Source organism: Schistocerca cancellata, chromosome 9 (assembly GCF_023864275.1).
Source record: "Schistocerca cancellata isolate TAMUIC-IGC-003103 chromosome 9, iqSchCanc2.1, whole genome shotgun sequence".
Lineage (NCBI taxonomy): Eukaryota > Metazoa > Arthropoda > Insecta > Orthoptera > Acrididae > Schistocerca > Schistocerca cancellata.
In genome coordinates, this window is record NC_064634.1 from 397321792 (window position 1) to 397393880 (window position 72089).

The window sequence follows — 72089 nt, forward strand, 5'->3', positions numbered from 1 at the left end:
AATACTACATTGCTGTGCTTGTGTTTTATGATGTACTCTGCAATGTCCTGATGCAAGCATGCATGTCTGAAGGACCTTGCAGTCTGTGGCCTTCTCCAACAGACATCATGGCGCCTAGAGTATTAGCAACCAGACTGACAGCCTGCAGCCGCAGGTTGCCCACCTTCGCAGGTACACTGAAGCACTACACAACCAACAGGCAGTATTGATGTACGGCCACAGCAACAACCACAACAACAACACCACAGCAAAGACACCAGGGGCCACCACCGGCCCACGTAAACATAAGGAAGAGGTCGCTGCAGATCCTGGAACTATTTTCACACGTCAACCACGTGATGGAAAATAGTTCCGAGGTACTCATCCGCCAAAGCGTATAAAGGCCGGCGCTCGGCCACACATCGGCAGTTCATCGACCGCCAGCAGACTTGGATAGCTGCCGCCCCCAGCAGCCCGGCTTGGATTTTCTCACTGATCTCTGGATGAGGCTTAGTATATCGGAGAAGTCTCTGTCGGAGACTAGTAGGAAATTATTTCAGTTGTTTTCTATCTTATTCTTGTATGTACGTGTGATTCGAAGACGGATCACTGTTTTGTGTTGGTGTTATACTTGGAGAATTTGTTTTGGTTATTTGAACAGTCCAATAAATTGTTTGGAGTTTGATCGTTAGTTTCTTCTGCTTATGCAGACATATCACAGACTACATTGTAAAAACACAGGCACTGCAATATAGCAGCATATAAAATTACTTTGGAAAAATAATGATATGCTTCATTAAGCATAAAGCATGGCTTCATTCATTCTTGTGTTTAGATGCACTGTGTACAGAACAAGGCAAATATTAGTGACAATACATAAAGGCAGCCCCATGAACCAAGGACCTTGCTGTTGGTAGGGTGGCTTGCATGCCTCAGCAATACAGACAGTCATACTGTAGGTGCAACCACAATGGAGGGGTATCTGTTGAGTGGCCAGACAAATGTGTTATTCCTGAAGAAAGGTGGAAGCCTTTTCAGTAGCTGCAGGGGCAACAGTCTGGATGATTGATTGATCTGGCCTTGTAACATCAATCGAAACAGCCTTGTTATGCTGGTACTGCAATTGGCTGAAAGCAAGCAGAAACTACAGCCATAATTTTCCCCAAGGGAAAGGACACTTAGAAAATGTAACAGACCTACTAAGGATACTGCCTACACTACACTTGTCCGTCCTCTTTAGAATACTGCTGCACGGTGTGGGATCCTTACCAGATAGGACTGACGGAGTACATCAAAAAAGTTCAAAGAAAGGCAGCGTGTTTTGTATTATCGCGAAATATGGGAGAGTGTCACAGGAATGATACAGGATTTGGGCTGGACATCATTAAAAGAAAGGTGTTTTTCATTGCGATGGAATCTTCTCACGAAATTCCAATCACCAACTTTCTCCTCCGAATGCGAAAATATTTTGTTGACACCGACCTACATAGGGAGGAACGACCACCACGATAAAATAAGGGAAATCAGAGCTCGTACGGAAAGATAGAGGTGTTCATTCTTTCTATGCGCTATACGAGATGGGAATAATAGAGAATTGTGAAAGTGGTTCGATGAACCCTCTGCCAGACACTTAAATGTGATTTGCGGAGTACCCATGTAGATGTAGATGCAGGTCTACTGCATGGTTAAATGATGATGGCATCCCCTTGGTAAAATATTCTGGAGGTAAAATAGTCCCCTGCTTGGATCTCCAGTTGGGAACTACTCAGGAGGATGCTGTCACCAGGAGAAACAAAACTGGCATTCTATAGATTGAAGCATAGAATGTTAGCTCCCTTAATTGAGCAGGTAGGTTAGAAAATTTAAAAAGGGAAATGGATAGCTTGACGTTACTAAGAACAGAATAGTGAGTGCATTATCATAGCTCAGATAGACACGAAGCCCATGCCTACCACAGTAGCACAAGTTTATACGCCAATTAGCTCTGCACATCATGAAAAGATTGAAGAAATGTATGACGAGATGAAAGAAATTTAAAGGAGACTAAAATTTGATTATGATGGGGGACTGGAATTTGATAGCAGGAGAAGGAAGAGAGGGAAAAATAGTTGGTGAATATTGACTGGAGGAAAGGAATGAAAGAGGAAGCCACGTGGTAGAATTTTGCACACACCATAATTTAATCATCACTAACACTTGGTTTCAGAATCATAAAAGAAGGTTGTATATATGGAATAGACCTGGAGACACTGGAAGGTTTCAGACTGATTATATAATGGTTAAGCAGAGATCTAGGAACCAGATTTTAAACTGTAGGACACATCCAGGGACAGATGTGGATTCTGACCACAATTTATTTGTTGTGAACTGCAGATTAAAACTGAAGAAAAGGAATAAGATAGGAAATTAAGGAGATGGAACCTGGATAAGCTGAAAAAACAAGAGGTTGTTGATATTTTCAGAACAATAGGCAACAACTGACTAGAAGATGGAAAAGGGATATGGTAGAACACAAATCGGTAGCTTTATGAAATGAAATAGTGAAGGCTATTGAGGATCAAATAGGTAAAAAGACAGTGCGTAGCAGAAATCCTCGGGTAACACAAGATACATAAAATTTAACCGATGAAAGGAGAAAATTTAAAAATGCAGCAAATGAAGCAGGCAAAAGGGAATACGAATGTTTAAGAAATGAGATTGACAGGAAGTGCAAAATGGCTAAGCAGGAACAGCTAGAGGACAAATGTAAGTATTTAGAAGCATATTTCACCATGGGGAAGATGGATACTGCTTGCAGAAAAATTAAAGAGGCCTTTGGGGAAAGAGAAGCAGTTGTATGAATATCAAGAGCTAAGATGGAAAACCAGTCCTAAGCAAAGAAGGGAAAGCTGAAATGTGGAAGGAGTATATGGAGGGTCTGTACAAGGGAGATGAGCTTGAAGGCAACATTATAGAAAGGGAAGTGGGCGTTGATGAAGATGAGATGGGAGATATGATACTGTGAGAAGAATTTGACAGAGCTCTGAAAGATCTAAGTCAAAACAAGGCTCTGGGGGTAGACAGAATTCCATCAGAACTACTGATGACCGTGGGAGAACTAGCCATGACCAAACTCTTCCACCTGGTGTGCAAGATGTATGAGACAGACAAAATACCCTCAGACTTTAAGAAGAATGTTGTAATTCCAATTCCAAAGAAATCAGTGGCTGAAATATGTGAAAATTACTGAACATTCAGTTTAATAAGCCATGGCTGCAAATCACTCACACAAATTCTTGAATGGAAATGATGGTGGAAGCTGACCTTGGGGAAGATCATTTTGGATTCCAGAGAAATTTAGGAACCCTCGGGGCAATACTGACCCTATGACTTATCTTAGAATCTAGGTTGAGTATAGACAAAGCTATGTTTTTAGCATTTGTAGACTTAGAGAAAGCTTTTGACAATGTTGACTGGAATACTCTCTCTGAAATTCTGGAGGTAGCAGGAGTTAAATACAGAGAGTGAAAGGCTAGTTACAACTTGCAGAGAAACCAGACAGTAGTTCTAAGAGTCAACAGTCATGAAAGGGCAGCAGTGGTTGAAAATGGAGTGAGACAGGGATGCAGCCTATTGCCAATGTTATTCAATCTGTGCACTGAACAAGTAGTAAAGGAAACAAGGGAAAAATTTGGAGTGGAAGTTACAAGTTCAGGGAGAAGAAATGAAAACTGTAAGGTTTGCTGTTGACATTGTAATTCTGTCAGAGACAGCAAGAGACATGGAGGAGCAGCTGAACAGAATGGGTAGTGTCTTGACAAGAAAATATAAAATGAACATTAACAAAAGCAAACAAGGCTAATGGAAAGTAATTGAATTAAATCAGGGGCTGCTGAGATAATTAGATTAGGAATAAGAAAAATTGTTTAACACTGAATATGGATTTAAGTCTTAGGAAGTCTTTTCTGAAGGTATTTATGTGGAGTGTAGTGATGTATGGAATTGAAATGAGGAAAATAAATAGTTTAGACAAAAAAATAATTGAAACTTTTGAAATGTGGCTCTACAGACGATTGTTGAAGATTAGATGGGTTACTCATGTAACTACTGAGGAGGTACTGAATATAATTGGGGAGACAAGAAATTTGTGGCACACCTCGACCAAAAGAAGGGATTGGTTGATAGGACACATTATAAGACATCAAGAGATCACCAATTTAGTATTGGAGGAAGGTGTGTGTGTGGGGGGGGGGGGGGGGGGGGTAAACATCACAGAGCAAGACCAAGAGATGAATACAGTAAGCAGATTCAGAAGGATGTATGTTGCAATAGTTATTTGGAGATGAGGCTTGCACAGGACAGAGTAACATGGAGAGCTGCATCAAACCAGTCTTTGGACTGAAGACCACAACAACAGCAGAAACAACAACAACAGCAGCAGCAACAACAACAACAACATGTAAAGGCTACAGGGTATGATTTCACCCATTCATCACTGGAATACAAGCAGAAGCTTCAACAATCTCCTCCCTGAGACGACATGTCCCCACAGACAAAAATCTAGTGGATTTAAATCTGAGGAATGTGGCAGCCACTCTACAAGAACTCTATGAGCTATCCATCACTGGACAAACTAGATGTCCAAGTATTCTTCATGTAATGTAACATAATGGACCAAGGAACACAAACTGAAGGACATGCGATGAGATACACATGTCTAGTAAACTAGATGAACCATATTTGATTACATGTGTAAAAACTAAGACTCTTGGTTCTTTTTATTCACTTATGTCAATTACTGGTTATTATGTTATTCTTAAGTACACGCAATGTCATTATTATTGAGCTATGCAAAAGATCTATTTGTTTCTTACACAAAATGAGTCATATTTTCAATATTGACATAACTTAAAAAATTTAGGGGCACTACATAAACCTGTCCAGTGTTAAATTATTGACAGTGTAATGTAAATGGATTGATAAAAAATCTATTCACCAAGTGGCAGCAGCAGAACACACACACAAAAGGATTTAACATTTACAAGCTTTTGAAACTAGTGGCTTCTTCTTCTGGCAAAAGAGTTGAGGGGAAGGAAGAGGGGTAAAGGAAAAGGACTGGAGAGGTTTAGGGAAAGGTGTAGAGTTCAGGAGACTTACTGGGGAGACTTACCAGATGAGATGAGAAGGAAAGACTGATTGTTGGGGACTGCACTGTACAAAATTCGAAAACCTGAGAGCTTAAAGCTGGAATATACAAGACTTGCCTTTACGCTCTCAGGTTTTCAAATCTCATCAGGTGCAGTCCCCAACAATCAGTCTTTCCAGGGATTCTTATTAATTTTTCATCCATATCAATGAAAAATTCCTTGGATGCAAAATTTAAACCTTTGGCCTTCCTTTTGTTATCTTCTTCTGCCACATCAGACTGGTCAACAAGTGTCTGGATGGAAGCCTTGGACCTGGTTAACAATTTTAAATACGACCAGGATTTTCTTGGGTTCTCAGCCAGATCTTTTGCTAAAGTATGACAGTTGTAGTTGTTGTATGTTTCATGCATAGATCTTTTCACAGGTGCACAAGTCTCTACTAACCTTTGCCTGTCGTTATTTGAGCATTCTCTTTTAAACCAAGAGAGCAACTGCCATTGCTTCTCAAAATTTTCAGACTTTCATTGTTAAACCATTGATGGTCTTTTCCATTGTTAATCCACTTACTACAAACATACTGTCCCGAGCACAATTTATAATCTTGTAAATAATAGATTTCAGCAATCAGTCAGCCTTTTGAAATTTTATTGGCAGATCTACTAGATCAACTAGAAACTAGCCATTCTCAGTGCACTATCATTTTTGATCAATGCATGTAATGCCTGTTGGTCTGGCTTCATCCACCGTTCATTGAATTCAATGAAGACAATTATGATCTTTTCCATGCTAGGCATGTCACAAACAGTCATTAAATTATTTACTCTTTTTTCTAGCACATTTTGTAATTTTATACTCAGTCACATAAAAATTTTTCCTTAAGGAAGTGAGTGAGTTGTGAGTGACATGTATTCTATCTGTTTCTCTCATAGTCTCAAAATCTGCTGCCACCCCTCCAATGTTGCACAATTTGCTGGGCAAGTGGCCCTTACCTCACTATCTCAAAGAGATAACTTTTGTGATGGTGCATACATATGGATAGTGAGTTTCAGCATTAACATTTCTTTATAAATAACTGTTTAACTACAAGTAATATCATGGGTTGCAGTTAGTATACAATAATTCAGCAACAAGATGAAATGGACAGACTGCTACTCACCACATAACGAAGACATTAGAGAGGGAGAGAGAGAGAGAGAGAGAGAATGTAAACAAATAAATAACTCACACACCCATAGCATCTCAGGGACAAGTGGGGGCAGGGAAGGGCTAGAGGCAGGCAGAAGACAAGGACTAAGCAAAGTTTGGGGCCATACTGGTTATGGGAATGGAGGATATGTTGCAGGGAGGCCCTTCTCCTCACCACCACGCACTTCTTCTGTGCCTCTTATTGCCCAACCCATCGAGATATTAGCAGCAGGGAGGCCCTTCTCCTCACCTCCACACACTTCTTTTGTGCCTCTTACCCACAATCCGAACACCTCATTTTGTTCAGATACACCGATGACATCTTCATGGTCTGGACTATGGGTGAGGACACCTATCCATATTCCTACAGAACTTCCAACAGCTTCTCCCCCAGTCTAATTCATCTGGTCCTCCTCAGCCGAACAAGCCATCTTCCTCAATGTCAACCTCTATCTCAGAGATGAATACATCAGTACCTCTGATCTCATCAAACCTACCAATAACTAACAATACTTTCACTTCAACAGCTGCCACTTACCCCACACTAAGAAGTCCCTTCCATATGCCCTCATCACCTGTATGTGCATCTGTAATGATGAGTAGACCCTCTCCAAATATGCCAAGGGTCTCACTGAGACCTTCAAAGATCAGAATTACCCCCCACACATCGCCTTGTCTTGAAACAGGTCTCCTGTGCCCTATATATCCCCAGTCACATACCATCCTCCCACAGACCCACTGACCAGCTGCAAAAAGCACCCCCTCCTGACTTCATACCACCCATGTCTGGGGTAACTGAATTATATTATTCGTCAGGGTTTTGACTATTCTTGTCATGCCCTGAAATGAGAAATATCCCACTTACTAACCCGCCCAATATTCTCAAAATGATATTCTGCCACTCGACCAACCTGTGCAATATTCTTGTCCATAACTATTCCACTTCTGCTCCCAACTCCTTCCCCACGGCTCATATCCCTGTAATAGACGTAGATGCAAGACCTGTTCCATACACCCTTCCACTACCATCTGCTGCCGTTCCATCACAGTCCTCTCCTACCTTACCAAAGGCAGGGCTGCCTGTGAAAGCAACCATATGATCTACCATCTTAGCTGCAACCACTGTGGGGCATTTTACATGGTTACGACCACTAATACACTGTCTCTTTGCAAGAACTGCCAGTGCCAGACTGTGGCCAAGAGACAGATGGATCACCCATTGCTTAGCATCCCAGCCAAAATGATGTGCTTACCTTCAATGACTGCTTTATGGCCTGTGTCATCTGGAGTCTTCCCGCCAACATCAACTTTTCTGAAATGTGCAACTGGGAAACACTTCCTGCAATATATTCTTCATTTCCATAACCACTTGACCTTAGTCTTTGCTAGTCACTGTGATCTAGCCTTCTCTATCCCCTTCCCTGCTTCCACTCCCACCGTATGTATGCGTGTCCCACCAGTATTCCTACATAGTCCTCTCCTTTCCCCTTCTTTGCTTCTCTCCTGTCCCCCCCCCCCCCCAATCCCCCTCTTCCTTAAACCAGCCAAGATCGAAGCTGGCTGCAGTCGCAGTCGGACCTCTGTGCCTGGAGATAACAGTGGCCATGTGTGTGTGTGTGTGTGTGTGTGTGTGTTGTCTACATCAGACGGGGATACAGTCCAATAGCTGATACTAGCTAGCAGTTGTCTACCACTCAACAACTCCTCTCAATTTATTGCTTTCATGTTGTCATTATTCCAATTAGGATTTTTCATTGTTTGATGTACCATAAATTCATTTTAAAATAACAATGCTGTTTTTGGTTAACACGATTCTTTTTCCCCATTATACATGTGGGAAGAATAGTATGTACGTAAAAGACCCTTGTACTATGATAACATCAGTAACCTTAAAATCAGGTCAGAATCCACTTCCTGGTTTAGGGAAAGAATATTTAATTTAGGATGGTTTTTCCAATGGCTACAAAACCTGAAGTAGCAGTAAATAGAAGTAGCTGGATAAATAAAGACATTATATCTGCTCTGCTAAATATAAGATACAATTATCGTACTAAGTCAATAAAAATCCCAAAATTCATGTGAACTGTCTTTGCAAACACATCCTTTGAACCTACAATCCTCCTAGCCTCAGTCTCCACTATCCCCCTCTCTAGACCCTCCTCTACCTTTGTCACCATGCTCCTAAGTTCACTCATTCTAAACTCACACATTTCTTTCCACATCCTCCCTCTTCTTCTGTTCTAGTCCTCCCTCCAGGTCCACTGCTTAATATCATGTTGGAGTGGTCACACTGCAGTCTTCTATGCTTAGTCTCTCTCTCTCTCATACCAGACAAGCAACAGGGACAATGTGAGCAGCTAGGACAATTTAGCCATGTGTGTGTGTGTGTGTGTGTGTGTGTGTGTGTGTATTCTGATAGAGTTGTGCAAAAGCTTAGCAGCATTTTTAGTCTCATTTACTTGCCTATAAATTACAAAAAATCATGCAAGTAAAAAAATGTTATGCTGAATGTTAAGCAGTATGCCATTGTCTTCTTACATCTTAATATTATAATTAAAAAGTTATGATGTACTTCTATGGAAGAAATAAATAGTGAGTGAATTTTTGGAACAGTGAGTTCACTTAGGTCATTCATGTATTCAGAAAAATGAACTTGCAACATATGTAAAAGCTGTAAAACTTGCCACTTTTGAGCACTGACACTAACAGAAAAGCATTATCAAACACTTACTATGATGTTTTCTTTGGTATGCTTATCTCGTTTAAGCAGAAATCATAATCTTTTTCTGCCAATTTATATGGCTCGAGGGCGATTTCATCTCGTATCATACAGGTGAATGATGAATGTGTCACATCACTTTTCAAAGTTTGCTGAAAAAAATATATTTTGAAGTTCCACATGATACCTCTCCACAACTACAATATTTTGATTTTCTGATGATTTTGTTAAAATGCTACAGACCTCTCTAAATGAGAGTATTTGTGAAAATGTCGTAACGAAAGGGAAAATTGAAAAATTATAATAAAGAAACCAAAAGTGATAGAGATCTGAGATAGAGATTTTCCATAAATCCTTTGTTCCAAACACTGTGAGACACGATTAATACATAAGCACTTCTGAGGTTTTTTTCGTTTTTTTAATAAACTATGAAAATTTGCAACTTTCTGTGAATTTCAAAATTATGTTTTGAAAATATGAATAGTCACCGGATGTTAACTGTCTTGAGAAACGATAAAGTGGAAAGACTGATAACGGTCAGCTATGATATTAATGCATAACATTCTTAAACTGTCAAAATATTTGTACATAAAAATGAAAGGACCTGAGATTTTTTCGTAATTTAGTAATTATTTTCTCCAAAACCTCCATTCTGAATGTTCTAAAAATTTCATGGCATGTTAGTTGGTTATTGTACTTGGTGAATGTACAATCAGAATGGGCAATACTTAGCTGTACAAAATGTGAGAAATGTTTTGGTAGATACAGCTCTCTTCTTAAGGTCAAAAATCAGGGACAGATAAATATTTAAACTGATCACTGATTTTAATAAATGTCATGTAAAACTGGTTTTTCTGGATCAAAATAATTACTTTAAAACATTTTAAGTGAGTAGGAAAACAATTCATAATTTTGATCGACAGCATTTTATAACAAAAATGAGATTTAGAGTATTTGTACCCATTTTTCTTTTTATGATGTTATTGTCTTCTGTCATGATTTTACAGCTCAGTAGTGACTTGATTGAATTCCTACCAAAGGCTTCACAGCAGATCACTCTTCTCTCTGTTTTTTTTTTTTACAAAATTCCCTTAATGTACTTTCGTTTAGAAGTACGAGATTCATGTTTGTTACTAATGTTGATTTGATGCTTACAAATCGAGTAGCATCTCTTACATCATCAACAGCTTCATGTTGGAGATTAAGTCTTGTTCCAAGATGTTTAGAGAGACTTTCTGCTCTATCCCATGCACTTTTTCCATGACCTGTTGCTGAAAATATCCATTTTTATCGTAATTCCAGTACTACACTGTTGACCAAGCTCATAAAGCTGAAAGCAATTTAAAAATGAGATGCTGTACCGTCAGTCACATACACATGATTAGGATACGCATGACCTCTAGATGTTAAGTCATCAATTATCATGGTGACAGAGTAGCATGCATGTGCACTGTCATGAATGAGATCACCACTGGCAATAGCAAAACTGCGTGATGTTCCAAGGAAGCAACAGACCAGTTTTCAGCAAAGTTGAAATGAGGAACTTATGTGTCAGTACTCTGAGATGTGGTTGATTTTACTTCTGCTACGGCCTGTCTCTTAATCCTCTGGATATGATGGTGAGCTATTCCTTTCATGATCCAATGCCTAATCTGTTTACAACTAATTTTAGCATCCTGCGTGGCGTTTTTTCGAAAGTTATTTCGAGGCAATCTTATCAACATGAGTGGTAAAAGCGAATCTCACCCACTATTACAAAAGTGAGTGAGAGAAATAGTGTTACGCTTGTATCAGTTCTTTAGAAGGGAGTCTGAAGTGGCATCCATGTCTGATCACAAAGCGTCTCCGTATGTTGCCAGGAACAAACAACTGAGTCGTGCGTAATCAGTTTGAGAACTGTTGAACAGATCTTGACTGAAGCCAACGCATCTGCTGAAGAGAACAGATCATCTATTTTTAAATCACCTGGTATGTGCTGAAATTGGCAGAAATTCATTAGAAACCTTGATGATTTCATCAAGAGTGTATTACTCTACTGTCTTATTCACCAACTCTCCTACCTCCCACAATGTACAGGTTACATCATTGTCAGTATCCTGACAGTGTAATGCTTCAGCAATCATCACTTCAGCACCAGGACACATTGCACACTCCTGCAACCAACATTTATCATGCTGTTGGTGACATATACAAAAAAGCATTGGGCCCATTTCTGTGTAATTGTGAGGTCAATTTTTAAATTCATGTTGTTCTTTTTCATTAAGAGAATGCTTCTCTTCCTCGTCTTGTCATATATCTTTCCACCTTTTTAACTTTTTCACCATTTTCACTAACGGAGATAACATCAGCCTGGTTAGGACTTTGTCTCATGCAATCTTTGTCGTCACTTAGGTAATATTCCTGAGCAACAGTAAGCATGTCATCTTGGAATGAAAACCCACAGTAAAAATCTGCACATGCCCAAATACTTGTACCTTTCTCACTCTTTATTTTACAGGCTTTTGAAATTAAATAATGTGAGGAAGTGGGTATGTATTTCTGTATCTGCTACTTTGAGTAGCTACCTGATATCAGTTTCAGTAACTGTACCTTCTCAGTATAGGTGGCTGCTGAGATAGCAGTATTTAGATTTTGAAACCACACATCACATTTCATGCACATATCACTACCTTCAGATTCTGCATCAAATGCTTCTACATTATGCATTTCACAAAGTTTTGAAGAAGTTGCATGTGTAAAACTTGTTTCAATTTCTTCCACTTTTCTTTATATAGACTGTTTTCTTCTCGTGCTTCTACCTTTCTTGGATGTTTATAGGGAGATATAGTAGGGGCTACAACAGAAAAGCTAATATTCAACACATCAACAACTTCAAATCCGGGAACACAAACATCTGCACTGTCTTCTTCAGTTTCACATTCAGGTGATGGTGATGGCTCAGGTGGATTGTTGCAAAATTTCTTCTTGTAGTGAGTGTAGCAATCCCTCCACAATGGATATTTCTGCAATACCTCTGATAAGAGTTCCAACAACTGCGAAGTGTTTTCCGCTTTTCTTAAACACTATCTACTTGTGTCTTTTTTTCGTAGTCCACACAGCTCACTGATATTGTATCTAATAAAAAGTACAAAGCAAACACAAAACTCAATGCAGTATGGTTTACATGCAAGTTCTCACTCATCTGTTATAAACAGAAGAGCAGTGGAAACAGTGTTGCCAACATGCATATTTTACACCACAAATTCAGTGACGTGAAATATGCAGAATGTTGAAAAATTTTTAACATTTTACATGGAAAAATACTGCCCACTGTGTTTGCACTAACTACTAACATATTAACAAAACAATGTTTTGTGGAATTCTCAAAACTTTTTGGATGGGTGTTTTCAAATAAATAATTTGTAAAAACTTGTAAAATGCAATGTTTTACATGTTTAGTAATAAATATTAACATAATACAGATATCTGCCATGCACAAGATACTGTTTATAAATAAATAAGTAGCATCTAGTAATATGACAGAAAAGAGAGCATCCTGTGACTTTCCAAATTAGAAAAAAAAATTTAAGTGAAAAAATTAACTTAAATTACATATTTTTGTCTTAAATTTGTAAGTTAAAGGAAGCCCGTTAGTGTTTGGGTATCAACTAAATTTCAACACACTAAGAGGGAGCTGTAATACAAAACATCTCCCAGGTCTCCAGTACTTTTGGTTTATTAAGCCCGGTCCACACGCAATGATCTGTCTGCGCAGACATCGGTGCAGATATCTGTACATGCACAAGATCGCTGCAAATGTGGTGTGTTCACACGACACAAACCCCAATCTACTACTCGCCCGCCATCTGTTGATGTAGAAAAGAAATATCAGTGGCAAGCGACTACGTCCCCGTAAACGTCAAAAATTTAATTCAGTTATTTTGAAATATAGAAATGGAGGAAGTTCTGTTGTGGTCTGTGTTTGCAACTTGTGTTGCAAAAAACATTCAGACCAACCTCAGGAAACAGAGAAAGCGGTCAAAATGGTGTAGACAGTGGCTGCTAAAGCGAAAGCAGTTTTCTCACGTAAATTTACTGCAAGAGTTGCAGGGCGAACCTAACGACTGGCGAAATTATTTGCGGATGGATGTCGAAACTTATAATTATCTCTTAAAGCTTGTAACCCCTCATAGTATGAGAAAAAATACTTGTATGACAAGGGCAATTTCTCCTCATGAACGGCTGGCGGTAACATTAAGATTCCTAGCAACAGGAAGGAGCTACAAGGATTTGGAATTTTCAACTGCAATATCGAAACAAGTGTTGAGTGAAATAATACCCAAAACATGTAAAGCTATTTATGCTGTCCTGAAGGATGAGTTCATGAAGGCAAGTCAAGTAAATTAGGTCTGTCAAGTTACAGATAATATTTTTGGTGTTTTAGACGTGTTTGAAACACAGTAGGCCTATATTATTAGAGATTATATACCTAAACGGCCAATGAGCTATGGTTTACTTTGTTTCTGAGCAGGCATTTTCAGTTCGCTACTGTGTAGAAGCAACCTGTTACAAACTTTTGTTCCAGGATACAAAACTCCATTCTGAATTCTAGACAGAGATTCATTATCTGCCTGAAAAGCTTTACTTGTAGTACTGTGGTTGTGAATACTATAGTTAATATAGTTATACTATTGTTTTACATTACCTCATGTTCCATTTCCTCGCACATTGACACTCCAATTTCATCTGCAATTGTACTCCTGCTTGGTCCTGGCATTTCTTGATCACTAAGAAAGCCAAGCAGATCAAAATACCATAACGGTGGCTGGTATACTTTATCTACTCCCACACCAGATCTTCTAGATTTCTGAACTTTGGATAACTCTTTTTGGTAAACAGTTCGCAACGAATTTTTTTTTTTTTTTTTTTTTAAATTACTGTTTCTCTGTTTGCCGAGGTGTCAACTGCCCGCAATTTTTCAATAGGAGCATTGTACGCTGCTGTCTTATTGTCTCGGTCACTATGTTCTTTACTTTTAATCTTCCACAAACACGGGTGGTTTCTATATATTTCAATGAATTCACTTACAAACTCTCGAGAACACTGACGAGTATCAGCCATTTTAATGCCCTGTGAGCACAAATACAAACACTAGACTGAGCAAACAGCTGTTTCGCGCCAGATTTGCGGCGATCTCCTGTCCACACACTCCAACTTGTCTGCGCAGATGTGGTTTGAACCCACGGGTTTGAGAGGTTTCGCTCAAACCTCCAACTCCAACTTCCAGGTTTGCACACACCTCAGGTTGGTGCAAATCTTCTGTCCACACGCAACGATCTGTCTGCGCAGATGTGATGTGCGCAGACAGATCATTGCATGTGGACAGACCTTTAGTTATATTTCTTTTTTGCTCTCTACTGTTTTAAGAATTATTTACAAAATATACATTTTTCAAAGGGCCATAGCACTTACAAAAATTAAGATAAAATGAAAATACATTATTTCTTAACACTTATGACATAGGGTCTAATATATATTTTTTCCAGAGGAATTCATGAGCACAAGTAGACATGACCTGTAGGATTTGAGATGAAATCACCCTAGAAAATGTAGGAACATAAATGATACAATGTCCCATGATTCAAAACACATTATAACTAGTAAAGGTGACAGAGACAACCAAAACCAAGAGCACTACAACTGCTTTTCCGAACTGTTACTAAACAATTGGCATCAAAAACTTTCACTGCTCTCATGACTCTCTGTTCCTTTCTTATGCAGTTTAGTATGAATCCTTATGAGAATTTTAACTTTTAAATAAATTTACACAGTGTATAGTATTTACTGTTTATTATAATCATATAAAATCAGTCAATTTAACACAAAAATGTGCTACATCTATAATACTGAACAAAATATTTTGTTTCATGTAATGTAACTTACATTACTTCACTTAAACCATTTCACAATGTAGAATGCTTCACTGCTTTATAACATTGAACTTAAGATCAAGCTGTAGCAGATAGAATGCCCAAGGATTTATATAAATGGTCTGTGTTGAAAGCTATCTGCATATTGGCTGCACCTGGTAGAAGACCCAGTCTTCCATAAATGATGGTACAAAGGCCTGGTCACGTGTAAATTTCACTGGTACGGGAAGCTGTTTAAGTTGTGACTCAAACATACTGAGAGCACTTGGGCATGACACTCCATTGGCCTACAACAAGTTTTGACAGTGTAAAAACAATATTGATAATTTCAGTAAAGTCAATAAAACAAAGAGTAACAGTGTGAATGGCAGAACTGCAGCATCTGCTTAGTACATGGCAAAACTGAAAAACTGTGATATATACAAAACAAAGACAATAGATGTATGGTTCTGAGTAACAATATCTGTTCTTCACAAAAGAAAACAAATTTAGGATAAAAGTAAAAGTAGTGGATGAGGAACAAGTATTTTGGAATCCTTGGTATGCAGAAAAGATACAATACGTTCAGATATTATAAGTAATACACTCCTGGAAATGGAAAAAAGAACACATTGACACCGGTGTGTCAGACCCACCATACTTGCTCCGGACACTGCGAGAGGGCTGTACAAGCAATGATCACACGCACGGCACAGCGGACACACCAGAAACCGCGGTGTTGGCCGTCGAATGGCGCTAGCTGCGCAGCATTTGTGCACCGCCGCCGTCAGTGTCAGCCAGTTTGCCGTGGCATACGGAGCTCCATCGCAGTCTTTAACACTGGTAGCATGCCGCGACAGCGTGGACGTGAACCGTACGTGCAGTTGACGGACTTTGAGCGAGGGCGTATAGTGGATATGCGGGAGGCCGGGTGGACGTACCGCCGAATTGCTCAACACGTGGGGCGTGAGGTCTCCACAGTACATCGATGTTGTCGCCAGTGGTCGGCGCAAGGTGCACGTGCCCGTCGACCTGGGACCGGACCGCAGCGACGCACGGATGCACGCCAAGACCGTAGGATCCTACGCAGTGCCGTAGGGGACCGCACCGCCACTTCCCAGCAAATTAGGGACACTGTTGCTCCTGGGGTATCGGCGAGGACCATTCGCAACCGTCTCCATGAAGCTGGGCTACGGTCCCGCACACCGTTAGGCCGTCTTCCGCTCACGCCCCAACATCGTGCAGCCCGCCTCCAGTGGTGTCGCGACATGCGTGAATGGAGGGACGAATGGAGACGTGTCGTCTTCAGCGATGAGAGTCGCTTCTGCCTTGGTGCCAATGATGGTCGTATGCGTGTTTGGCGCCGTGCAGGTGAGCGCCACAATCAGGACTGCATACGACCGAGGCACACAGGGCCAACACCTGGCATCATGGTGCGGGGAGCGATCTCCTACACTGGCCGTACACCACTGGTGATCGTCGAGGGGACACTGAATAGTGCACGGTACATCCAAACCGTCATCGAACCCATCGTTCTACCATTCCTAGACCGGCAAGGGAACTTGCTGTTCCAACAGGACAATGCACGTCCGCATGTATCCCGTGCCACCCAACGTGCTCTAGAAGGTGTAAGTCAACTACCCTGGCCAGCAAGATCTCCGGATCTGTCCCCCATTGAGCATGTTTGGGACTGGATGAAGCGTCGCCTCACGCGGTCTGCACGTCCAGCATGAACGCTGGTCCAACTGAGGCGCCAGGTGGAAATGGCATGGCAAGCCGTTCCACAGGACTACATCCAGCATCTCTACGATCGTCTCCATGGGAGAATAGCAGCCTGCATTGCTGCGAAAGGTGGATATACACTGTACTAGTGCCGTCATTGTGCATGCTCTGTAGCCTATGTCTATGTGCCTGTGGTTCTGTCAGTGTGATCATGTGATGTATCTGACCCCAGGAATGTGTCAATAAAGTTTCCCCTTCCTGGGACAATGAATTCACGGTGTTCTTATTTCAATTTCCAGGAGTGTATATTCTTACTTTCCTACTGCTCTAAAAAATGAGATACAGGTTGCAGTTAAGCTAAATGATTGTCTTGTCATTTGTATATCTGACCATCCTGCAGAAGCTGTTCCAATTTGTTTGTTGTAAGCGTACTAATTCTATTGCTATTTTGCTACTAATGTAACTGTTTGCTCAATATAAAAAATCTGATATGTCAATTAAAGAGATTCACAATTATGGCATATTACACTAGTTTCACTATAAAAATCTTTCATACTGGTTAATATATGGCAACACGATATCATTAGGAAGCATCCAATAAACAGGCTGAGAAAATTAATTAAACACACACACACACACACACACACACACACGCACACACACGCACATGCATTTGCATAAGAGCCGGCCGAAGTGGCCGTGCGGTTAAAGGCGCTGCAGTCTGGAACCGCAAGACCGCTACGGTCGCAGGTTCGAATCCTGCCTCGGGCATGGATGTTTGTGATGTCCTTAGGTTAGTTAGGTTTAACTAGTTCTAAGTTCTAGGGGACTAATGACCTCAGCAGTTGAGTCCCATAGTGCTCAGAGCCATTTGCATAAGAGAGAGATGGGGGAGGGAGAGGAAGAGTGGTGGTGGGTGGGGGAAGGAGTCAAGACTAAGGCTAGGAATAGCAGAAATATACATGAGAAGCACAAAATAAAATGAAGAAAATGAATAATTAATTAAAATAAATACTAAATGATGGTCAGGAAGAAATGGGAAAATCTGAAACCAAAAAGAGGGACAGAAAAGGAAGAGGAGAATGGAGGAACAGAGGCAGGATAGTTGAAAGGGGGCAGAGGCAGTAAGATGGGGAATATTGACGTTTCAGGTCAATGGATTGCAGAACTGTGAGATGTGCTGGTTTTAAGCAAGTGTACAATCCTGAGGCAAGGGCATGTCACCTCCTTTAGGATCATGCCTTGTAAAACATTGTGGCATTCAAAAAAAACTTCAAGTTGAGAACATCTTTTCCTAATTAATAACTGATCTAATTTTCATCAAGTGCTTTGAGTGACCATTCTGTGTATGTGCTTTATGCATGATTTCCAGTATGACTATTGCTTGAAGCTCATGGTGAAAACAATTAGGTTCTGCGTTGTATTAATAAAGAAAAATAAAACTGTCAGTCCAGCTGGGCCCAAGAAAACAGTCTATCAATAATGGTAAAAATATGTCATAAATAATAACATCTGCTATAGTTGTTAATGTTGTGAGTACTGGTATTAAATCTGCAATAGAGTCTCAACTTACATGAGTCATGTACTTTCCCGTTCGTTTTAGAACTTTGAATGAGATATTTAAAATTAGCCTGATGAAATCCCACAGTTCTCCTTGTGGTGTTGACGACAGTGGTATGTCAGTAAGGTCAGCAAACACATAGTCAAATTTCTTGCCTTTTTTGATGAATTCCTCAAGTACTTTTACACAGTCATCAACAATAATCTGTAAAAAGAAAAAAAATTACAAGTTAATGTGATCACAAAGCATACACTGGCAAATGCAAGACAGTCCCTACTTTGGAATGCTCAGACATGTTTGTGCTTGTGGCACCTCCAATGGAATGCATTTATGAACAGCATTTGATGCAATATTGTTTGTGTATGGAAGCTACTGACACTGTAGATATTAGTCAACAGTAAGTTACAAAAATAACTAAAAAAAAATGCAGATAGTATAATGGTAGTGGCAGCAGTGTTGTAGAAGCATACAACAAATGTTAAAAATTGAACTGAGTGTTCAACATTGAACTCAGCTTAATTTGCCTATAGGCTGATAATGATCAGATATTATGAGATATATGGAGGTAAGAAAGTAAAAAGTAATTAGTTATCCAAAACATTTACGACATAATAGTTATGATCACAACACTTCCTTGTATGGCAACAGCAACATATCTCCTAAATATGAAGCAACTTTGATGAGCATTTTTCCAATAGCAAGTTTGTAAGCCAGTTCTGTACAAACCTCATAGTTCTCTCCTTTATACTGATCTAGACAGTTACCACAACAAGAGCGAAGATGTTTCTGGCATGCCTGCATCACCTGCTCATCAATCTGTAAAAAGAAGAAATTAACAGTGTAAAAGTTACAATGCACAAGTGAATTATTCATCAGGTTATGTGGGACCATGCCAGCCGAAGTTACTTCGATATGGAATGAGATAATGCATAGTTTACAGAATACTGATTAAAAAATTTATAAATAAAATAAACTAAATAACTAAGAAACAAAAGCAAAAAATGTTTAGAGAGTGTACAAATAAATAACATATCTGAGAGAAAAATTTTCATCTACTGCAAGCAACTATTGTACACGGGTATGCCTCAACATAACATTCCCACCATGATTTAAAGACCTTTGTGTACGAGACTTAAGGAAGTGTTAACTAACAGCAAATTGTTTGTCCTTCTTGCATTCACTGAATAAAAACTGCAGATTCATCTGAATGATTCAATACTGTTAATAACAAATCCTATTGTGGTGTGTATGTACATGGATGGTAGAGGCAGAATTCCAGGACATCTAAACAAAGTTTGTAAACTGACACTGCAGATCTGTGGGCTAGTAATATTCTTGGTCAGTACACAAAGTTGCCCTAAAATATGATACCCCACAAGATAATATAGTGAAAGTAAGTGCTGTAAACAAGCCTTCAAAACATTACATGTCAGTGTCAGAAACAGTGGCGATATTATTCTTGTAGAGAAGACAGCAGCACTCAGTTTCTGTACAGTATGTCTAACATGATACTTGCAAGACAGCTTTCCATCAGCTGTCACTCTTAAGAATTTAAAATGGACAACTTCACTGACTGTTTGACCAGCTGGGGACAATAAAATTTTGATTTCACAAGAGTTCAGGATTAAGTACACATTCCATTTTGATGTACTAGAGTGTTACTCCACTTTGTGAAAAACATGTACTGATGTTATCAAGAACTCAATATCCTGTTTCAGAGCATGCTCCACAAAATGACAGCTATGTTATTGGTGTCTGTCTCACAACTAGATGGCATCTAGATTTTCCTCCAGATACCGCTTTCTTAGAACTCTGCAGCTGGGAACTGGTGTTCCAATCTGTTCTTGATTATCGCTAACTACCTGGCCTTAATTTACATTTATTTCTTTGATCACAGCATTTCTTTTCAGCAACTGTTCTTTCCTTCACTTCTTTTTAGTTTCTATATCTTTTATTTTCTGACCTATCAGTTTTTCCCTGCCATCTACCTCTACCACATACAATGTACTTAGCTTTCTGCTCTTATCAACTCATGCATGATGTTATGTCAGTAATCTCTGTCTTACTTATTGCCATATCATCCACCTTTTAACTCTCAGGTTTTCAAATGTTGTCCAGAGCAGTCCCCAACAATCAGTCTTTCCTTCTCATCCCATCTGGTAAGCCTACCCTGACCCAGGGTTCTGGGCAACCTTTCTGAACTCTCCGCATTTCTTAAACCTCACCAGTCCTTTTTCTTCATACCTGTTCCCACCCCTTTGACCCTTCTGCCAGAAGAAGGAGCCTTTGACTCCAAAAGCTTGCATATTTACTTAAGGTTTACCTATGTTTCCTTGTGCCATTGCTTGGTGAGTAAATTTTATCTATCCCCATTATGAATACTCTATTAGTTAGATTATTTACATTGCATTATATGTATTTCACAACACAACTTGTGTCATCTGCAAAGAGAATTTTCTTTGAATCATCTGTCTGATACATACTAAGAAAAGTAATAAACACAGAACACAACCCCTATGGCACCCAAGACTTTGCATAGGTCTCACCCTAACAGGTTTGTTCCCTTGTCTGCATATCACATAAAACATCAGCTTAAAGTGCACACCATACAGCATTTCATTACAGTGTGTTGTACTGTGAATAGACTGCAAACATAACTTTGTTCATCTTAATTCTCACTCTACAGAAAATTATTGTTATTTAGTGAAGAACTACCAATTTAGTATCCAACGATAATCAGGCTCCCCCTCCCCGCCCCAGTCCCGAGTACTGATATGGAGGAAATATCAGGGCAAACAAACTTGGGCTTCATATTATGGCTGCAATGTTCTCCAATAGAAGTCACTGCCACCATCACAGGCATGTCTCATAGGCCTGTCCACTGACATGACAGTGTCCTTAAATACCACAGCAAAAAATCCACCATCAAGAACAGGAACTGCCTGTTTGTTCCACCAGTCACTGTGTCATTGCCAGTGTCATTTATCAAACTGCATCCTACCAATGCTGAGTTGACAGAAACATGGTGATGAGGACTTTCTCAGCATGCAGCTATTCACTGGGAAACATGGCTCATGAGTTTCTATAGCTGTGGCTGCAATGGCTGCAGCTGCAGTAGCAAGAACTGCAACAACAGCAAGAAAAGCAATGGAAATTCCAGCAACAATACCATGAATTTCTGTTACAAATACTGCAAAATGAACAGCCTGTGGCTGTAGCATCATCACCTTCTTCTCAACCATCATTTGCTTTGATGAGGCAAATTAAAGTTGGGAGTTCTATTAACACAGTTTTGTTCTTCACTGCAAGGCAAGTCATGTAACTGACTTCAGTGTCACAATGGATTCTAACTGTGCTCTAATAACAAACTGTTTCAAGTGGTGCAGAAGTTACACATACTCTTGGACCCCTATACCTTGAGCTTTTTTCATGTTCATGGTTTGATGACTGTCATCAAACCATGAACATGAAAAAACTCACCAAATCCACACTGTTGCAACTAAGTCCAAATTTAACAGTATATGATTAGAATAAATAAACATACACAGTATGGTCTGTTGACAGTTTGCCTCAACAGGTTTAGCACACAAGTGGGATTTTTCATGTAAATAGTAAGGTGCGTAATATGCCGAATCATTACTCTGTTATGTTAGTATACATCTAGCTCCTGATATGGAAGTTAATGCAAAGGGTTTAGAGCCATCTGTCTAATCCTGCTTGGCTATCTGGGTGGGTCATAACACAGCTTCTCTACATGGTAACCACCATTCAACCACATCTAATGAAATTACATCTGGATCTATCATCTATATAATCTACACCAGGGCTTAAAATTTTTGTATTTAACATAGTTATCTACTAATATTTTGTTTTCTAATGAAAGTTTGCCTTGAAAAACTTATTACCAAAAACAGAGTGTGACAAAAAATTTTAATGGTCACTGTAATAAAAAGAATAAACTAGACAGTAATTGTGAATACGTACCTCTACCATTGTAACAAACTTTGGTTTCTCTTTCAAAAGTTCCCATAAAAGAGCTCCATCTCCTCCACCCAAAATCACTATCTCTTTTCCTTCATAATTTTCCTTCCCTCGCTGCATTAATGTTTCTGTGTATATCAGATCACTTTCAGCCAAATCTGTAGACAAAATATAAGTAGATTATTAGATTGACTCATTCCATGCACCACACACACACACACACAAACACAGATATAATGTACACAAATAAATATGAAGATTACTCACTCTGATGTTCATCCAGAACAAGTAAATTTCCAAGTGTTCGAGAATGCATAATTCTTATTCTCTGATAAGGCGAAGTAGTTTCATATACAATACTGTCAATGTCATATTCCAAAATACGGTCATCTGTAGATAAACAATTTCAAACACATTACAAAAGCCTAAATTTGTTTATAAGGGATTCACGTGCTACAATTCAACTGTATGGAATTTTATGTCCATGGAGCTGAATGCAGTTGCACATTACATAATGGAAATTTTGATTCAGAACTTAAAGTACTCATAAAATACAAGAATAACCTATTATAGCACAAAACAGTATAAAATGTTTTTATCGAGTGATAATAAAATAAGGGTAAAGCATTTTTCTGAGCCAACAATGCTCCTAACATTTTCATTTCACCATATGCTGAAGCAAAGTGACTTTTTAAAAGTGAAACTGCAGTGTGTAAATTTTAGCAGTATTTGACAGCATTTGATAGAGAGGTCTATTGATATGATGTTGGCTGTGGTTTGCAGTCAAATATTTCAGAAAAAGACGCAAAGGATGCTCACTATGTGTAGGTGAAGAAGAGCAGTCATGAGTGCTTTAAAAAGAGGGGCGACAGTGACATTACACTAGTTGTAGTCTGCAGTTAAGTATTTCATAAAGACACACAAGGAATGTGTAATATATTAAGACCAACCAAATCAGCACAGGTCCTCATATTTGACCCAGTTGTCCACTTCTATTAACAAGAGAACTTTCACTGTATACCACAACAAGCACTATACCACTGTAATCCTCTTGTAAAGGATTCTCAAATTCTGATAAAACATAGTCCTTTTAAATAAGCAGTATTTGTTTCACAATGTTTTAAGGGGGGGGGGGAATGTTATGAGCACTATCGTGAGAGCCAAATGCTCACTGGCTAACAAAGTAAAATTTGTCCATAGATTTTTTGATAAGTTGACAGTCCTGGAGAGATTCCAAATTAACAACATGGATTATGCACGTCTCATTGCTGTATACTGCTACTAGTGCATGTGAGTGTGCCGAGTGTAGTGTCACCGCATGTACGTGTATGAATTGGTCACCAACTGTATCAGCTTGAGCCAGCTGCCAGAGACTGCCTGTCTAAGACGTGCGCATGGTGTAGTCTCCACCACACAATTTGCCAGTGACTTGCACATGTATATGTGCAGAGCAGCGCTCATTGACTCTCTTTTATGTTCTTACAATTGTACTATTCACATCAGTGCTCTGTGCCTTCTTATGTGGGGATCAGTGAGAGTCTGATTTCCATTACTGTTCAGCAGTTCATAAATAAAGTTATATCTGTGTTACTTGGACTGGCTTTGTGTATTTCTTGGTTACTACGTGACTGGCGATGATTTTGGAATGGTTTCTGCATGTGCAATCTTTAAGTGCAGTTTCATCACATTTATTCATTATGCACGCCATGCGACCACCTCTGATTGAACAGCTTACTTTGGCTGCAACCATTTTGTCAGGTTCCGTAAACAGACGGGGTACATTCCACTGATCTATCCACCTACTTTTCCTCCACATTATGATTCAGCCAAGGTCTGGGAAGTTTAAAAAAAAAGAAGAAGAAGAAGAAGAAGAAGACTCGGGCAGCATTTTTTGGCTTTCAGTGTGACAGACTCGAATTTGTGCAAAGCCTTCTTCCTCTTGTGGAATCCACCTAAGGTGTATCAATTACTGTGTCAGCTTGCCCCTTTACAAGATCCATCAGCTCTTACTTATGATCACATATGCAGTTTGTTGTCCTACTACCATCACAAATGAATGCATCTCATAGTGGTGTGAGATACACCTCCTCGACCAGACCATATCAAACCTCAAATGCTTAAATATCTATCAGTGGATAACCAGTGCCATCTTCAACCACATCTGGAGCAATGGCAAATTATCACTGCAAGTGGAAAAAATGCTTTACCCTTACTTTATTATCACATTGCAAGTATCATTGTTCCAGTGCTAAAACCAGGTAAGAACCCACTAGATATGGACAGCAATCATCCTATTAGCCTCACCACCATTCTGTGCAAGCTGCTTGAACATATGGTGACCGGCGGTTGTATTCGCTCTTTGAGTCTCAGAGCTTTCGGGCTCTGTCCCAGGGCGGCTTTTGCCAAGGTGGTTCCACGACTGACAGCTTGTCGTACCTGGAGTCTAACATATGAACATCCTTTTCCTGCCGTCATCATTTTTTTGCCATCATTTCTGATCTGACGAAAGCCTATGCTACCCCTTGGCAACACCACATCCTCACTACACTACATGAGTGAGGTCTCTGGGACCTTCTCCCAATTGTTATACAGAACTTTCTATCACTCCACACCTTCTGAGCTCAAGTCAGTGCTTCACACAGTTCCCATTTCATCCAAGAGAATGGTGTCTTGCAGGGCTCCGTACTGAGAGTACCTATCTTTTTAGTGGCCATTAATAGTCTAACAGCAGCTGTGGGGTCCTCAACATCACCTTTTTTATGTGATCACGACTTTTGAATTTTCTTCCACTCATCTACTATTGGTGTGGCTAAACATCGACTACAGGGAGCCACACTAAAGATGCACACATGGGGCCTCACCCACGGCTTTCAGTTTTCCACTGCCAAGACTTACGCCATGCACTTCTCTCACCACTGTACAGTTCCCCTGCACACACAGCTTTATCTCGATGACCATCTCCTTAATTTAGTGGACTATTATCACTTTTTAGGCCTCACCTGTGATGCTAGCTTAATTCAACTTCAACATCTTCATTAGCTTAAGCAAAAGTGCTGACAGTACCTTAACATTCTTGGGTGCCTGAGTCACACCAAATGGGGTGCAGATCGCCCTAAACAGCTGTACAAAGCCCTTGTACAGTTCCGTCTTGACCGTGGGAGCCTGGCACATGGTTCAGTATCACCCTCAGCACTGCGGATGGTTGCCCCTATACACCACTGTGGAGTTCGACTTGTGACAGGAGCTCTCTCAACAAGCCCAGTGAACAGCCTACTTGTGGAAACTGGGATTCTTTCACTGTGTATCAGGTGACAACTGCTTGCCAACGATACTGCACGTTCGGAGTTTGCCTCAACATCCACATTACTGTCTTCTTTTCCCTAACAGCAGCTCAGATCAGCGATTACAATTGCTATCTGTGTCTGGTCCCTTCTCACTGAACTCGAGTCTTTCCCTCAATCACCTTTTCTCTGAGTCCACTCACATACTCCTCAATGGTGTATACCTTGACTACAGCTTTGTCTGGACCTATCACAAGTCCAAAAAGACTCAGTTCATCCTGCAGCCCTCCATCACCTACTTCCCTCTATTCTTGACACATCCTAGAGTTCAGAAGTAATTTACACAGACATTGGGTTCGCTTATGCTTATGCAGGACGTACTGAACAGTGCTCCTTGCCATATGGCTGCAGTGTCTTCACTACAGAGCTGATAGCCATCTCTTGCGCTCTTGAGTACATCTGTTCCTTCTCAGGGGAGTCCTTCCTCATTTGTAGTAATTCCTTGAGTGCCTTATAAGCTCTCAACCAGTGCTATACTCACATCCTCACCATCCTCTGGTAATGGTGATCTATGGTTCCATTTATGTCCTTGAACAACATGGATGGTAAGTGGTCTTCATATGGACCCCAGGACATATTGTAATTCTGGGAAATAAACTTGCTGACAGGCTAGCCAAAGAGGCTACTCATAAATGGAGTCCGGAGATCGGCACACCAGAAAATGATCTCCAATTGGTATTATGCCATAAAGTTTTTGGTAACTGGCATACTGAATGGCATTAACTATGCCCAATACATTACACGTTATAAAGGACACAACAAATGTGTGGAGATCACCCACAGAGTCACTCGCAGGGACCCCATTGTCCTTTGCCGACTCCACATTGACCATACTCGGCTGACTCCTGGTCATCTGCTCCGTCGCAAGGACCCAGCCCAGTGTCGCTGCAGCTCTCAATTGACAGTGGTCCACATATTGTTGGACTGTCCCAATCCTGGTGCCCTGAGGCGGACTTTCAACCTCCCTGATGTATTACCTATGGTGGTAAGTGACAATGCCTCAATGGCTGATATAGTTTTAAGTTTTATTCAAGAGGGCGATTTTTATGACTCAATCTAAGGGTAGGTGTCTGCCCTTCTCACTCAGGCTTTCACCCTACCTGTATTTTAACTTTTCCTCATTTGGTCTGCCGCCATCTGTTCTGACATGGTGTTCATCTCTTCACCATCTGTGTTTCTCTTGCATTGTGATTTTAGAGTGAAAACTTTAATGTGCTGCAGAATGGTTGGCTCATCCCTTTTTTAGTCTTGCAATCTGCCAGCCCAGGGTGTCTGATATATTGTTTTAAAACCTTCCATCGTTTCTTCCTTATAGTTAATGTTTTCCATTTTTGCTTGCTACTTTCATTTTCTCCTTCGGTGTGGTTACACACTTAGTTTTACACATTTTGTTTCTTCCCAGTATTTCAGGTGATAGGATTCTTTTGGAGTATGATTTTAATCCTTGACCTGTGTGACTAAGAAAAACGGCACTGATGAACATGTAGTTTAGCCCTTTACCCTACAAACTAATCAACCAACTACAGCGACAGGAGTTGAATTATACTGATATTGCAAGAAACCAAACCAGTCGTACAGGGCCTGGGCAAGTGTCAATACGTTACTGACACCTGTAATAACTCTTACACAGGCCAATGGTGTGCAACGTAATTATCTGTTAAGTCCAGAGAAGATACTGCACTAGAAATCAAATAACACAATTTTCTGAAGTTTCTCTGGCAGTGGGTGATCAAATTGAAGCACCAGGCAATCTGGCACTAGTGTCAGAAGATGTGCCCACCAGGATGACAGCTGGTGTGAGGAAGCGGCAGTGGCAACATTAAACATGCAGGCCAAATGCTGAGTTGAACAAGGTCAGCCCAAGCAGCCTCAATCGACATAGTGTCAACATTCTCTGTCTCTCAAGTTATTTATTGAGTTAAGTGTTTTTCATTGAGTTATCCGGCTACAGTTCGACACAACTGCTGCAGTAACATTACGGAATCCCCAGACCTATGACACCAGTCATGCCGGAGGACCTCAGTTACACCAATGTGGAAGCTCATCAGTTATAACAGGAAGCTCATCTGTTATAACAAACAGAACATTGCCATGTTGTAACAATTTATGGTATCTACCTCTTACAAATCAGTGGTTTGCTCCATAATATTTACTGGTGCGAGGTTACTTGTAACTTGCTGATTGTTCAGGGTGGAGACATTTCAGGCATTTAGACTTTCTATCACCAATGCTGTTCACCTTGTGTCCAATCAGGTACAGTATTCTCAGTTGGAAATATTGTGCGAGGAGAGTCTAATTTCCATTACTGTTCATGAATCAAGCCATTATTTGGGTTACTTGAACCGTCTTCATGTATTACTTGGCTACTACACTCATATTACCTGCCCTCCAGCAGGAAAACAGGAATCCAGTGGAGTAATGTACAGAAACATATCAGCAAGATAATGACAATACCAGAATGTGGGATGTTATTGCCTTCCAGTCACTAATCTTTTATCCTCTTTGAACACAAAGAACACTGTACAAAATAAGAACTTGAAATATGAAATTTAAAAAATGAACATTAACTACACTCCTGGAAATGGAAAAAAGAACACATTGACACCGGTGTGTCAGACCCACCATACTTGCTCCCGACACTGCGAGAGGGCTGTACAAGCAATGATCACACGCACGGCACAGCGGACACACCAGGAACCGCGGTGTTGGCCGTCGAATGGCGCTAGCTGCGCAGCATTTGTGCACCGCCGCCGTCAGTGTCAGCCAGTTTGCCGTGGCATACGGAGCCCCATCGCAGTCTTTAACACTGGTAGCATGCCGTGACAGCGTGAACATGAACCGTATGTGCAGTTGACGGACTTTGAGCGAGGGCGTATAGTGGGCATGCGGGAGGCCGGGTGGACGTACCGCCGAATTGCTCAACACGTGGGGCGTGAGGTCTCCACAGTACATCGATGTTGTCGCCAGTGGTCGGCGGAAGGTGCACGTGCCCGTCGACCTGGGACCGGACCGCAGCGACGCACGGATGCACGCCAAGACCGTAGGATCCTACGCAGTGCCGTAGGGGACCCCACCGCCACTTCCCAGCAAATTATGGACACTGTTGCTCCTGGGGTATCGGCGAGGACCATTCGCAACCGTCTCCATGAAGCTGGGCTACGGTCCCGCACACCGTTAGGCCGTCTTCCGCTCACGCCCCAACATCGTGCAGCCCGCCTCCAGTGGTGTCGCGACAGGCGTGAATGGAGGGACGAATGGAGACGTGTCGTCTTCAACGATGAGAGTCGCTTCTGCCTTGGTGCCAATGATGGTCGTATGCGTGTTTGGCGCCGTGCAGGTGAGCGCCACAATCAGGACTGCATACGACCGAGGCACACAGGGCCAACACCCGGCATCATGGTGTGGGGAGCGATCTCCTACACTGGCCGTACACCACTGGTGATCGTCGAGGGGACACTGAATAGTGCACGGTACATCCAAACCGTCATCGAACCCATCGTTCTACCATTGCTAGACCGGCAAGGGAACTTGCTGTTCCAACAGGACAATGCACGTCCGCATGTATCCCGTGCCACCCAACGTGCTCTAGAAGGTGTAAGTCAACTACCCTGGCCAGCAAGATCTCCGGATCTGTCCCCCATTGAGCATGTTTGGGACTGGATGAAGCGTCGTCTCACGCGGTCTGCACGTCCAGCACGAACGCTGGTCCAACTGAGGCGCCAGGTGGAAATGGCATGGCAAGCCGTTCCACAGGACTACATCCAGCATCTCTACGATCGTCTCCATGGGAGAATAGCAGCCTGCATTGCTGCGAACGGTGGATACACACTGTACTAGTGCCGACATTGTGCATGCTCTGTTGCCTGTGTCTATGTGCCTGTGGTTCTGTCAGTGTGATCATGTGATGTATCTGACCCCAGGAATGTGCCAATAAAGTTTCCCCTTCCTGGGACAATGAATTCACGGTGTTCTTATTTCAATTTCCAGGAGTGTACAATTACAATATGGGAAGTCCTGAATGAAACAATGGAGGGACTACAGGTAACCACTTATGGTGTATTTAATGCCTAAAGCTATCAAAATCCATTTAAACAAAATTGAAACAACCTCCAACTCCCTCTCATTCTCACTCTACATTCACGGTCTCACCTCTGCAGTCTTTATCATCTTCTGGTCTCACCTCCCTCTCCCAATCTACTCCTCCACTTCACTGTGTGCACCTGCAGCCCACCTGTCTGTGCACAGGTGAGTTCACAAATTTCACATTTCCATTCCATCCCCTTGCTGTCTTCCTAGCCTGGCCCCCTTCCCTCCCCTTATCCATCTCTGCCTTTCTTGATTTACTATTCAATCAAAAGAATGAGCAATTCTTAACTTTTTGGATTATACACCTCTTCTGTAAACTTGCTTTGGTTTTTTTGTGTTAGCAATTGCTGACAGTGCAGAAAGAGATGATTGCCTGCTTATGGCATAAAATATAATATGACACAACCTTCACACAAATGGCCTCCCTATTCATTCTATGAGAGGCAATCAAATGAAAACTGAACACCTGCCATAATGCGACCATGGACTGGTTCCATTAAAAAGTAATCACTGCAGGCATTAAGACATTTATTCTACTGGGAGCCGATATGATCAATTCTTAGCCCGACTGAAACCGATGTCCACGCATGTCTTTCTTAAGGTCACCAAAGATGTGAAAATCATCAGATTAATCACCAAACTTTAGTCTTTGTCCAACTGTCAGTGAGGGGCATGTGTTGTTGTGCAACACGATAATTCCGTCCATCAGAATTCCTAGGCCCTCTGACTCTACGGCACGTTGCTGTTTCTGCCGCGAACTGACTGTTGTTCCACACTTAAGGAACTTGACGAACAGAGGAAGCATCCTGTTGCACAATAACATCCACTCCCACACTGTCAATTAAACAAAAGATACACTTCGACAATTTGCTTGGACAATACTGCAACATCCTCCATACAGCCTGGATCTTTCATTGTGTGATTTTCACATCTTTGGCGGCCTTAAGAGAGACGTGCATGGACTTTGGTTTCAGGCTGATGAGGAATTGATCATTTTGCCTCCCACTGGGATAAATGTCTTGATGTGTATGGCAATTACTTCTGAATGGAACAATTCCATTATCAAGTTGTGGTGGGTGTTTGGTTTCCATTTGACTGCTCCTTCTATGAGAGTGTTGCAGTATTCAGGAACAAGTACAAGAGCATACAATATTGACAATATGTGTACAACTGAAAATGCACATTCTTCATGGATTCCCACTTTCCACGCAGTATTCACTTTCATTTTCTGGTCGTGAACCATGCTATGTTAGCACTATTTGCACCTGGGTAAGAATGTATGAACTATTTCAATAGTCACTGGTGCAGATATGGAAAAGTGATGACACTTGCACTGTAACTGATTGATATGCTAGTTGTTCAGTCTTTTTCCAGAAAACAGACTTGATTGAATTTGAAACATTATTATTTTTCACCAGACAAATATTTGTTGCATTTTGTTATTCTATCAACTAGGCCTACATCGTATGCAGAATTTTTTCATAATAAATGTCAGATATTATTCTCTTGCTGGGAAAAACATTATGTGAAGGCAAGGACTTTTAAAGAATAGATTGACTAATAATGATCGAAAATTTATTGAGAAATGGTATACTGGATAATATGAGGTTGTTTTTTTTAAAGATAGTGAACTAGTTCCAAAAATTTAGCTCTTTTACATGTTTAAAAACTGCAAGTATTTCATTTTGTTTTATACTTCATACATACATTCTTACTGAAGGGAACAATTTGTTACTGTAGTCTAGAATTTAAACACTCAGTAATAATAAAGCACATGTGAAATAAGCTTACCTGCTGCTGTGAAGTATCTGTCGACAACAGCTCCAAGTTCTATGGCCGGAAAGGCATTGCTCCTTTTGCCATGACATTTCTTGATTAAACTTTGCTCAAGTTTCCGAATACACTGGAATAAAGAATATTTCAACTGAAATTACTGCTCTCCTAGATAACATTAAAATTATAGTTTTTGGAAAGTTAGTTTCAAGGGATTGCTGCAGAAATGAATAATGTGCACTAGCTCATATGTTGGAAATATTCCACAATATGTAGCATTGTACTCTGGCTTGGAACTGAAGAGATAATTAAATCAAATCAAATATTTTTACAAGTGGAGCTCAACCAAGATATTCATAGTAGAATCCATTCTGAAATCTATATATTTCTGATATACGCTTTTTGACAGTAAATTTATCTTATAAAACTTTACTCATTCCATATCCCACAAGGAGTGCTGCTTAAAACATGACTCATACTCGGGGGACAAAGGATCAAATTCCTGTTTGGCCATCCAGATCCAGGTGTTTCAGGGTTTCTTTAAATCATTTGAGGCAAATTCTGAAACGGCTCCTTCATTAACTAAGTCAATGGAACTCATATCAAATCAGAAACAATAAAAAATAAAACAGCACCAACACTGGTACTGTGACAATCTTGATTGCAGCTGTCTTGACCTGTGTTATTGGGTTGATGGTTGTATGTTACCACTGTATAGATAAACATCATATACATGTAAAAAACAGCACTTGTACAGAAGAGTATTATCATCTCTCTTATGCCAAAAATGCAGATGTGCCAAAATAGTGATTCTGAATAAAGTGAATCAGGGAGTTTAATTTTTTGTGTTCCTTGCTATGGAAAAATCTTGAATATGATTAGTTGTGATAGTGTTGAAGAAAATGGAAAGTCCAGTATCTCCAAAGTTCAAAAGAAGTGTACTTTGTAGTGCCATAACAACGAATGTAGCACATTCACCATTTTGACACTCTGTTGACTCATACTGTGTAACATGAAAAGGATGAATGTGGCAAATCATCCTCTTGGTGCTGCACTGAATGCTCTCACTTCACTGTGCAAGTACGGATGTTCTACATACATTGATTAGATCTACCAACAAATTTTATTATGTGCAATTACAATTACATGTTTTGTCATTATTTGTGTCATCTCACGCATAACAATGTATTGAGACAGGCGATTCTAGAAGTCGGTCAAGGGGGAGGGGGGGGGGGGGTCTTAGGAGGGAGAGGGGGTTTGGGGGACTGGAATATCACTTAACTAAAGGAGAGTTGGGGGTCTTCCACTGACAAACTGGTAAAATTTGGTTTTGCATAAAGCAGTTTTTGGTAACCATTTTGGAGTTCAAGGTAAAAAATGTGTATTAATAAATAATAAGATGCCCATTTTAAGTTAAATGATATTTATTGGCTTAGATAGTAAGCTATTTGTTGCTCTTATTCTTTTGTTAAAATGTGTTTGAAATACACTGATTTCTTAAGTCATTTTGTCCAGTGCAATATGATACTCCATTTGGGGAGGGGGGGGGGGCTATAGCCCCCTCCCTCCTCGCCACTGCCCCTGTATTGAGAATACTTCAGCTGTTCATTTATCTATTCAGTTCATTACAGCAATTATAAATGTCAACTCTCATAGCTAAAGAGCACACCACTATTTTCACAAAAAGTGTTCAATTTTATAATTCAGTCATGAGAAATATGAACATATTTTGCACTCTTATCTTTAAATTTGAAAAAAAAAAGAACTTTTTTCTTTAGATGGTCACAGGTATATTGAAATCTTACTTGTCAACTATCAGATATTTTACATTCACATTAGAAAAATTTCAGCCTTCAGACTGTATTGAAACAAACAGCACTGGTGATGACTGCGTTGTTAATTGGGGCAATAACATCAGTAATATAGATACATGCAACCAAGATGAAAGGAACCTACGTAAAGATGTAGTAGAAGAAGATGAAGTAACATTCTTTATGAACCCACTGAGATTTTCATCACTCATACCTGCTCTGTATCAAGAATAATGGCATACACCGATGTTTTATGTTAGTAGACATAGACCACCAAATCAAGAAGTATGTGTTTTAAATAACAAGGAAAGGTCAGATGAACAAAACCAGTTTGTTGCAAATCATATGCAAAAATGGCCAAGAAGCAAATAACAAAAAATATACAAAGTAGCTAAAAGTATTTGCCTCAGAGCAAACTGCCATGATATTTTCATACCTACCTTAAATGTGACTGTAGTTATGACAGAAGTACTCTTTCAAAATGCTGTGATGGTATGTTAAGCAACACCAGTGTGGCAGACACCAACTACATAAGCTGTCAGAGAGTATGGTGATCATATATGCCAGTACCTCTTGAGTTATGCTACCACATCATTAAGATCTCCACCTGTGGCTGATATCAATGGGGCCCGGCAGGTGGATTATGTGTTCGCAATGTAAGTGGACAAAAAAAGAAGGTATTTCAATTCAAGCCTGAGTATTACTGTAAAAGAGGCCCTACAATGTCAAATACGAAGAGGATGAATGCAAACATGAATGTCGATTCCCACACACATACAAAAAAACTTTCAATTTCTAAAGCAAAAATTAAGAACCTGCTCACTACATGCAAGAAACAGTTGATTCTAAAGAAATCTCATTCACATTATCATTGTCCACTGAATGGTGGAAATGGTGGGAATATGTTAGCAGAAGATGTTGTCAAGAACTAGAGAAAATTCTGTTCCTACATAAAATTGCTGATTGCTTCTATCCAGTCACTTGCTGAGCAGTCTGATGTGGCAGTAGAAGACAGCAATGGGAAAGCTTTAGTTTTAAATTTTTTGTTTAAGAAATCATTCACACTGAAGGATCATACCAACATATTATCATTCGACCATCGCAGAGACTCCTGGAGGACATAGTAGCAGGTATCCCTGGCTTAAAGAAGTAGCTGAAAGAGTTGAAAGCAAATAAGTCGCCAGTTCCAGACCAGATTCGGAGGGGATCAAACAGCAAGGTCATCGGTCCCATCAGATTAGGGAAGGAGGGAAAGAAGTCAGCCTGACCTATCAAAGGAACCATCCCCACATTTGCCTGAAGCAATTTAGGGAAGTCATGGAAAACCTAAATCATGATGGCCAGATGTGGGTTTGAACTGTTGTCCTCTCGAATACAAGTACAGTGTACTAACCACTAAACCACTTCGCTCAGTTGCATTGTATAGGTGTTTGGGGAAGAGGGGTTATGAACACTTAGTAGTCAACCATAGTATTCAGTTTAAAGATTGTGACACTGAGGCTTGCACTAACACCATAGGGGAATTTTTGGGGCAATTAAATCTGTTATAGGGAGAGTGAAGATGCACTCTTCCAACCTGCAATCTCATTTAGATTAGTATCTCCCTGGCAGAAGATACTTTTTTGAGAATTTTTGTGTTATTGGTGGTTTTTGAGAGCTATGGTGAGGATGTACATGCCCAAGGTGGTTGGTTGAAGGCGTCTGATTCGTGTGGAGCAGGGGGGAGGAAGGTGGGGATGAGATTGTGGGTATTGTTGGCAGCTTTTTGTTTTTTTGTAAGGTGTGATTGATTTTTGTTTTCATTTTTTTTTTCTTTGTGGGTTTTGTTTTTGGGAACAGTATTGGGTAGGCTGGGGACGGATTGTGAGTGGGAGGTTGATGGCGTTTATGGAGATGATTTGTGGAGGCTTTTGTTGGTAGGTAATTTTTGTTTTGGTTTTGTTTTACAGTAAAATGTAAATGTCGTGTGACTAGGGCCTCCTGTCGGGTAGACTGTTCACCGGGTGCAAGTCTTTCGATTTGACACCACTTCAGCAACTTGCGCGACGATGGGGATGAAATGATGATGATTAGGACAACACAACATCCAGTCCCTGAGTGGAGATATCTCCGACCCAGCCGTGAATCGAACCCGGGCCCTTAGGATTGACATTCTGTCGTGCTGACCATTCAGCTACTGGGGGCAGACTATTCTACAGTAATTGTGGTGCTTTGTCTATTTTATATTCGTGGTATTTCAGCTGCATTTAAAATATTCTAGTCAATATGGGCTTCTTTCGGTTTTCGAGTATTGGCTTCGGCGGTGTTTTGTGAGTTATGTAGGTGTATGAAGTTTAAGGCTGTGGTCTTTTTATTTGTGGTTTGCCAGTAGATATCGAGAACGACGTTTGAGTTGTCTAAGTCAAGGGAAATGTGGTGTTTTGGTATCGTGGGCTTCGTTTGAGTTATATAGGTCGAGTGAAGTGTACGATTCCTGTTGGTTTTGTGGCTGTAAAGTTTCTCTTATAATATTTGTTTTGGCATGGTGTGGTGTTTCGTATTGTTTTATATTTAGCTTGTCCCCGCCATAAAACTACTTCCCACGGTTGTCCCATTAGTTTCATTCGGTTGTCCCATTAGTTTCATTTTATTGTTGAAGTGAGACGTTCTTGTGCCGCTTTTATTTTGTTACCGCTTGTTGGCATGCATACGTAGCAACGGTATCGTCGCCATTTTGTACACTCTGCGAGTTGACGTTTCTGCCATAATGATGACGTCACAGGTCAAAGCATACGGGTGGAATCGGACACTTCCCTAACGTTGTGATAAGGTTGCGGTCCCAGGAATACTTTCATTTAGTGGTAATAACAACCACATACTGCTTATAATGGAAAGCTGACTAAAACCAGAAATAAGTAGCTACTTCATATCTACACTTTACAAGCCACTGTGAAGTTAATGACAGAGGGAACTTCCCTCTTGTACCATGTATTGGTACACCTAAATTTTCATTTAAAATGGAATATATAACAGAAAGACAGGTTAGATGTTGATGGCGGTAACATACCTATTTCGCTTGATTAAAAGAGTACAGCACATTACCTATGGAAGACAGGTGTTCTGGTTTCAATTCTGGACCAGCCAGCCGACAGTTTTAATTTACTGATCAGTAATAGGAATTGACACAACATCGTTGGCACAAGATCTAGGTAGATATATTTATTCATCCCATCAGAAAGCTTTTCGTTCACTTATAGTACTGCTCCTTTATAAAGCACATGTAAAGTGTGTTACTGTAGGTACTACCTGCATATAGTTTTGTCGTGTTTGCTTTGCTGACGGTGGACAATGCAGTATGAAAAGTGTTCTCTGTAAGCGTTCCATTGGTCTTGAATAGCAGCAGAGGGCAGCCAAGCTTAATGACCCAGTTCAATGGAGGGAACATCAATAACGCCGCGGAATCCGTCCGTTATGTGAAACATTGTGGGGAGGTTTGAGATTTAACCCACAACAAGAGCTTTATGGCAACACCTCTTCTTACCTTGGTGACTGAATGATCCATGCAACATGCAAATAACAAATTACCAAAAAACATAACTGGCTTTGAAGATTCCTTTCAGCATCAGTATCATTTTAAGTCTAGACCGAACACCAACACGTTGGCGACCTCGACTACCGTTTACATTTTGAGTTCAAAAAACAAGAACAGAAATTAAACTTTACTGGAGAACTCACCTCAAAATTGAGAAGTGGTTTCTCGTTGTCCTCCTTGTAATACTCGATAGCACAAATCACACCACCCGCCGAAAAACATTTGACACTCACTATAGAGTCTCTATCCGCTGTATACACTGATACAAAGATGTCGCCAACTTGCATACTTTTCTGAAACTTCAATAACGGAAGGTAATCGCCTAAGACACTTTCCACGTTTTCCAGTAACGTTTTCCGTTCATCTGCAAATACAACCGTAACCAAAATGTTAAAAACGTAAAATTTAACTCTATAATCTTTTCATTGCTGCACTAGATTGTTTAAAATAACGATAAATAACTACGAGAGGTAGTCATAAAACTTTAATTATCACCACAAAAAAATTAAGTTACGTAATTAGTTATTTGTTTGTTTTCAGATACAGGTCTGCAGTCTTGGTACACACTGAAATCACTGCGCCACAGGAACGTAGTAAGCCAGAACAGAGGCTGCACGAACTGGCGTAGCACATTATTGTAGTGGAGTGTCGAGCGGTAATTCGTTTCCGGCAGCAGCGGAAATGCTATAGCTTTATCAGATCAATACAGACGGCTAAAGAAAGTCATCTGGATCGACATAGCCACAACATTTCGGCTGCTGCAGCTAAAAACAAATCATCGCACGACGCTTCGCTTTAATAACGACCTATGCCATTCTCCTTTGTCTCCTCTAGCGGCGTGTTAAGGTACTGTGGCAGGGGGATATCTATCAATGTACACCAGGGTTGCAAACTTAACGTATCGTTTTAATTTTTATTAGATCACAATTAAAACTTTATGACTACAACCCGTACTGTGTTATCGCAGCATTTGAAATGTATCTTTAAAAATAGCGTAATTTACCTTCATTCGTAGTACACGAACGGTTTACAGAGAAACCTACAAGGATGGTGTCGACGGGCATGTTGGAGAGACTGGCTCGGTAACATGTAGACCCTGCTATATATCTGCCCTCCATGCGGCGCAACGTATCGGGCGTGTTGCAACACAAGGAAAACCGCGGGAGTATATTTCTTCGTGATCGCCAGGTACATCCCCGGTTTTGTTTGCAGGTATGCTTGCTGAATCTTGATTGTTACATAACGCTAGAGAATTGCAAACCACTCCGTTATATCCACAGCAGTTATAATCTCTTACAGTGGCAATTACTGCTTCCTGTAAGTCTACAAATCGAGACGCAATATCTTCATGATAATCAGTATACTTCTGTTTTCCATTTCCAGGATGAGTCTCGCTCCCCCACATATCTTAAGCTGTATGTTTTCCCGTGGGTGGCTCTAAACGATTGACAACAATACGAACGCTGCACAAATGTAAGTGTGTTCCACATCCGCTCCTAAACGATTGGACAGATTTCGACCAAACTTAGTACACGTATCCCCTAGTGTCTGGCAACAATCGCTGTCGGCGTAACAACCACCTGCCTGTCATACGTCTGGAGATATGACGTCATAAACAATGAGATGCGTGAAAAACGGCCGCATCATGTGTGACTTTTAAATTTGTTACTTCTGTGCTGAGCCGGCCGCGGTGGCCGATCGGTTCTAGGCGCTTCAGTACGGAACCGCGCGACTGTTACGTTCGCAGGTTCGAATCCTGCCTCAGGAATGGATGTGTGAGATGTCCTTAGGTTAGTTCGGTTTAAGTAATTTTAAGTTCTACGGGACTGATGACCTCGGATGATAAGTCCCATAGTGCTCAGAGCCATTTGAACTTTTGTGCTGGTAACTCAATTCACAGTAAATGTCGCAGACAGTATCTACATTTGCAGCTAAATGTACCTATAAAAGTAAATCTTGCTACCATACATATGAGATATGCAATACTGACAAGGGGAGGGCCAAGACCCTGGGATCACAGATTTACTTCAAACTTTATACACATTTAGTAGGTCATTACAACAACATAACGTGCCAGTAATAAGGTGCACTACTCTGGCAATTCCGAGAAAATCTGTGTTAGTGATGTATCTGTGTGTAGGTGCCGGACGTTGGAGTTCATGGTGGACAAGTGGTTACCGTTCGTGCTACTCCCACTCACACACAATTTTTAATCCATAATTTTGCACCACTGGTCACATTATTTAATTTATATGACATTTGAGAGGTAATATAATTTAAAAAAATCCACGTGTAAGTGCAAGAAGTTTTAGAGAATTTCATGTTATTGGAGTACTTACTATGTTTAATTAAATTTAATTATTAGAACAACATATTAATAACTATCGACAAGTAAACGAAGAAATGCATAGAGTCTTCCTAAAAATGTGTGCTTGTCGTGATTTGCGAAATCCCGCTCACATGCAATCTGGTAAGGTACCCGGAACTACTTTGTACTTCAAGGCTTCGAGCTGCAGACACGGACAGGCCCAATTCGGCAGTTAACCTGCGTCGCGGTGAGACGTAGCTAAAGTAGCGAGAACGAATAGCGTAGGTGCAAATTTTTTGAACATCATAGAATTTACACCTGTACTAGAAAAATGAAGGTCTGAGTGTCGCCCCATACCCGTTCGTCTTCTGTAGCTCGAACGCAAACCGATTGACCACTGTGAACTCTAACGTCCGCCCTCTACACATAGATGTTACAGTTACGTTGTTGTTGTTGTGGTCTTCAGTCCTGAGACTGGTTTGATGCAGTTCTCCATGCTACCCTATCCTGTGCAAGCTTCTTCATCTCCCAGTACTTACTGCAACCTACATCCTACTGAATCTGCTTAGTGTATTCATCTCTTGATCCCCCTCTACGATTTTTACCCTCCACGCTGCCCTCAAATGCTAAATTTGTGATCCCTTGATGCCTCATATCCTACAAACCGGTCCCTTCTTTTTGTGAAGTTGCGCCACAAACTCCTCCCCAATTCTATTCAATACTGCATCATTAGTTATGTGATCTACCCATCTAATCTTCAGCATTCTTCTGTAGCACCACGTTTCGAAAGCTTCTATCTCTTCTTGTCCAAACTACACTCCTGGAAATTGAAATAAGAACACCGTGAATTCATTGTCCCAGGAAGGGGAAACTTTATTGACACATTCCTGGGGTCAGATACATCACATGATCACACTGACAGAACCACAGGCACATAGACACAGGCAACAGAGCATGCACAATGTCGGCACTAGTACAGTGTATATCCATCTTTCGCAGCAATGCAGGCTGCTATTCTCCCATGGAGACGATCGTAGAGATGCTGGATGTAGTCCTGTGGAACGGCTTGCCATGCCATTTCCACCTGGCGCCTCAGTTGGACCAGCGTTCGTGCTGGACGTGCAGACCGCGTGAGACGACGCTTCATCCAGTCCCAAACATGCTCAATGGGGGACAGATCCGGAGATCTTGCTGGCCAGGGTAGTTGACTTACACCTTCTAGAGCACGTTGGGTGGCACGGGATACATGCGGACGTGCATTGTCCTGTTGGAACAGCAAGTTCCCTTGCCGGTCTAGGAATGGTAGAACGATGGGTTCGATGACGGTTTGGATGTACCGTGCACTATTCAGTGTCCCCTCGACGATCACCAGTGGTGTACGGCCAGTGTAGGAGATCGCTCCCCACACCATGATGCCGGGTGTTGGCCCTGTGTGCCTCGGTCGTATGCAGTCCTGATTGTGGCGCTCACCTGCACGGCGCCAAACACGCATACGACCATCATTGGCACCAAGGCAGAAGCGACTCTCATCGCTGAAGACGACACGTCTCCATTCGTCCCTCCATTCACGCCTGTCGCGACACCACTGGAGGCGGGCTGCACGATGTTGGGGCGTGAGCGGAATACGACCTAACGGTGTGCGGGACCGTAGCCCAGCTTCATGGAGACGGTTGCGAATGGTCCTCGCCGATACCCCAGGAGCAACAGTGTCCCTAATTTGCTGGGAAGTGGCGGTGCGGTCCCCTACGGCACTGCGTAGGATCCTACGGTCTTGGCGTGCATCCGTGCGTCGCTGCGGTCCGGTCCCAGGTCGACGGGCACGTGCACCTTCCGCCGACCACTGGCGACAACATCGATGTACTGTGGAGACCTCACGCCCCACGTGTTGAGCAATTCGGCGGTACGTCCACCCGGCCTCCCGCATGCCCACTATACGCCCTCGCTCAAAGTCCGTCAACTGCACATACGGTTCACGTCCACGCTGTCGCGGCATGCTATCAGTGGTAAAGACTGCGATGGAGCTCCGTATGCCACGGCAAACTGGCTGACACTGACGGCGGCGGTGCACAAATGCTGCGCAGCTAGCGCCATTCGACGACCAACACCGCGGTTCCTGGTGTGTCCGCTGTGCCGTGCGTGTGATCATTGCTTGTACAGCCCTCTCGCAGTGTCCGGAGCAAGTATGGTGGGTCTGACACACCGGTGTCAATGTGTTCTTTTTTCCATTTCCAGGAGTGTATTTATCGTCCATGTTTCACTTCCGTACATGGCTACGCTCCATACAAATACTTTCAGAAACGACTTCCTGACACTTAAATCTATTCTCGATGTTAACAAATTTCTCTTCTTCAGAAACGTTTTCCTTGCCATTGCCAGTCTACATTTTATATCTTCTCTACTTCGACCATCATCAGTTATTTTGCTCCCCAAATAGCAAAACTCCTTTACTACTTTAAGTGTCTCACTTCCTAATCTAATTCCCTCAGCATCACCCGACTTAATTCGACTACATCCCATTATCCTCGTTTTGCTTTTGTTGATGTTCATATTATACCCTCCTTTCAAGACACTGTCCATTCTGTTCAACTGCTCTCCCAAGTCCTTTGCTGTCTCTGACAGAATTACAATGTCATCGGCGAACCTCAAAGTTTTTATTTATTCTCCATGGATTTTAATACCTACTCCGAATTTTTCTTTTGTTTCCTTTACTGCTTGCTCAATATACAGATTGAATAACATCGGGGATAGGCTACAACCCTGTCTCACTCCCTGCCCAACCACTGCTTCCCTTTCATGCCCCTCGACTCTTATAACTGCCATCTGGTTTCTGTACAAATTGTAAATAGCCTTTCGCTCCCTGTATTTTACCCCTGCCACCCTCAGAATTTGACAGCGAGTATTCCAGTCAACATTGTCAAAAGCTTTCTCTAAGTCTATAAATGCTAGAAATGTAGGTTTGCCTTTCCTTAATCTTTCTTCTAAGATAAGTCGTAAAGTCAGTATTGCCTCACGTGTTCCAATATTTCTACGGAATCCAAACTGATCTTCCCCGAGGTCGGCTTCTACCAGTTTTTCCATTCGTCTGTAAAGAATTCGTGTTAGAATTTTGCAGCTGTGACTTATTAAACTGATAGTTCGGTAATTTTCACATCTGTCAACACCTGCATTCTTTGGGATTGGAATTATTATATTCTTCTTGAAGTCTGAGGGTATTTTGGCTGTCTCATACATCTTGCTCACCAGATGGTAGAGTTTTGTCAGGTCTGGCTCTCCCAAGGCCGTTAGCAGTTCTATTGGAATATTGTGTACTCCCGGGGCCTTGTTTCGACTCAGGTCTTTCAGTGCTCTGTCAAACTCTTCACGCAGTATCGTATCTCCCATTTCATCTCTATCTACATCCTCTTCCATTTCCATAATATTGTCAAGTACATCGCCCTTGTATAGACCCTCTATATACTCCTTCCACCTTTCTGCTTTCACTTCTTTGCTTAGAACTGGGTTTCCATCTGAGCTCTTAATATTCATACAACTGCTTTAATTTTCCTGTAGGCAGTATCTATCTTACCCCTAGTGAGATAAGCCTCTACATCCTTACATTTGTCCTCTAGCCATCGCTGCTTAGCCATTTTGCACTTCCTGACGATCTCATTTTTGAGACGTTTGTATTCCTTTTTGCCAGCTTTATTTACTGCATTTTTATATTTTCTCCTTTCATCAATTCAATATTTCTTCTGTTGCCCTAGGGTTTCTACTAGCCCTCGTCTTTTTACCTACTTGATCCTCTGCTGCCTTCACTACTTCATCCCTCAGAGCTACCCATTCTTCTTCTACTGTACTTCTTTCCTCTATTCCTGTCAATTGTTCCCTTATGCTCTCCCTGAATCTCTCTATAACCTCTGGTTTAGTCAGTTTATCCAGGTCCCACTCCTTAAATTTCCACCTTTTTGCAGTTTCTTCAGTTTTAATCTACAGTTCATAACCAATAGATTGTGGTCAGAGTCCACATCTGCCCCTGGAAATGTCTTACAATTTAAAACCTGGTTCCTAAATCTCTGTCTTACCATTATGTAATCTATCTGAAATCTATCAGTATCTCCAGGCTTCTTCCATGTATACAACCTTCTTTTATGATTCTTGAACCAAGTGTTAGCTATGATTAAGTTGTGCTCTGTGCAAAATTCTACCAGGCGGCTTCCTCTTTCATTTCTTAGGCCCAATCCATATTCACCTACTACGTTTCCTTCTCTCCCTTTTCCTACTATCGAAGTCCAGTCACCCATGACTATTAAATTTTCGTCTCCCTTCACTATCTGAATAATTTCTTTTATTTTATCATACATTTCTTCAATTTCTTCGTCATCTGCAGAGCTAGTTGGCATATAAACTTGTACTACTGCAGTAGGCGTCGGCTTCGTGTCTATCTTGGCCACAATAATGCGTTCACTATGCTGTTTGTAGTAGCTTACCCGCACTCCTATTTTTTTATTCATTAATAAACTTACTCCTGAATTAACCCTATTTGATTTTGTATTTATAACCCTGTATTCACCTGACCAAAAGTCTTGTTCCTCCTGCCACCGAACTTCACTAATTCCCACTATATCTAACTTTAACCTATCCTTTTCCTTTTTAAGATTTCTAACCTACTTGCCCGATTAAGGGATCTGACATTCCACGCTCAGATCCGTAGAACGCCAGTTTCCTTTTTCCTGATAATGACATCCTCCTGAGTAGTTCCCGCCCGGAGATCCGAATGGGGGACTATTTTACCTCCGGAATATTTTATTACCCAAGAGGACGCCATCATCATTTAACCATACAGTAAAGCTGCATGTCCTCAGGAAAAATTACGGCTGTAGTTTCCCATTGCTTTCAGCCGTTCGCAGTACCAGCACAGCAAGGACGTTTTGGTTAGTGTTACAAGGCCAAACCAGTCAATCATCTAGACTGTTGCCCCTGCAACTACTGAAAAGGCCGCTGTCCCTCTTCAGGAACCATACGTTTGTCTTGCCTCTCAACAGATACCCCTCCGTTGTGGTTGCACCTACGGTACGGCCATCTGTATCGCTGAGGCACGCAAGCCTCAAGCCTCCCCACCAACGGCAAGGTCCATGGTTCACGTGGGGGGGAGGGGGGGAGGGAGATCAGTTAGGTAACAAGACACGTAAAACTTCTCTTGCGATTTTCTCGGAATTGCCAGAGCAGTGCACTTTACTACTTGCACATCGTGGTGTTTTGATGGCTTACTAAAGGTGCACAAAGTTTGAAGTAAATCCGTGATCCCAACGTTGTGGCCTCCCCGTGTGAGATGGGCGAAGAACTGCCGCATTCTGCGTGACGTTTAAATTTATTACTTCTTTACTACTGACTCCATTCGCGAGCCATTTTGCAGACTGTTATCTACAGATGGCGCTGAGTCTAACTAAACGAATATATCGTTGTACGGCACATAATTCAAGAGACATGACGTCATAAACACTGAGATCCGTGAAAATGCCGCGTCATGCATAAATCTTTAATACATTTATTCCTTACTATGAAGACTCTCCTACAGTCTAGTCGACTTAAGGAAACTACTGAAGCCGGCAGCTTTCAACTGCGAAGCGCAAACGCCTGAAGGCGAAAACAGTGTCATTTATACAGGGTGTAGGCTAATATGATTAATGCCGTAAACGCATACAGTTGAAAGTACACGATACTAGAAGCAGAAAAGTCTGAGTAAACATAGGGTCGAAAATGCATACCTTATGAGCTACGGGCAATTTTTCATCTTCGATACTCTGAAACAAATCTCTTCTACTGAAAACTCGTTGCTTCCCATATTTTGGGACCTGGTAGTATGGACCAAAAAAAGAAAAAAAGTCCGGTAAACATGTGCTCTAAAACGCATACCTTATAAGTTATGACCATTTGTTCATTAGAAGAGTTATGTTTCAAAGTAGCGAAGATGAAAAAGTGCGCATAGCTTTTAAGGAATGCGTTTTAGAGCGCATGTTTCCTGGACAATTTTTATTGGTTTGGTCCATACTGCCACTTCCCAAATTATGGAAAGCAACGAGTTTGCAGTAGAAGAGATTTATTTCACAGCATGGAAGATGAAAAATAGCCCGCAGCTCTTAAGGTATGCATTTTCGGCCCTATGTTTACTGAGACTTTTTTGCTTCTAGTTTCTTCTTCTTTCAACAGTATGCGTTTACGCCATTAATTATGATACACCCTGTAGAGCTACGAAGAGGGATTGCCATAGAAACGTTTACAAGATAGCGTCGTAGACAAGCGAAGCGGAAACTGTCCGGGATATTACACTACGCCGGCCGGTGTGGCCGTGCGGTTCTAGGCGCTTCAGTCTGGAACCGCGTGACCGCTACGGGCGCAGGTTCGAATCCTGCATCGGGCATGGATGTGTGTGATGTCCTTAGGTTAGTTAGGTTTAAGTAGTTCTAAGTTCTAGGGGACTGATGACCTCAGATGTTAAGTCCCATAGTGCTCAGAGCCATTTGAACCATTTTTTTTATTACACTACGAACACAGTCCATTATTTGTTTTCGTTTCTAATGGAAAACTTGCAAAATGAACAGCCGGGTTTGTCAGCTAGTAAATAAATAAATTCGATTCCCGCCCACTTTTAGTACTAAAAAATTTACGAGTCCGGGCTTCACCTCATGAAAAACGCACCTTGCCTCTGCGAAGTTCGAGGGGGCTTCAATAAGTAATACAACGCTTTTTTTCTTAAAACAGGTTGGTTTTATTCAGGATTAGAATACGCCATGTTATTTCGCACTCTTTTGGCTATAAAACCCTACTTTCCAACATAATCTCCTTTCAGTGCGAAGCCCTTTCGCCACCTTACTGGGAGGATCTGTACGCACGCACGGTACCACGTTACTGGTCGACGCCGGAGCCAATAATCTCCCCACATCCACGGACTGCTTCCCTCAGAGCGCATCCCTTCGTTGGGCCAAACAAGTGGAGGTCGCCATGTGCGAAATCAGGGCTGTAGGGTGGAAGGAGGAATAACAGTTCAGTGAAGTTTTGTGAGCTCATCTCGGATGTGCAGACTAGTGCGACGCCTTACGTTGTCATGGAGAAGGAGAAGTTCATTTGCATTTTTGTGGCGACGAAAACGTTGAATTTCAATTTCCTTCCATTTCAATTTCCCGAAGGTCCGCTGTTGTTTTCTATCTACATAAATGATCTTTTGGATAGGGTGGATAGGAATGTGCGGCTGTTTACTGATGATGCTGTGGTGAACGGGAAGGTGTCGTCGTTGAGTGACTGTAGGAGGATACAAGATGACTTGGACAGGATTTGTGATTGGTGTAAAGAATGGTAGCTAACTCTAAATGTAGATAAATGTAAATTAATGCATATGAATAGGAAAAAGAATCCCGTAATGTTTGAATACTCCATTAGTAGTGTAGCGCTTGACACAGTCACGTCGATTAAATATTTGGGCGTAACATTACAGAGCGATATGAAGTGGGACAAGCATGTAATGGCAGTTGTGAGGAAGGCGGATAGTCGTCTTCGGTTCATTGGTAGAATTTTGGGAAGATGTGGTTGATCTGTAAAGGAGACCGCTTATAAAACACTAATACGACCTATTCTTGAGTACTGCTCGAGCGTTTGGGATCCCTATCAGGGTTGAGGGAGGACATAGAAGCGATTCAGAGGCGGGCTGCTAGATTTGTTACTGGTAGGTTTGATCATCACGCGAGTGTTACGGAAATGCTTCAGGAACTCGGGTGGGAGTCTCTGGAGGAAAGGAGGCATTCTTTTCGTGAATCGCTACTGAGGAAACTTAGAGAACCAGCATTTCAGGCTGACTGCAGTACAATTTTACTGCCGCCAACTTATATTTCGCGGAAAGACCACAAAGATAAGATAAGAGAGATTAGGGCTCGTACAGAGGCATATAGGCAGTCATTTTTCCCTCGTTCTGTTTGGGGGTGGAACAGGGAGAGAAGATGCTAGTTGTGGTACGAGGTACCCTCCGCCACGCACCGTATGTTGGATTGCGGAGAATGTATGTAGATGTAGAATACAAGTCAGAGTTGATCGTTGCACCATGAGGGAGGACATCAAACGTAGCAACTCCTTCAGAGTGCCAGAAGACCGCCGTCGTGTCTCTATCGGCTGAGGGTGCGGCTTTAAACTTTTTCTTCGGAGGAGAGGCGGTATGGTGCCGCTTCATGGACTGCCTGTTTTGCTTTCGATTCGAAGGGATGAACCCGTGTTTTACTGCCTGTGACGATGTTCGGTCACGATCAGCCTCGTAACGCGCAAGCAATTCCTCGCAAATGGTCCTCCGTTGCTCTTTATTGCCTGTACCCTGCGTGTAGTCACCTCCGAATACCACAACTGGTGGACAAGTGTGTCAGCACTACCAACAGAGACGTCGAGTAGAGCAGCGAGGTGTTTGTGATCCGTTGATTACCTCGACCGAGAATGTCAGCACGTTCCATCATTTCTGGAGTCAAACTTGTGTGTGGACGTCCGGCACGCTGTTTCCGCGACCTTGTTGCGACGGTGACACACGTCTCGCCCAACGATTCACCGTGCTTTTGTTCGCTGCCATATCTCTGCAAGGGCCTGTGATATCTGCGATGCTCTAGTTTTCCGCCAGACAATTACAGCTTTCTGCTTGGAACGCACCTCCGTTATAAACACCATTTTGAAGACTACCACAGTGCCGCCACCTATCGGAACTTCACGAAAATATAGGGGCTGAAGTTGGAATATTCCGCGATGTCCCGCAACAAATCAGCATTTTTTTTCAACCGAAATTGACCGAGAAAGAAAAATGTTGCATTACTTACTGAACGCCGTTCGTACGAGGTGTGGCAAGAAAGTAGTCTCATTACATTACAACCAGCCGTACAATCGTGTCTGTATAAATGCACGAATTTCATTTTAACCTACAACTCTGCTCTTACGCTATTACAGATTCAACGTTCTCGATCAATTCAGTGGCAGCGCGCTTCACAAAGGAAGTTTAGAAGCACTGCTCCAGTTTACTTCTGGTAACACTGCAAGGATGAGTGATGTACACTAAGTGATCAAAAGTATCCGGGCACCGCTATGTAATGCAGATGTGACCACCAAATGTCACGCCAGTACACAAGTAGGCGTGGGTTGTCTTGACGTCAGTAGAGAAACAGTAACAGCAGCTTATGTCACTCACGAGAGCTCAGTCACTTACAACGTGTGCTAGCTACTGGATGTCACCGGAGCACGGCTAAGAAATCCATCAACAACATTTCAATCCTGCCCCATCAGCAATGATCAACGGCATGAGGATGCAAAACGCAATGGAAACCACTGCATTAAAAACACGTAACGTGTATCCGCAGAAGTGTCATGATGATCTCTCCATTGGCAAAAGATTCCGGAATAGTTCCCCATTCGGATTTCCGGAAGGGGACTGCTAAGGGGGAGGTTACCATGAGAAAAAGATTGAATAATCAACGAAAGGATAACGTTCTACGAGTCGGGGCGTGGAATGTCAGAAACTTGAACGTGGTAGAGAAACTAGAAAATCTGAAAAGGTAAATTCAAAGGCTCAATCTAGATAAAGTAGGAGTTAGTGAAGTAAAGTGAAAAGAAGACAAGGATTTCCGGTCAGATGAGTATAGGGTAATATCAACAGCAGCAGGAAATGGTATAACGGGAGTAGAATTCGTTATGAACAGGAAAGTAGGGCACAGAGTGTGTTACGGTGAACAGTTCAGTGACAGAGTTATTCTTATCAGAATCGACAGCAAACCAACACCGACAACAATAGTTCAGGTATACATGCCGACGTCGCAAGCTGAAGATGAAGAGAGAGAAAAAGTGTATGAGGATATTGAAAAGGTAATACAGGGTGGTCGGAAGTTTCCGTTACAGACTTCCAGGACTTGTATAGGGGAGTGAGTACATCGTATGTTGAATAGGAACCCATGTCCGTAAACGTCATCCAACGAGACTACAGAGCGTCAAAGTTACAGGCGCGGGCGTCTGTAAATGTACGTATACACGGGGTGATTCCTTGATGATGTTACAGACATCATCAGCCCACGTGGGCTCTAAAGTGCGTACCTTAACAGCTATGAACACTTGCTCAGTAGGGGAGATGTGTTTCACATTAGCGAAGATGAACGATGAACTGAAAGTTACGAGACCTACACGCTTCGCAACACAAGAACCAGTACATGTATTCAACTGTCAGAGGTATCAGAACGGTTTTCGTTTATAACTTTAGACTCCTTCGATTCCGGTACAAGGATCGTTACTTAAAATTAATACATTTATCGTTCTCCATCGTCCTAGAAAGTCTGTAACATCATCACGGAATCACCTCGTGTTTACGTACATCATTTACAGGCGCCCGAGCCTATAACTTTGACGCTCTGTAGTCTCGTTGGATGACGTTTCCGCACATGGGTTCCTATTCAAAATACGATGTACTCATTCCCTTCTACAAGTCCTAGAAGTTTGTAACGGGAATTTCCGACCACCCTGTATAGTATGTAAAGGGGAATGAAAATCTAATAGTCATGGGGGACTGGAATGCAGTCGTAGGGGAAGGAGTAGAAGAAAAGGTTACAGAAGAATATGGGCTTGAGACAAGGAATGAGAGAGAAAGACTAATTGAGTTCTGTAACAAGTTTCAGCTAGTAATAGCGAACACTCTGTTCAAGAATCACAAGAGGAGGAGGTATACTTCGAAAAGGCCGGGTGATACGGGGAGATTTCAGTTAGATTACATCATGGTCAGACAGAAATTCCGAAATCAGATGCTGGATTGCAAGGTGTACCCAGGAGTACTTATAGACTCAGCTCACAATATACGAGAGTTGGAACTTAAATAGTGGCAACTATTTATTCACAACTGATACAAAAGAGTTACATACACTCCTGGAAATTGAAATAAGAACACCGTGAATTCATTGGAAACTTTATTGACACATTCCTGGGGTCAGATACATCACATGATCACACTGACAGAACCACAGGCACATAGACACAGGCAACAGAGCATGCACAATGTCGGCACTAGTACAGTGTATATCCACCTTTCGCAGCAATGCAGGCTGCTATTCTCCCATGGAGACGATTGTAGAGATGCTGGATGTAGTCCTGTGGAACGGCTTGCCATGCCATTTCCACCTGGCGCCTCAGTTGGACCAGCGTTCGTGCTGGACGTGCAGACCGCGTGAGATGACGCTTCATCCAGTCCCAAACATGCTCAATGGGGGACAGATCCGGAGATCTTGCTGGCCAGGGTAGTTGACTTACACCTTCTAGAGCACGTTGGGTGGCACGGGATACATGCGGACGTGCATTGTCCTGTTGGAACAGCAAGTTCCCTTGCCGGTCTAGGAATGGTAGAACGATGGGTTCGATGACGGTTTGGATGTACCGTGCACTATTCAGTGTCCCCTCGACGATCACCAGTGGTGTACGGCCAGTGTAGGAGATCGCTCCCCACACCATGATGCCGGGTGTTGGCCCTGTGTGCCTCGGTCGTATGCAGTCCTGATTGTGGCGCTCACCTGCACGGCGCCAAACACGCATACGACCATCATTGGCACCAAGGCAGAAGCGACTCTCATCGCTGAAGACGACACGTCTCCATTCGTCCCTCCATTCACGCCTGTCGCGACACTACTGGAGGCGGGCTGCACGATGTTGGGGCGTGAGCGGAAGACGGCCTAACGGTGTACGGGACCGTAGCCCAGCTTCATGGAGACGGTTGCGAATGGTCCTCGCCGATACCCCAGGAGCAACAGTGTTCCTAATTTGCTGGGAAGTGGCGGTGCGGTCCCCTACGGCACTGCGTAGGATCCTACGGTCTTGGCGTGCATCCGTGCGTCGCTGCGGTCCGGTGCCAGGTCGACGGGCACGTGCACCTTCCGCCGACCACTGGCGACAACATCGATGTACTGTGGAGACCTCACGCCCCACGTGTTGAGCAATTCGGCGGTACGTCCACCCGGCCTCCCGCATGCCCACTATACGCCCTCGCTCAAAGTCCGTCAACTGCATATACGGTTCACGTCCACGCTGTCGCGGCATGCTACCAGTGTTAAAGACTGCGATGGAGCTCCGTATGCCACGGCAAACTGGCTGACACTGACGGCGGCGGTGCACAAATGCTGCGCAGCTAGCGCCATTCGACGGCCAACACCGCGGTTCCTGGTGTGTCCGCTGTGCCGTGCGTGTGATCATTGCTTGTACAGTCCTCTCGCAGTGTCCGGAGCAAGTATGGTGGGTCTGACACACCGGTGTCAATGTGTTCTTTTTTCCATTTCCAGGAGTGTATTTGCACCTGTTACAGTCCCTCAAAGTAGTCACCGGCGTTGTGTAGAAACCGTTGCCAGCGAGGAGGAAGGCGTAGTATACCGTTAGCAGAACCTGTTCTGTTGATGGTGCGAATGGAGCGGCCTATTGCCTGTCGAATCTCTGCAACAGTACTGAAGCGAATGACACGAAGTGGTTTCTTCATCTTCGGAATCAAATCAAAGTCACAAGGACTTAAGTCCGGGGAGCATGGTGGATGGTACAGAACTTCCCTGTCCCATCGACCGAACAGGGCAGCCACAGCTTGCGCTATATGCGCCCGCGCATTGTCGTGCAAAATGATTGGTGGGTTGCGCAGAAATTGCTGCTGCTTCTCTTCGCAAAGCTTGTCGCAGGTGATGCTCCAAAAATGAACTGACGGTCTGCCGTGGAGGAACGAAATGCGTTAGGATAACACACGTTACACCGCTCGCTCACAAGTGACTGTGTTTCCCTCGATTGTGCGCACGCCGGTGACGTGGGAGTCCATTTGCTCGGAGGGAAGGTAGGTATGTCAACAACGTGTGCTATCAGCGACGATACTAGATTCCATTGCATAGTGTCTCCACAGTAGTGTTGCCACTATTTAAGTTCCAACCCTCGTAGTAGTGATGAAGAGTAGGCTGAAGTTTAAGACATTAGTCAGGAAGAATCAGTACGCAAAGAAGTGGCATGCGGAAGTACTAAGGAATGGCAAGATACGGGTGAAGGTCTCTAAGGCTATAGATACGTCAATAAGGAAAAGCTCAGTAGGCAGTACAGTTAAAGAGGAATGGACATCTCTAAAATCACAGAAGTTGGGAAGGGAAACATAGGTACAAAGAAGGTAACTGCGAAGAAACCATGGGTAACAGAAGAAATGCTTCAATTGATCGATGAAAGAAGGAAGTACAAAAATGTTCCGGGAAACTGAAATACAAGTCGCTGACGAATGAAATAAATAGGAAGTGCAGGGGAGTTAAGATGAAATGGCTGCAGGAAAAATGTGAAGACATCGAAAAAGAAATGATTGTCGGGAGGACAGATTCAGAATACAGGAAAGTAAAAACAATCTTTGGTGACATTAAAAGCAAGGGTGATAACATTAAGAATGCAACGGGAACTCCACTGTTAAATGCAGACGAGAGAGCGGATAGGTGGAAAGAATACATTGAAAGCCTCTATGAGGGGGAAGATTTGTTTGATGTGATAGAAGAAGGAACAGAAGTCAATTTAGAAGAGACAGAGGATCCAGTATTAGAATCAGAATTTAAAAGAGCTTTGGAGGACTTAAGGTCGAATAAGGCAGAAGGGATAGATAACATTCCATCAGAATTTCTAAGTGGCAAGAAACCGACTATTCACGTTGGTGTGTAGAATGTATGAGTCAGGCGACATACCATATGACTTTCGGAAAAGCATCATCGACACAATTCCGAAGACGGCAAGAGCTGACAAGTGCGACAATTATCGCGCAATCAGCTTAACAGCTCATGCATCCAATTTGCTTACAAGAATAATATACATAAGAATGGAAAAGAAAATTGAGGATGCGTTAGATGACGATCAGTTTGGCATTAGGAAAGGTAAAGGCACGAGAGAGGCAATTCTGACCTTGCGCTTAATAATGGAAGCAAGACTAAAGAAAAATCAAGACACGTTCATAGGATTTGTCGACCTGAAAACAGCGTTAGACAATGTAAAATGGTGCAAGATGTTCGAAATTCTGAAAAAAGTAGGGCCAAGCTATAGGTCACATACAATATATACAATAGCCAAGAGGGAATAATAAGAGTGGACGACCAAGAACCAACTGCTCGTATTAAAAAGGGTGTAAGACTAGGATGTAGCCCTTCGCTCCCGCTGTTCATCTGTACATCGAGGAAGCAATGATGGAAATATAAGAAATGTTCAGGAGTGGAATTAAAATTCAAGGTGAAAGGATATCAATGATACGATTCGCTGACGACATTGCTACCTTGAGTGAAAGTGAAGAAGAATTACATGATCTGCTGAACGGAATGAACAGTCTAATGAGTACAGAGTATGTATTGAGAGTAAATGGAGGAGAGACGAAGGTAATGAGAAGTAGTAGAAATGAGAACAGCGAGAAATTTAACATCGGGATTGATGGTTACGAAGTTAAGGAATTCTGCAACCTAGGCAGTAAAATAACCAATGACGGACGGAGCAAGGAGGACATCAAAAGCAGACTAGCAATGGCAAAAAGGGCATTCCTGGCCAAGAGAAGTTTACTAATATCAAATATCTGCCTTAATTTGAGGAAGAAATTTCTGAGAATCTACGTCTGGAGTACATCATTGTATGGTAGTGAAACGTGGACTGTGCCGGCCGAAGTGGCCGTGCGGTTAAAGGCGCTGCAGTCTGGAACCGCAAGACCGCTGCGGTCGCAGGTTCGAATCCTGCCTTGGGCATGGATGTTTGTGTTGTCCTTGGGTTAGTTAGGTTTAACTAAAGTTCTAGGGGACTAATGACCTCAGCAGTTGAGTCCCATAGTGCTTAGAGCCATTTGAACCAAACGTGGACTGTGGGAAATCCGGAATAGAAGACAATCAAAGCATTTGAGATGAGATGCTACAGACGAATGTTGAAAATTAGGTGGACTGATAAGGTAAGGAATGAGGAGATTCCGAGCAGAATCGGAGAGGAAAGGAATATGTGGAAAACACTGATACGGAGGAGTGACAGGATGGTAGGAAATCTGTTAAGACATCAGGGAATGACTTCCATGGTAGTGGAGGGAGCTGTAGAAAGCAAAAACTATAGAGGAAGACAGAGATTGGAATACATCCAGCAAATAATTGAGGACGTAGGTTGCAAGTGCTACTCTGAGATGAAGAGGTTAGCACAGGAAAGGAATTCGTGGCGGGCCGCATCAAACCATTCAGAAGACTGATGACAAAAAAAGAAAAAAATGTACCGCTTACAGCAGAGAAACAGTTCGGAGACGATGACTGTTTGTGTCAGCTTGTCAGTGCATCCTAGTTAGGTTTAATTAGTTCTAAGTTCTAGGCGACTGATGACCTGAGAAGTTAAGTCGCATAGTACTCAGAGCCATTTGAACCATATATATTAATAATAATTATTACTCTCTCTCTCTCTCTCTCTCTCTCTCTCTCTCTCTCTCTCTATATATATATATATATATATATATATATATATATATATATATAGGGTGTTACAAAAAGGTACGACCAAACTTTCAGCAAACATTCTTCACACACAAAGAAAGCAAATATGTTATGTGGGCATGTGTCCGGAAACGCTTACTTTCCATGTTAGAGCTCATTTTATTACTTCTCTTCAAATCACATTAATCATGGAATGGAAACACACAGCAACAGAACGTACCAGCGTGACTTCAAACACTTTGTTGCAGGAAATGTTCAAAATGTCGTTCGTTAGCGAGGATACATGCATCCACCCTCCGTCGCATCGAATCCCTGATGCGCTGATGCAGCCCTGGAGAATGGCGTATTGTATCACAGCCGTCCACAATACGAGCACGAAGAGTCTCTACATTTGGTACCGGGGTTGCGTAGACAAGAGCTTTCAAATGCCCCCATAAATGAAAGTCAAGAGGGTTGAGGTCAGGAGAGCGTGGAGGCCATGGAATTTGTCCGCCTCTACCAATCCATCGGTCACCGAATATGTTGTTGAGAAGCGTACGAACACTTCGACTGAAATGTGCAGGAGCTCCATCGTGCATGAACCACATGTTGTGTCGAACTTGTAAAGGCACATGTTCTAGTAGCACAGGTAGGGTATCCCGTATGAAATCATGGCGGTGAATCGAGGAAGTACAGTACATACTGACGAAACTAAAATGAGCTCTAACATGGAAATTAAGTGTTTCCGGACACATGTCCACATAACATCTTTTCTTTATTTGTGCGTGAGGAATGTTTCCTGAAAGTTTGGCCGTACCTTTTTGTAACACCCTGTATATAAAGAACTGTGTCCACTGAGTGGAAGAAAGGACATGTCACAGGCGAAATCCAACTTGTGCTTTTCTCACATGACATCCTGAAGCCATGATGGATAAAGCAAACAGTCGGATGCAGACTTTCTTGACTTGCAGAAAGCATTTGACTCAGTATCACATCTACGAAAGTAGAGGCAGCAAACGAAATTTTGGACTGACTATTTCTCCGTAGGGAAGACATAGCATGTTATCATGGGTGCAGAGCCATCGACAGAATTAGAAGAAAATTCAGGTGTGCCTTAGGGAAGTCTATTGATACCTTTGTTACTGAAGTTGTATAATAATGGCCAGGTAGATAATGTAGATAATACTAAAAGTAACCTCAGTCTTGTCTGTTAGGTGAATATAACTGCAAACGTATTTAGTCAGATCTTGATAATATTTCAAAGTGAAACAAAGATTGGCAAATTGCTTTAAATATTCAGAAATGTAAAGCTACGTATTCGTGAAATGAAAAAAAAGCGTAGTCTTCCATGACTACAACTGGAATCAGTGAACTCATACAAATACCTGCGTGAACAGTTTGTAGGAATTTACAAAGTGAAACAAAAAGAAATGGCCAAAGCGTAGTCTTCCATGACTACAACTGGAATCAGTGAACTCATACAAATACCTGCGTGAACAGTTTGTAGGAATTTACAAAGTGAAACAAAAAGAAATGGCCAAATTTTCAGGAAACATTCCTCACACGTAGCGGAAGAAAATACACTGCCGAGAAAAATTAATACACCTGGAAAAATGACGCCGATTTTAATCCGATAACGGCATATTCCACTTGGGGCATAGTAGATATACCGATAAACGTTTCACCCTCGTCCACCTACAGACAGGATATGGCATGTCCTTTAGAGCGCCATCTATGTCTACCCTTTAATAGGGAAGGCTCACAGCCAGAAGGCTCAGTGTGGCGCAAAAATGCGAAGTAAACAGGCAACCATGCGTCAGAGACGTACTCGTTCATCCTGTATCCAACCTGGCGAGTTTGAAAGGAGTCAAATTGTGGCCTTCCGAGTGGCGGGATAGTCCTGACACACAAGTTGGACGTGCTGCGTCAGTTATGCAGCGATACTGATATCAGTGGTCACTGAACATTCCCACTCCTGTAGACGTGGTTCTGGACAGCCATGCAGCACAGAGCCCCCCAAGATCGTTGTATTGTAAGGGCAGCACTGGAAGATCTTACAGCTGCTACAGTGCAGATAAGAGGGCTTGTAAGTCCAATCGTGTCAACACGAACTGTTGCGAACTGGTTAACAGCTGTGAGACTACGGGCACACACACCTCCTGTCCATCTTCCACTTAGGCAACAGCATCGACGTGCACGGCTCGACTGTTGGTGTCAGAGGATTACTTGGGTCATGGAATGGCGCGTCATGGTCCTCATCGATGAAAGCAGATTCTGCCTGCATCCAAGTGATTGTCGTTTGTATGTACGATGTAGACCTCGCGAGCACTGTCTCGTAGAGTGCATTCGTCCAAGACGTGCTGGCTATCAAATGGTTCAAATGGCTCTGAGCACTATGGGACTTAACATCTGTGATTAACTAACCTAGGACATCACACACATCCATGCCGGAGGCAGGATTCGAACCTGCGACTGCGCGGTTCCGGACTGAGCGCCTAGAACCGCTCGGCCACCGCGGCCGACCGTGCTGGCTCTGAGCACTATGGGACTTAACTTCTAAGGTCATCAGTCCCCTAGAACTTAGAACGACTTAAACCTAACTAACCTAAGGACATCATACACATCCATGCCCGAGGCAGGATTCGAACCTGCGACCGTAGCGGCCACGCGGTTCCAGACTGTAGCGCCTTTAACCGCTTGGCCACACAGGCCGGCCCGACCGTGCTGGCTCTATCCCATGCATTATGGTCTGGTGTGCAATAAGCTACAACGCTCGTCTACCCTTGTTGTTTCTGGAGGGGACACAAACCAGCGCTCGCTACGTGCAGAGTTTTGTCAGACGTGTTCGTTTGCCGTTCTTTCAGCAGGAAGGCAATACTTTGTTCCAGTAGGATGAAGCGCGCTCACACACTACCCGCGAAACTCAACGTGCTCTGCAAGGCGTGCAGCAGCTTCTCTGGCCAGCCCAATCTCAGGACTTGTTTCCAATCTAGTACATGCGGGATATGGCGGGATGAGAAGTGGCTCATCTAACTTGTCAACCGACAACTCTTACAGAGCTACATGAACAGTTTGAGCAGGAGTGGCATAATGTATCCCAGAACAGTATTCGCCACCTGTACAATCGACTGGATGCCAGAGTCAGTGCCTGCGTTTCCACCCGTGGAGGCTTCACCACGTACTTATGTGAGTGTTTCAGTATGGGTCGATAGCTGTTACCTCAGAAATGCTCGTAAACGCAATTATTTTATGTACTTCATATACACTGTTGCAATAATAAGTCTTGTGTGGATTGGAAACCTCTAAAATTGTGTACTAATTCTTTTACGGCAGTGGATGTTATATGGGCATGGGTCCGGAAATGATTTATTTTCATGTTAGAGTTCGGGTTGTACAACTCTTCGCATGTACAGCAGGTTCTCAAGTAGCACTCTTCGTACCCAGACAGTCTTTTGATCAACGTTGCTTGTTGCAGCTAATTGTCTCACGCTGACACTAGTGTTGTTGTCAACTGCACAAAGAAGTTCCTCCTCCAGTTGAGGTATCATCGACCTTTTAGGCCTCCCCCAGTCGCTAGTGGGCTTCAAAGTCCCATGTTCCCTAAGACGACGATCGATTGCTTCAAACCTCATCGTGTAGGGTAATTTATCAAAGAAAGTCTACGGTCAATAGCGCGTAAATACCCAGATCATGCAGTACTGGCTGGAGGCGACTTTAACCTGCCGAGTGTAGTCTGAGATGTCTATGGATTCATTCCGGGGTGTACAGTCAGACAGTCATGCGAAATGCGTCTGAAAACGTTTTCTGAAAATAGTCTTGAGCAGCTAGCTTGGCGGCTCACACGCATTGGAAATATCTTAGACCTTGTAGCTACAAATAGGCTGGACCTTATCGGCAATGTCAATATAGAAACGGCGATTAGCGATCATGATGTCATTATAGCAACTATGATTACGAAAATTAATAAATCAGTGAAGAAGGCTAGGAGTGTGTTTCTGCTAGATACAGCAAATAAGAAATTATTAACATCTCGCTTAAACAGTGAATTGGCGTGACTTAGTTCCAGTAAGATGGATGTATAGGAATTATGGACAAAGTTTAACCAGATTGTAAATCGTGGTCTGGAGAGTTATGTGCCTTGTAAGTGGATGAAGAATGAAAAAGCCGCATCATGGTCTAATAACGAAATTCAGCTGACGCTACCCTACGAACATACCCTTATTTTACCATCGCACAGATTTCTATATGGTGTCAATATGTACTAGGCCTTGTGATGAACACACTTTTTGCCGCCATCTTGGATTACGGTATTTGCGTCATCACCTGACGTCACGGTAGCGCCCTCTGGCAGTGGCGATATGTACTAAGTCAATTTGAGTCCAGCCCTTGCGGCGAACACATTGTTTGCCTCCATCTTGGATTACGTCACAGATGAGAGTGCCCTCTGGTGGTGGCGATGTGTGCTAAGTCAGTTGGAGTTCGGACCTTGTGTTGAACACACCTGTTTGAAATTGTTTAAATAAAGACTTATGTCCAAGTACTTTTTTCCACGAATAATTAGGAGGAGGTGGCGGTCGCACGACTGAAGTTAGTACAAGTGTCCTTTCTTTCGCGCCATTTTCTTAGTTTATTAGAGATATGTAAATTGACCTTTGTTTACCATCAAAATTCAAACTTGGCGCCAGTTCGTAGGAAGAAGTGGCGGTCGAGTGACTTAGGTTAGTGGAGGTAGGCCAAGTGAGCTATTTTCCCACGATTTTCTTTGCTTAGTAGAGATAACCGGGGTGTGATGCATTATCCTGTTGGAATTTGAACTTCCTGCCATTTTTTCTGGGGAATGGGGGCGTGGCACTTTCCCGCCAAAAGCCGCCATCTTGGATAACGATACTTGCGTCACCATCTGACGTCACAGCCGCCATATTGGATAACGGTACTTAGGGGCCATGTCACCCTTGTCCCAATTCTGTCAGGCCATATGGCGGGCGACAGTCAGGCTGCTATCCCATTACTGTCTGGGACATATCCATACACGTATTCTCCTGGAATCTCATTGACTGGAGTAGAATTGTCTTCAGTGGTGAACCCCACTTCGAAATGAGCCCCGATGACCAGAGAGGACGCGTCTGGAGGCGCTCCGGGCAGCAGTGAGACACCAACCTGACTGTCGCCCGACAAATCACCGCAGCCAAGAGTGATGGTCTAAGGTGCCATTTGATTCCATAGCAGGACCCCTGTGGTTGTTATCCGCGGCGTCCTTATAGCACAACAATACATCGACGTTAATCTACACTCCAGTTTGAGTCCAGCCCTTGTGGCGAACACACTGTTTGCCTCCATCTTGGATTACGTCGCAGATGAGAGTGCCCTCTGGTGGTGGCGATGTGTGCTAAGTCAGTTGGAGTCCGGACCTTGTGTTGAACACACCTGTTTGAAATTGTTTAAATGAAGACTTATGTCCAAGTACTTTTTTCCACGAATAATTAGGAGGAGGTGGCGGTCGGGCGACTGAAGTTAGTACAAGTGTCCTTTCTTTCACGCCATTTTCTTAAGGTGCCATTCTGGGCTGTCATTTTATCAAGATATTGCCTGCCAGCACATCGCAATAGTTTCTATTGATTGTTTTCGTGCTTGCCGAACCGTGCTTGCTTAACCGCAAGGTCGTCGGATCTCTCCACAATCGCAAACATATGGAGCATTATTGGCGGGGCTCTCGAACCAGTTTGGGATTTTGACAACCTAACGCGCCACATGGGCATACTTTGGTACGATATCTCTCAGGAGGAAATCCAGCAGCTCTGTCAATCAATGCCAAGCCAAATAACTGCTTGCGCGAGATCCAGAAGTGGACCAACGCGTTATTTACTTGCTCAGTTTGTGTAGCTCTTTCTCTTGGTCAAATCATGCAATTTTTCTGAAACTGTAATCATTTGTTTGTCTATACATGTACAATACATCTACCGATTTCCGTCCCATTTGGATAAGTCATTCGTTATGAGTTTTTTTTTAAATTTTTATCTTAGATTGTAGTTCCGTGCATAACATAAGACTTTATTTTAATTACCTATATTATTCCTCCTCGCATATGATAACTTGTACAGGAAGCACAGCAATGCGAAAAGACACATTGTCAGTCTTTGTCACACTACAGTGCTCCGCTGTTGGTGACATATATATAGCCCAACAGTTTGCTCACTTTTCAGATTTCTGTCAAATGAAGAGTAAGGATCAGGCAGACACGCACAATGTGCCGAGGTGTCGTAGATTCCGTGTCTGAACGATACAGGGCCTCTACAACACTTTCAATCTTGTCGACGGAGTGTCTGTGAAGAGGTCAGACAAACACGTGGTTTCTAAAGACGAGCAGCGGTTATAAAGGCAACAGGCTGTATGACTGACTTATCTGGTCTTGTAATATTAGTCAATACGGCTTTGCTATGTTGGTACTGTAAATACCTCAAAACAAGGGGAAAATACTGCATACATATTTTCTGCTTTTCATAATGCTGATATCATCCTCTTGCTTAAAATGTTTCGGATGTAAAATAGTTCCCCCTTCGTATCTGTGGGAGCGGAGCACTCTGGAGGATCTTATTATCAGGAAGAAAAAACAGAACTGGCATTTATAGGTCACAGTGTGGAATGCTAGATCCCTTAATCGGGAAGGCAGCGTTAGATATATTAAGAAGGGAAATTGGTAGGTTTAAATTAGATATAGTGGCAATCAGTTAAGTGTGATGGCAGGAGGATCAAAATTTCTGGTCAGGTGAGTACAGCGTTATGAATCAGGTAGGTGTAATTCAGGAGTAGGTCAAAATGCAGACTGACAGTAGGACAAAAGTATTTCTGAAAAAGGAATTTGTTAACAATGAATGTAAATTTAAGTCCTAGGAAGTCATTATACCTCTATACGGAAGTGAAAAGTTGCCGATAAACACTTCAGGCAAGAAGAGAGTAGAAACTTTTGAAATGTTGTGCTACAGAACGATGCTGAAGACTAGATGGGTAGATCGTATAACTAATGAACTAACTGTCGTGGTGAGATACTACGCTAACCTGTCAATAGGACTCCAGCCCTGCCATTATCATAAGCAACACCTCATTCGTAGTACGAATACAAAGTTCAATTTTAATCTAGGATTGTTTATTACATTTACGTCATCGTGGCTGCGCGCAGTTAGCGCATGTGCAATGGCATTACAGAAGAACACTGGCATGAATCACCAGTTCATGCATAAAGCGTCAGTATGCTATGAATGCAATTAACTGTCCCTAACAGTAAAATTAAGGCACGCTGAAAGTGGTAAATATATCTTAAGCGTCGGAACTAGTATATTCTCCGATAATAAATATTAATTAAATAAGCTTTGTGTCCTTGGCACTTGTTAAATGAGTCTTGATCACGAACTCTAATTCTGTTACACAGGACTTTGCTATGATAATCGTCACATCAACAAATCGTATTGGAATTATTTTCACGCAATATTATGCAAACCATGAACTATCAAACAGAACAATTGAAACTTCGAATACGTTAAGATATTTGTTAACTTCTCTGTGAGAGATAACTTCGGCTAGTGCTGGTCTTTTATCGCAAATAAATGCTATCGATCGGTGAAATGCCCGCATCTCGTGGTCGTGCGGTAGCGTTCTCGCTTCCCACGCCCGGGTTCCCGGGTTCGATTCCCGGCGGGGTCAGGGATTTTCTCTGCCTCGTGATGGCTGGGTGTTGCGTGCTGTCCTTAGGTTAGTTAGGTTTAAGTAGTTCTAAGTTCTAGGGGACTTATGACCACAGCAGTTGAGTCCCATAGTGCTCAGAGCCATTTGAGCCAATCGGTGAAATACTCTACGACAGAGTGCGTAAAATTACTTCATTAAACTCAATGCATATAGCACACATTACAAACCTTACTAGTAATTGCTGCTAATATTATTTACGGCTATTTCCGTTAAAATAGAATTCTCAAATAATAATTTTAAAACTCGTATCTTACAACGTGAATTCCGATCAATGCAATCAGTTATAATTTTACTATGGATCAGCGATAGAGCGTAATCCACCTCTGAGATATTTAATCTTTTTTATACTTTTGGCCTTGTTATCTTTATTTCTTTAAAAACTTGAAATAAACTATTAATTAGAGAAGTTATTACTTTTTTCTTTTACCGCTCAGTTGAAATTCTTATTAAAATCTTTTCCGATGTATAATTAACCTTTTCTATAATTGAATAATATTACGACAAATAACTTTCATTGCTTCGTTATCTCTAAAAAAAAAAATGGTTCAAATGGCTCTGAGCACTATGGGACTTAACATCTATGGTCATCAGTCCCCTAGAACTTAGAACTACTTAAACCTAACTAACCTAAGGACAGCACACAACACCCAGCCATCACGAGGCAGAGAAAATCCCTGACCCCGCCGGGAATCGAACCCGGGAACCCGGGCGTGGGAAGCGAGAACGCTACCGCACGACCACGAGATGCGGGCTTATCTCTAAAACTCCTAAAAAAGACACATCTTTGCGATTGTCACTTTTGGACACCTTGCAAAAAAAACTGACTGCTCTCGACGTACCCTAATCCTCTCTTACGGAACGAAATCTCTTGCTGGCAGACACACTGCAAAACTCGTATTCGATAATCGATCACACAGACTAACAGATAAAAATTCCCAACAACATCTACATCGATCCCTCACATCAAACCAGCTCATCGATGATATTCCCAACAAATTTACCGTTTGCGATCTCAGCTAGGTCACCGATAGTCTGTCTTTCACAGGCGACTGTTACACGCAATAACTAAATGGTGACTTTCCTTTACATGATCTGAAACAGAACTGACTATCTAACCCATATTAACCGTAGGGGCACCAACTTTTTGACAATCATATTACGATTCCATCGCTTTTAACAATTCAATATTTATTGTCCTGCGGCCTTCGCTGCGTCATGTAGTGGCCAGCTGGATGAGATGGGATCCCTAGCGCGGTCATCTGTTGACTTCTGCTGCCGGCGCATTGGGGAGTCTTTGCCGCAACTTCCTCGTACTTCTAAGCGCAGACGTTTGCTCGCTTTTCTACAACATATTGACGTGCAATGACATTAGCTTCATAACATCAATAAAGTTACAACAATGTTCATAGTTTTAACGTCTTTCCAACCTCTAAATTAATAAGTTGAAACGCTAAAGAATCCGTGACGGCACTCTAAATCTTTTGTCCCGTCACAAGATATTGCATCAAATTAGGGAAACAAGAAATTTATGGCACAACTGGACTAAGAGAAGAGATCAGCTGATGGGACTGAATCAAGAAATCGTCAGTACAGTAATGGAGTGAAGGGTGAAGCGAGTTCAGATGGAAGTAGGTTTAGTTATGGAGAGGCGCACGGTATAGCCTGGCGTGGACAGCTTCATGAGACCAGTCTTCAGACTGAAGACTGCAACACCAGTAACAGAAGACATCCTGTTGTACACTGTTAACGACCCATCTTTATTTGACCACTGATCGAGGCGTTTGATCTAAGTTCGTTCCGAACTTCACTTCTTGCATTTAAGCGTCATCATCGCTGTAAGCTGTTTTGTATCTATATGGTACCTGTTAATATATTGTCCTTTATCTTTACTTACATCGTAATTCACGTCTCCTCGTCAACTTGTTTGCATTTTAGCCGCGCTTACACAGCTGTACTTGCCTGACCCCAGGGCAGCACATGCCAGGGAACGCGTGAGCCACTTCATTTAGTTATTTGCGAATACTGTTTAACAATTTGAGAACAACATTGTGAAAGTTTTATTTCTCTGTGAATATTAAATTATATTTCGACTGCTTTTAATCGGCTATTCAGCTCGTCTCGCAAACCAATGTTAACATATACGATATTACAGTGCCTTTTCTTGTTCAGAAGTACGACGCATGTTCCTTTGGATATGTATGCACCGGGCAAGCGACTTTCAATTAAAATGCATCCCCTGTACGGGAATATACATAATGGGTGTGTGAGTGCAGGTGGCACGCTTCCCGTGAGACCCACATTCCCAACTCAATGTCCACACACTACACTCGTAGTGCCCCTGCCCATTACACTCATTACTCGCGGCAGACAATTTTACCGAGTCCCGTAAGAGTGCGGGCAATGCGTGTGCAGCCAGCACAGAAGAAGAAGGTCAGTGGCCGGTTAGCCTAAACTATATTTGAAGATGGTGTCTGTTCTTTCGGAGATGTCAGAAAGAGCAGATACCAGCTTCATATACCTTCGCCGCTCCGACTTAGACATATGTCGTGGTGTTGTACAAACTTCCCAGTACCCTCGGCGAAGAAAGCAGCCGCCTGTGCTTTCCGCCGATTCTCTACGTCCGCAGCTCGTGGTCGTGCGATAGCGTTCTCGCTTCCCGCGCCCGGGTTTGATTCCTGGCGGGGTCAGGGATTTTCTCTGCTTCGTGATGACTGGGTGTTGTGTGATGTCCTTAGGTTAGTTAGATTTAAGTAGTTCGAAGTTCTAGGGGACTGATGACCATAGATGTTAAGTCCCATAGTGCTCAGAGCCATTTGAACCATTTGATTACGCTGGTCTGAATTTCGTTGTTTGCGCCAGAATGTTGTCTTTATAGCTAGCGGTTCGTGTGAGCATAGATGAGCAACGGAGGGAGCCAATTAAGGGCTGTATTTTGGGTGATCAGACACTTCCTATCGAAAACGCTGAGGAGCGCTTTCATTGCCTCTGCAGAATGTGGCTGAAAATTGTCTTGAAGAAAGAAACGAATGGCATTTACGTTATGTGGGGTGCATTGCTTCAGGTGAAATCTCTCATCAGATTCACATACTTAGCGGGAGATACTGTTGTTTGAGGCATTTCCACGTGATCACTTTCCTCTCTGAACTGAAAATATCAACGTGAAGCGATCGACAGGCACACTAAAGACACTGCCCAACATATCTGTGCAAAGTTCCATAGGATTTTCACACCGGTTTCCATTCCGCGCCTAATCGGACCTTAGTTTCCGAATACGCCTCGGAACTACGCTAGAGACACAGCGTGACTCACTCCTACAGAAAGTCAACCTTCGAAATCGAACGCTTGGTATAGGAAACGATCGGGGTAGATCCACAGGACGATAGGCATCCACCTCTCTATTATGAGTAGTGTGGTTTACCTTAAATTGGTCAACGACACAGAATGTGATAAAATTGTACGTGACCATAAGAATGGGCTGAAATTAAAACATTCTGATGGCAACGTGCAGAAAGTCTCAATCGATAACGCAGGGTTTTCGAATTTCCCTTCGTAGTTCCGGAAGACGTAGTGGTCAGTGCTTTAAAACCGTACGCGTCCTCAGCCATGACGCCGAAAAATGGACCACATTTACGACATATCCCGTTCTTATTGGGGTGAGGCAAGTTCGCATCGAGCATACAAGGCACGCCCCATCTTACCTTCTTATTGGTGGCTGCAGAGCGATAATTATTTACGACCTGCTCGGATTGTGGCAAGGAGAGCCAGGTACACAGTGCGTCAAAAGGAGAATAATTTAAGTACCGAAGGGCGAAGTTCTGCTACCATCCACGACACCATCCATGCCTCTGTCGTAAGCTGCCGCCTTCCGAAAAGAGTCTACCTTGCGCATTCCAGGAAATGCAGGAAGATCTGCAGCGGATAGGCACTTGGTGCAGGGAGTGGCAACTGACCCTTAACATAGACAAATGTAATGTATTGCGAATACATAGAAAGAAGGATCCTTTATTGTATGATTATATGATAGCGGAACAAACACTGGTAGCAGTTACTTCTGTAATATATCTGGGAGTCGCGTACGGGACGATTTGAAGTGGAATGATCATATAAAATTAATTGTTGGTAAGGCGGGTACTAGGTTGAGATTCATTGGGAGACTACTTAGAAAATGTAGTCCATCAACAAAGGTGGTGGCTTACAAAACACTCGTTCGACCTATACTTGAGTATTGCTCGTCAGTGTGGGATCCGTACCAGATTGAGTTGACGGAGGAGATAGAGAAGATCCAAAGAAGAGTGGCGCGTTTCGTCACAGGGTTATTTGGTAACCGTGATAGCGTTACGGAGATGTTTAGCAAACTCAAGTGCCAGACTCTGCAAGAGAGGCGCTCTGCATCGCGGTGTAGCTTGCTCGCCAGGTTTCGAGAGGGTGCGTTTCTGGATGAGGTATCGAATATATTGCTTCCCCCTACTTATACCTCCAGAGGAGATCACGAATGTAAAATTAGAGAGATTCGAGCGCGCACGGAGGCTTTCAGACAGTCGTTCTTCCCGCGAACCATACGCGACTGGAACAGGAAAGGGAGGCAATGACAGTGGCACGTAAAGTGCCCTCCGCCACACACCGTTGGGTGGCTTTCGGAATATAAATGTAGATGTAGATGAACCAATGGATGAAAATGCGTCCAAGATGACAAGCGAGGAACGCCCCGTTGAGCAGTAGCAACAAAAAGCCGACGTCGTGGGAACGGAGACGAGTGTGGAAATCGGCCGGCTGATGGTACCGACGGCCGCTTTTGTCCCCCTACTTCGAAGACGACGGGGATTCCAGAAAACATTCGGATATGGAAATGGATAAACGATAGCACAAACAGGTCACCAGAACGGCAAAAGAAAAGACGTCGCACAGTGTCGGACGATTGCTTTTCCTGTACGTGAGACGATGAACGAGAACAGGCAGGCGGCACAGTAGAGAGTGCTGGAGTCTCCGACGACGACCAACATTATACCATCGAATGTGAAGGCCTTCTTTCCACCATCGACCTTTCAGGCAAATCCCCAGGATGTCCCAGAACTGGGCACAGTAGAGAAAGACATGGTCATAGTAGCAGGGGCTAAGAAGGTCCGCCCGCATGAGTCATCTTGGCAAAACTGGGTCGACGATAGGAAATCCAGCCGTCTTCACCCATGGTAATCACGGTTGAAGCAATATCCCCACGGAACCCACTTTATAACCGACGATGGCCGACTCACTGTAGCCACCGATGTAGAGCACACCGACCAGGACAATGTGTGCCTAACACGCACAGTCCACAATACATAAGACGTCAAAAGGCGTTCCGCATCACATCCATTAATTCTAATATCATGCGATCCCGGATCAAGACGACCCTACCTGCTGATACACTACATGCTGCAGATATAGATATTGCTATTTTACGGGAAGTATACGTCGACGAATTCCCGTTCCTCTATGGTTATGACAACTCGATGTCACCAGCTTCAGAAACTGGTAGTGGAATAGCGCTACTTCTTAAGGAAGGACATCACCGACTAAACACAGCAAGTGGAATGGCGGTAGCTGTACTTGGAGTGCGGCTTATTGACATCTACGCGCCGTAAGACACGGATAAACGAAGAGAACGATCACGCTTCTTCATCGAAGAAATAGTTCCGCTCTTTCTATGACGGCACGCTCATTACATCCTCGGGGGCGACTTCAACAATATGCTGGCGCCGAAGAATCAGGTCCCACATTATAACAGGTGCCCAGAACTGAGTACGTTGGTACAAGATCTGCTGTTGGTAGATTCATGGGAACATATCCATGGAGACGGAACTGGATATTCGTATGTAACTAACTTCTCCACCAGCAGGGATTGATCGCGTCTACGTCACGCGCCACTTCTAACTGACATCCTCAATGCAGGACTATAGCCTGCTGCCTTCACCGACCACTCGGTATATATCTGCAAGATCGCCCTCCAAAGGCATCAGGTGTGGCAAAGCCACGGCGTATGAAAAGTGAATATAGCCCACCTTAAAGCTCTAGAGTGTCACCATGTTATTAAAGAAGTCTGGCGATCTTGTGACAGACGTCGACGTATATACATATCGTACGACTTTACGTTGGTAGTTGGAATGTGCCAAACCGGCGATACGGCGTGCATTGATTTCGTTGGTACCTGAACATTCACAGTGGAGACAGCAAACTTTAAACTTCTGTTTCACGGTATTACTAGAATGTACCAACCGGATCCCCTCTCCTGAACGACAATGGCGGTTCAACGAGCCATGGCACGAATGATTGCTATTATGCATTCTCATCTGGCAGGAGAGGCGGTCCGCGCGAGGGTCGTGGGCGAACGCCCTTCGATGCACCATGTCATTAATGAACATAAGCGGCGCCGCAGAGCCCTATTACGTTCCAATGACATGGCGAATGCCTTCGTTGACCATTACACTCGTTTATACGCCGAAGAAGAACATGGCAGGCCGGCCCTACAAGATGTTGCTCACACGCCGTTTGGGACGCTCGATCAAGAGGCGGAGGCCATACTACGGGACAAAATTGACGAGGACGAAGTGCTAGAAGTGATAGGCAAAGGAGCGCCCCTTGGAGTTCTAACGAACCTTGGTGCCTCACTGCTGGACTGAAATCTGCGAGCTAATGTCTCTCGACGTGCCACATCCGCCTAACTTTGTACAGGGGCTGATCATCCCATTATAAAAATCTTCATGCGGTACACGGCTTAGAGACTACTGCCCACTACTTAACAGTGATTTTAATATTTTTACCAGATTGATGGGGGCATGGCTTACAAGAATACTGCATCGCTTGATATCACTTGACCAGATATTTCTAGTCGACAATAGCAGCGTCCAAGCGGCACGCGGCGAATACCGCGATTCGGTCGCACTGGCGAAAGCATGTCAACTACGTGGAGCTCTGACATCCACAGATTTCAACCGAGCCTTTGACAGGGTCAGCCATACCTACATTTCGAAAGTGTTAACATAAATGATGTTTCTGCAGCCCCACACCGCCACGACGACTACAAGGAGCCACCTCCAAAGTGCTTATTAATCGCCGATTGGTGGGACCCCTTACTATTCCGAGATCAATGCGACAAGATTGTCCCTTATCCACGATAATATATGTACAACACTTGAGAAGACTTACGATATGGGGACACACTTTTCAGTGCAACTATACAGACAAGCTATTACTGGTGGTGCCGACTGGCAACGACACAAATGCGGCGTTGGACTGATCAACAGATATGGCGCTGCTACTGGTAGCTGTGTGAACGTACACAAATCGGTCGCTCTGAATGTTGGTACTGTAGTACCTAATGACTGGGGTGTATGGTTCAAATGGTTCTGAGCACTATCTAAAACCGCCACTGCGGCCGGCTGACTGCATTGTACTCTTCCAGATGCAGGACAGTACAAAGTGTCTGGGGATCGTCTTTGCAAATGACGTGAGACCGCATTCGACGTGATTCAAAGGGTCGCCTACATAAATATATACTTGGCGTTGCGTATCCCCCATTAGGCACAGATTCTTCCGATGCGCACGATGATCGCTCGACGCATACTGGCAGCGCGGGATTACTCTTCAAGATCCAGTATGATGCCCTGATCCTACCCACACGCCTCAGGTTCATACACGTTCACGATCATACGGTGGCCCTTTATCTCAGCACGTTGTTGAAAATGTGGGATGGACAACAGCCGAATTTGTCGGGACTCTTGATAGACAAACTAACACCAGGTGCTCGAATTGCGCCGGTGACTATAAAGAACATTTTTGAACCATTTCATCATATCAGAGATTTTTGTCCTTGAATGCAGCTACGTTATGAAAGATCTCCCGGCCAGTAGGCCGCTGACAGCGCGAGAGATCTATCGGATACTCACGAGCAGGAGCCCCGCCAACCCTGTGGAAGCGCAGCCCCCCGCAATCTACTGGCTGGTGATGTGGCGAACAGTTCACCATACCACCCTTGGCACAGAAACACGAACGACGCGGTAGCTGGTATTTAATGGTAAACAAGTCATCGGATCCTGTCTCCATGCCATCAATATGCTGAACTACCCGTTATGCTAAGTGTGTCAGGTCAGAGACGACCACGCCCACCGTCTTATGTGCGGTCGCTCTGCGGAACTGAGGCATCTACTGAAGAAGACGATTTCCTTCCTTCTCCGTGTAGGACAACAAGCCATTGACCCTACGACTTTTCTTTTTCTGGACAGAACTTACTACGTACGAGCCAAGACGAACGCGGTGATATGGATACGAGTACAAGCGGTCCATTACCTGCTTCGCGACCGCCCGAAGAATGTGCTGGACTTCTGGAACCACTTGCATAAACGATATATGGAAATTGTGTACAACCAGAAATACCAACAATATTTTTCTAATTTCGTGAGGAGTGCGTTGCGAGATCCCCCACGCAGTTGGAATGTACTGGGTATGAGAAGCTGATGTTGAACACGATGAAGAGGGATACACTGGCCATGTCGAAACGGTTATCTCCCCAGCTGTAAGAGACGACGTTCCCAGAGGCAGCAGAGCCAGCGAGGACCGCGCTTATACTCACACACCAGTAGAGTTTTTTTTCCCACTTTTTATTTGAGAACACGTATTATTTCCCTAGTGAATAGCGCCCTGTGGATAACATCGTCGTAAACTCAAAAAGAAGTCTCTTTTGTTTCCTTTGAGTTATTTCATTTTCTTCTACTTACGAGCTGTAATAAATAAATAAAGTTTTTAAATGCGAAAACATGCCTGGCTGCATTATGAGGTATAACAGTTGAGCCGTGGTAAAATTTGCTGTTTGAAGAGCGCGCCGGAGCGCGTTGTGTGATGCAGTCGCCCTCCGTTTCTGGCGTTGGCGCCGCTGTGGCAATCGCAGGTTTGGTGTCTCCCTCTGCTGGGAAAGGGGAAAGGTAGCCTGCTCACGCGCATTTAAGGGGCGCTATGAGCTCGCTAGGCGGGGATCCTCCTCACCCGCTCGTCTCCCCGATCCTCTCCTACCCCCGCCCGCTGCCGCGCCTGTATTCCCACGTCCCACCCGGTCTCCATCTCTCCACCCTTCTTACCCTCTCCCAAGGTGGCTTCCGCCAGCTCCCCCTCCCTGATGATGTCCTCCTCCCCTCCATCTACCCCTCCTATCAACTTTGACCCCGCCCCACCCCCCACTTCTGGTGTCCTTTCCTTTAGGCACCCTCCCTCCCTTCTCTTCCCTTCCCTTCTCTTTCCTTTTCGCCCGTCCCCTCCCTCCACCCCTCTTCCCCCGGGCTTCCCCTCCCCCTTCCTCCCTCCCCCCTATCTACCCTGCCCGTGGCATCTCTGCTCTCCCCTCTCGCTCTCCCACTCCCCTTTCTCCTCCTCCTCTCTTGGCAGGTCCCCGGACTCGCACACGTATAGTGAACATTCGCGCGCCGGAGATCATCGCCATCAGTGTCTCGTGTGTGTGCTTCGTTTTGTGTTTCGCGTTCTTTCGCAGTTACTACTCCACTGTTCACATGTGCCGTCGCCGTCCTCCGTGTTCTGTGCGCCGTGTCACCAAGTGTTAGTGTGAACGGCTTCATGTTTATTGTTTTTTGTCTCTACTTTTTTTGCCCGCCATTTTCATTGTATTGTCTATGTCGCCTCTTTGTCACATGATTGTACCACTTACGGCTGAAGAGCGGCGTACTATGCTGCTGACAGCCCGCCTGTATGAGGTGCTAAAATTACAATAAAGAAAAAAAAAAAAACTCGCTAGGTGGCGAGTCTGGTCAGTTGGTCAGCCGGGTCAGTGTGGGGCAGTCAGAGTCTGTCTGTCGTCCGGAGTGCTAGTATGTGTTAGGCCGTCAGTCT

The 72089-nt window shown here is 43.0% G+C and overlaps 1 protein-coding gene across 4 annotated transcripts; it reads right to left on the reverse strand.

Annotated features, from left to right (window-relative positions):
• Window positions 1-14886: 14886 nt before the first annotated feature.
• LOC126100471 (spermine synthase-like) lies at window positions 14887-37808 on the reverse strand. Of its 4 annotated transcripts, none has more exons than XM_049911078.1 (8): window positions 37747-37808; window positions 36887-37107; window positions 31380-31491; window positions 22429-22551; window positions 22165-22319; window positions 18907-18996; window positions 18193-18384; window positions 14887-15205 (listed from the first exon to the last, which is right to left on the reverse strand). In XM_049911078.1, the coding sequence occupies exons 1-8, from the start codon at window positions 37805-37807 to the stop codon at window positions 15053-15055; spliced, it is 1107 nt and encodes a 368-aa protein (XP_049767035.1). In that variant the 5' UTR covers window position 37808; the 3' UTR covers window positions 14887-15052. The 4 variants fall into 4 exon arrangements, with proteins under 4 accessions (XP_049767035.1, XP_049767038.1, XP_049767037.1 ...); XM_049911081.1 differs by lacking the exon at window positions 37747-37808 and adding an exon at window positions 37311-37499; XM_049911080.1 differs by lacking the exon at window positions 37747-37808 and adding an exon at window positions 37258-37499.
• Window positions 37809-72089: the final 34281 nt, after the last annotated feature.

Excerpts from the sequence above, each read along its gene's own strand:
- LOC126100471 (XM_049911078.1), bottom strand. The coding sequence starts at position 37,807 with ATGCCCGTCGACACCATCCTTGTAGGTTTCTCTGTAAACCGTTCGTGT. Across the intron at positions 31,492-36,886 it reads AACCACTTCTCAATTTTGAG|TGTATTCGGAAACTTGAGCA; the intron begins GTGAGTTCTCCA and ends TCTTTATTCCAG. Across the intron at positions 18,997-22,164 it reads AGTTTGTTACAATGGTAGAG|ATTGATGAGCAGGTGATGCA; the intron begins GTACGTATTCAC and ends TTCTTTTTACAG.